Source organism: Pteropus vampyrus, unplaced genomic scaffold (assembly GCF_000151845.1).
Source record: "Pteropus vampyrus isolate Shadow unplaced genomic scaffold, Pvam_2.0 Scaffold1000002679, whole genome shotgun sequence".
Classification (NCBI taxonomy): Eukaryota; Metazoa; Chordata; class Mammalia; order Chiroptera; family Pteropodidae; genus Pteropus; species Pteropus vampyrus.
The window spans coordinates 7,346-79,160 of NW_011917081.1; the positions used below are offsets into that span (position 1 = coordinate 7,346).

Sequence of the window (71,815 nt, forward strand, 5' to 3'; positions counted from 1 at the left end):
TAGCTACACCCTGGGGTGACAGACAGCAGGAGCACTGTGGAATATATGTCAGGGATGAGGAGGACCCTAGGTACCAGGTGCACACCCTGCAGGACCTCCTGGCTTCACATGCCCCTGGCTGCAGCTTGTGCCTCTGTGTCCTGCAGCCACCTGGGAAGGCTCCCTGACAAAGGCAGCTTTTGTCAGAGCTCAGGTCAAGAAGTCACTGGTGAGGCATGCAAAGCAGTTCCTGAGGGAGCCCACAAGCCCTGTGCGGAGCCTGTGGAAGATGCTGCTTCCATCATGTCCCCGTTGGCTTCCCCAGCTCCTCTGACTGAACGCCTGCTACCTCTGGCCTCTGCCCTGTCACAAAGTCCTATTATTCAATTTCTATTCATTCACATTCATCCCTGAGTGGCTCTCAGCCACCAGAGCCTTTCTTTCCGCTGGACGACCTTTCACCACAGCCACTTGCACTTTCCCCTTCTACCTCATGCCTCCATGATTCGGAGGCCCACTTTCCACCTCCAACAGCCTCCTCTGCACCACCACTGTCAGACTCCACTATGACACCTCCTCAGTGTGACTTGATGGCACTCCCACTCAGGACCATCCCACAAAGCTCATCTCCACACACACCTTTGTCAGCTTCTCCTGTCGCAGTCCCAGCCATCTCAGGCCTTGACTACTCAAGCTGTTCCATTTTAACCCCGTCTCAGTGGCAGGCAGCTGCCAAAGCCTTGTGCCTCTCAAACTCATCACAGTGCAAATCCCAACAAGAGCACCTGTCCCACCACTCACAAGAGGCCTTGCTCAGGAGAGACTCCACAGATAGAATGGTAGAGGCTGTTAGCCCCTCCTTACTCGAATCCGATGACCAGAATCTCCTGGAGATACAAGTCACAGAGAGAATCAAGATAAAGATTTCGAAGGAAAAAGACAAAGACAGATTATATCCAAAACAAATGAGCCCAGACTACCACCTGAATTCTTTGGGGAAAATGTTGCCATCACTAGGTGCTGAGCAGGACACCACAATCCCCCAACCCTTCTGGACCACGAAAGATAAGCCAGAGCAACTGCCTAGTCCTCAGCAGCTCTCATATCCTAAGGTCTTGGGGGACCATCTACAGCAAAAATACAACCAGCTTTTTTGGGGTCTCCCCTCTCTGCACAGCGAATCCCCGGTGGCTACTGCCTGGATCTCTGAGAATTCTTCCACACTACAGTCTCCCTCATTCTTATTCAATGGAATCTCAAATGCCTGCCCAATTCATCTGCAGGCTAAACTACCTCCACTGCTTTCCCATTCCCAGCCCCTGCCCCAGCTGGAGTTCCAACCTCAAGCCTTGATTGCAATGATGCTGCAATTACAGGCCCCACCTCTGGCTCAGGCCCAGGCCCATTTCCAATCTTCTGTACAAATCCTACGACCTTCTTCTCCATCCCAGATTAGAGCCTGTGGTGTGTCTTGCCCGACAGCCCAGAATGAGCTAAAATCTCTCACCTCAATTGAGATTCGAAATACAGAATGGCCCTTTTTGCAGAAGCAACTAGAAAGTGGGTGGGCTCCGCCCTCTGTGGTCAAAAGATCTCAGGAAGGCTTTAATATCTTCACTCCCAACCTTCCCGAGGACAGCTGGGTGGGCTCCATCCTTCCTGAGAATTTTCCAATCAGTCCAGAGCTCCAGAAGCAATTGGAGCAACACCTCCAAAAATGGCTTATCCAAAACCGCTGGGAGCTACCTCGGAAGATACAAGAATCTCTGGAACTAAGGCAGCTTCAGAGCGAATTACCAGGGAAATGTCCGGTAAAGGACAAGCATGGGCCCTCACGGCCCTCTTCCTTCACAGGTGAAAGCAGCAAGGATGCACAGAAGGTGGGGTTCCAGCTAAAGCAAGACATGAGCAAGGTCCCTAAAAACCTCTCCAGGTCCTCCGAAAGGCCTATAGTGGCATTTCAGGAAGTAGACTCTGAAGGGTCAGAAAATGACTGGATGCTTTTAAGAAAGGACTTGACAAGTGGTTTGCCGAGGAGCTTAGACAAAAATCTAGAAAACATCCCAAAAGGCCATTTAGGCAGGAATTGGGGGCAAACCAGCGAGGGTTTAATCCCTGTGAGTGTGCGTCGATCCTGGCTTGCTGTCAACCATGCTTCTCCCAAGTCCAACGCTCACATGGAAACCAGGAATTTGGGAATCTTAAAGGGTTGGGAACCCTGGGTGAACACCTCCCACAGGGTTTCCTTCCTCGACACAAACACTCAAAAGATGCTGGAAGCACATATGACAAAGTTTTGGGTGAGGCACATGTGGGGCCTGCCCCTCAAGCTCATCAAGTCCATTAATCACTTTACGTTGAAAAAGGTTCAACCCTCACCCACTCTGCACTTTGCCTTTCCTCCCTCAGCTCCCTGTGTCCCTGGAGACCACTCGATAGTCCAGCTTGCTGAGGTCCTTGGAAAACTTCCTCAGCCCCATCTGGGAGAGAAAGCGATAGGAGAGGAGTCAGTTCCCACCCTGGAGAGGCCTCTCCTGGCCCCCTTACCTGTGTGTGAGGAAATCCAGAGGGCTCTGGGACAGATCCCACTTGGTGATGACCATGGGACCACAAAGGCCTCTCTGGCTAGACAGGAGGGCAGGTCGCCACCTCAGGCCGTCACACTCACCTGGCAGAGTGGGACTGTGGAGTGGGCCATGAAGGACAGCACAGAGCCCAGTCCAGGTTCAACAATGTCCAGGAACGAGCCAGGAGGGAAGAGTGGTCTACATGCCTCACAAGACCCCAGCCATCAGGTAACAGTGCCAGAGATGAACATAGGACCCCAATCTTTGAGGGCCAAGGAAGCCAGGGAGGCAGGGAAGGCCACATTGTCCCCTGCTTTTCAACCAGAGTCTAGAGACATCTTGGGAACCAATGTGCTGACAAAGTCCCAAAACAAAAATGCACATTTGGGTAGTTTAGAGGCTCCAGGGACCAGTAAAAGTCCCCTATACCCTAGAATGACTGTTCTCCAAGATCCAGGAGAGCCACGCCTTAACACAGAGATGGTTAGTGAGTTTAAGTCCAACGTAAAGGTACAGTCAGAGAACCTGCCACACGAGTGTCCCAGACACAAGCCCCTTGCTACTGACAACTTGGCCTCTCAGGTGCCTCAGTGCCATCCCCAGGGAGTGCCCAATGGAAACAAGCTAGTTTTCCAGATGCTGTGTGGCCTCAAGGCAGCCTCAAGCAGCAGTCCAGAGCAGCAGGAGCCCAGGACCAAAAGATATCAAGGCTTTTGGAAGAATCAGAGCGAGATGTTTGTCCCTACTTATGAGAGAGAGGACTGCAGGTGGCCCAACCCAGGAGAGCATGCAGAAAAGCTCAAGGGTATGAGTCCCTCTGTCCAGGCTGCGGAAACTGTAGACTCTGTTGGGAGGAAATACCTCCATATGATAACAGAGAAGGAACAGGGTGTTTTAAAAAAACTTCTTCAGAAAAAAAGGATGAGGCTTTTGTCCAGTGGATTTTCCCCCGTAAAAAACTTAAAGGTCAGGATGCTCTGAAAAGTGCAAGCCCAGATCAGCCACTGCCCAGAGCCAATGGCCAGTCAAAAGCAGATCAATTATGGACAGCGAGAATGTGGAGGCTCAGGAGCTCATGACAGCTGTGGGACAGATTCTAGAGAAGAAAATGGCCATTCACCATGTACTTCATGCCACAAAGTTAAAGGAGCACAAACGGGAACTTCAAGCCCCAGTATGTGTGTGTGTCTGCTGCCTTCCTTACTCCACAGAGCAAGCGAGAATGATGAATTACACCCCTCACAGTCAGTCAGCAGGCTGACTCCTAGGACCAGAATTGTCCATCAGGGAAAGGCACGTCAGACGGGGCAGTCCCTGAAAAGTGTCAGATTCGATGATGAGCAGCTGGAAGTGAGTCGCAACCCATCCCTGGCCCCCAAGAAAACACTGTCTCCAGTCAGTGCCTGCCAGTATAGGCCAAGGATGCCGTGCACGCCAGGCCACCAACCACACTGCCCACGGCATTATCTTTTTCGAGGAAGGGTCTTGCCTGGTCCGTGCTTCACTAACCTTTTCTAGTAGGCAAATATGTCTCCAAGAAAAAAAAAATCAGTCCATGTAGAGAAGCGTTTTCTCATTACTACATTCAAAATATTTACTTTTCCCCAATATATGTTTTTCTCTCATAAAAGGGTGGTGTAGTGACTTCTCCTTGTGCTTGCTAGGTGTGTGCTTTGGCCTCGAGAAGAAAGGGGCATGGAGGGAGGCTGATCGTGGCATTGCGAGCTTACTCCTTACCCCAAGTCCCTTCATTGCCCCTGATATTTTCACAGTACTTTCATTACTCAAACAACAAAAACTACTCTAAAACAAGACGAAAAAACCCATAAAAACTCCACTCGAGGATCTGGTTCAACCCATCTTTCTCCTGCTTCCACTCAGCTTTGAAATCGTGCAGCTGTAGGAAATAGGTTTACAGGGGCCTCACAGAGTTGGACATTCCCACTCAGGCTCCAAGAATTGTCAGGAAGTTTTGGAGTGGGGAGTTGCTGGGCCCTGAGTTCAGAAGCAAGAGAAATCTTGCCCCTGGATCTCTTGGGCCCTAAAGGCTCCTTAAGGTCCCTTTTCACCTAATGAAGGCTGCGATGGGGATGGCCTTGTGAACCCCTCTCAGCTTAGCCTGAATAAAATGTACAGCTCGCCCTCCCCCACCTCTGCCTTTCCCACATGTAGAGACCAGACAGATGGCACTTCCTGCTTTGTGTGTGCGTAGGTGTGAGCCTCAGGGAGGAGGATGATGAGGGCTGTGTTCACTCCTGCCACAAATGAATGAATGGTCATGGTCACTGGTGACCTGCCTTTCCCTCTATTAACCCCAGGGGAGGAATTCTGGATGAATGGAACAGGGTGTGACTATGTGTGGGTAACTATCTGATAGTCGATACCGTGAAATTTGGGTGGGATGTGGGTGAAGAATTGAAAAGGTTGGATCCAAGAAAGGAGGCAAAGTGACACAGAGTGTCCATAAATATGCAGCGACTGAGAAGCTCTGATGTCCCACCATCATCTATAGGTGTGGGAGGAGGGAAGGGGAAAGGGTCCCAACCTGTCTCCACCTTCTTCAGCTCTGAGATCACAGATATAAAAAAGCCACCTCTAGGGCCAAATCTGCAGAATTAAAGCAAGTCAGGAATGGTTAATTGTCTCCACAATACAGTTTCTAAGCTTGCACATCCTTGCCTCCTGAATTCTAGAAAAGATGACTTAACAACAGGTGGAAAAGCCAGGACTAGAGAACTCAGTGTCACTCCCAGTCTGGTGACCTTTACATAAACACATGGCCCAAGGTCTGCTCCAGGGGAGAGTTGGGGACTTAAAAGGCTGAGAGACTGGCCTGCCATCATGTAGTAATTCTTATGTGATTCTAGCCTTGCTTATCCCAGAGCCCTGCAGGAGACAAAGACACCACACAAGATTTGTCACACGGGACGGCGGAAGTGACCTGTCCAGAATGGATAGTGCACTCCAGGATTGGTCCCTGCGTGGTCTGCTCCTTGTGCAGATTGCTTCCTCTCTGGCCCCAAGCCACACAGAAAAAAAGGGAGACCAGGAGCAATCTCTCTAGAGTGATTCTGCACTTTGTGCCACATTTGGCACACAGGGGTTCCAGCTCAGGGGGGTCCTTCCAGTGGTGGAAAGTCTTGTTCCAGGACAACCCTGATCTGATGACAGCAGGAATGCCTGTCAGAACCCCAATGTGCGGGACCAAAACCAGCGTTGAGGGGTGCAGGGGCATAGGTGTTCTCATGCCGCGGGATCTTCCTGGAGCTAGGTCCTGCCTCTGGGACCCAATCCTGAGCAGCCACCGGGCTGCGCACAGCAGTGCAGCCTGCACCTATGGAAGGGTGGGACCCAGGGCAGGAAGTGCCCCAGGTCCGCAGGTGCTTGGGAGAGGGTGTCTCACAGCTGGGACCTCGAGCTTGGCTGTGCTCATGGGTCGTCTCAGGCACCGAATGGTGAATTCTGAGTGTGGGGGGAGCCGGACATGCACGCCATGCTCCTGTCAGCAAAGTACCAGAGTGACTGGGATGCTGACGGAAGCAGCAGCAGGAAGGGGCGAGTCCCGCTGCTCATCAGTGGTTGCTCAGTCTTTCATAAGGCACAGTAAGGCCAGCTATAGAGAAACCCACACAGGGACCTCTCACACAGAGATGGCACACACAGACACCTCCTAACAGAGACTTCTCACACAGAGACCTACCTCCCGGACACCTCCCAAAAGAGAACTCTTCACACTGAGGTCTCACAGAGATGCCTCACAACAGACATGTCACAGACACATACAGAGACATACAACACAGAGACCTCACAAAGGTACCTCCCAATAGACACCTCTCACAGACACCTTCCAGAGACCTCTTGTTTTCCCACAGAGATCTCATAATAAGACCCCCACAGAGATGTCACAGAGACATCCCACAGAGACCTCCCACATAGACTGACCCAGAAACAACACACAGACAGCACATGTGGCCTCACGGAAACCACCTGAGCACCACCCACTGACAATTCCTTCTTAGTGAATGTGCAACTCAGACAACTGACAGCAAAGAGAGGTATTACTTGTGTCCCCTTGAGATCCTCGAGACACTCTGACATTGTCAGGTCACCATCATACTAAATGGGGTTCTCTACTTGGAGAAATGCTTGGGAATTTTTGTTCTTTTGTAATGTCATTGCTTCAACAAAAAAATTACAAATTCCACATGTAGATTTGCAAAATTAATTATTCTGCAGGTTTTCAGTAGCTTGAGAATCGTAAATTTTAAACACGACTAAAACACTGTCATCCTCCAATGACAGAAAATCTTACTCGGTTTTAGTGATCGCAGAGCCAAATTGTATGACTGTCGCATATTTTTTGTTGTTGTTGGGGACTAAACCTGAACTTGAAATGGCTTGTTTGTTTGCTTTGGAAACATAATGTCGATGTGCAACAAATAGATTCTAGGAATGAAATAAACCAGGAAAGAGGCATCTGAATGTTTACCCACTTCCCAGAGGGCTTGGTAACTACCACATTTTGCACATACAGTTTGATTGTGGAGTTTGTTTTATTTTTTAACAAGTAACAAATGTGAGGATTTTTTACAAATAAGTCAAATTCCTAGCAACATTCCTATTATATCATCTGACAAAATCATACGTAATATTATTTTTCTTAAAATGTAGTAATCCCTCAGATGATGAGATTACACATTTCTAGGATATGACACTGTCCTAATGTTCAGCTAACATACTTCAAGACAGGTTATTTTTGAGTAATTCTATGAAATCCACATTTTCTGAGAGTCAGGAGACAGTCTGGATCCTTTTTGTATTCATTGAAGAGCTAAAAAAGGACATTGTTTAAAATGATTTTGAAATATTACAAAATATATCTAAGTCTATGCTTGAGATACATACAGCCTAACGAAGTTAATGAGAAAGGCCATTTTAACTTCTGAAGACTGTACATTTAACCAACATTTGTATTATGATAGTAATGAAAGGCCTCACTTCTTATATATCCAGGACTTTCCAACGTGTGCACTTTGATAAGACCACTCATTTCACACTGCTCATAACCACCCTGTTGTCCCTGCCTCGGTAAATCTGTTTTCATGACACCTGTCAAACATGTATCATTGGTTAAGTCTCTCAACTCATCCATAGGGATGATAGCATCACAGTCCTTTCTCTAAGAAGAGCAGGGCTGACACGAGGACTGTTCTGACCTATTTATTTCAACAAGATATTCACTTTTTCTATTCTCCATAATTAAAAAATGTATAACTATCCATTTTTCTACTCTATTCCCTTATGAGGTCATTGATTAAACAATGATCTATAATCTACAGATAAAAGCCTCTCTACATGATATTTTGGATATATTACAAACTTGGATCTAAAATAGGTTTTGTTTAAAACAGGTCTCACACTGATTGCAATAAACTAGGCACTGTAGAACGCAATGTGGAGGGAGGCTATTATGTGATGACTTCTTAACACTCCAGGGGGTACAGACCTTTTCCCAGAGTAATCGGTCCGCGGTGTTAACTTTAAGAGTGACTCCCCTTGAAAGGTTACAATGTTATTTTCAGTTTCATACACTTTATAACAAATGTTCACAGGAAGACACTTGGGGAAATGTCCCAGATACGTACAGCTGCACTTTCTGAGGTGCTCATGCCAAAGGAACATTAGGGAACACCCAGGTCCAGAATGACCCAGGGGATCCACAGCTGTGGCCACATCTTTGAGGTTGGGAAGATTCATGATTATTCCTGGAGCAGGATCAGTCTTTATGATTGTGTCCCTGGCCACTTGGATTGTCGCGTTTCTCAAAGGGGCACAAGTCATCTTCCCTACTCAGGTCTGCCACTGCCCCTCAGCCTGCTGCTGCCTGGTGCCCATGAATTATAGTGACCAGGAGCCGCTTCCCCAGGGACACACACTCCGTGCTCTCCACAGCCACATCCTCTCACAGACATGCAAGTGGTGCCGATGGAACTTCCAAAAAGCTGTAAAATAATGTACGCCAGGCACAAAAGATGAGCTTTTTAGAAGATGATAAATTCTACTGGAAGAAATATGGGTGACACAGCTCTCTGGTTCTAGGCATGTTAGCTCGCCCCTGGATCTGGAAATGCAGCTGATATTAGAATTTCTCACCCTGTAGTAATAACATCTGCAGTTCTTCCTCTTTCTGAGTCCAGAAGCTGGAATTGACACCATCTGCTCCCTGTGATTTCACAATCTCTACCATTTGTATCCAACAACCACCTCAATTCAACCATCTCTCAGGTCAGGTATCACTCTTAAACTTCAGGAGGAAGATCACTGCCCTTCTATTGCCACCTCAACTTTATACTAGTAGCACTTTTTATACCAACTGACAGTGTCAATAAATTTATTTTGTAGAATGTAGGCCCAGGATACCATCTACTAGGTGTGTTACTTGAGCAAGTCATTTGATGCTTAGATTTAAAATTTTATACAAGTGCATTTTATGAAATAAATTTTATGAAATCTTATTTTCTTGTTTGATAAAATCTGTAAATCTAGAGATTTAAGCTCAGTTGTTTTTTAAATATTGGTACTTACATATTTGCCAATTTTCATCTCTTATATACATGAGAAAATATGTTAAGAATTAAGCTGTGAAGGTACCAATTTTTTGTTGGTTTACTTTGTATACTTATTTTTATATCAAACCTCTATTATTTCACAACAAACAAGTTTCGTCTCTTGGAAAACATCAGCCTTAAGGACTGACCAGGTTAAAACTTAGCATGTTAGATCTGAGGGTCACCTTACTTTCTTAAAGGTGTTATTCATGAAATGGTTAAAAAGCCCTATGAGCTTAGGAAAAGAAACAAATTGAGAATTAAAAGCCAAATCATTGAAATGAAGTTTCAATGAAGTTTCAATCATTGTTAGAACAGTTGTGCGTGGAGATGATGGTTCTAGGTACCTCAGAGAAACCAGCAGGAGAGAGTGTTGCCAAAATTGATAATAGCCAACGCCTTCAGGGCTTCTCACAGAGATGCTTTAATGCTGTGAGGTGACCTGATTGCACAGGGAGACCATGGAGAAGATGCAGAGTGTTAAATCACATTCAAGCACCTGTTACCTGGGTGGTGAGTTCCTTGATATTTGTGGATCAGATGACATTTTGAGGGACACTGGTGTGGGAAAGATGCATTCTTCTCAGTGCCTTTGCAACCACGAAAGTTTATACAACGGAGATGCTAGTAAAACAAATTCCCTACTACTTTCCTAGTAGAGAAAGCATCCAACACTACATTTTGGGACAGAAATATGTATTGGGAAGAATTTTTCACACAAGAACAGTGATGGGAGGAAATGATGCTTCTGGGCATGGCACAGAATATTCTTTCACAACTTTGTTGTGGTCTCTCCAGGCCTTGTGTGGCTGTTGCCGTCCTGGCCCCCAAGCTGTTGTCCTCACTGTCAGACTCAGGACAAGCCAGGAAGCTGCTTGTCTGAAGGCAGGTGCTCCCTTCCTCTCTTGCCCGCTTACTGTCAGATGGACGGCACAGCATCATGCACAGCTGACAGGTGTTTATTAACTAGTTTTGTTTCACAAGACGCGGTTCAGGCACTCTATAGTCCTCTTTATCACTGCCTTTTATTACCTCAAGGTAGAAGTAATCAGTGTTTAAGTCATCCTACTTGAATAACAAAACACATGATTTTTTTCCCCACAGGAGTGGTTATCATATTGGTTTGTCAGGGCTGCCATGACAAAATACCACAGACTGGGTGGCTTAACAACAGACATACATTTTCCCATAGCTCTGGAGGCTAGACGTCCAAGATCAAGGTACCAGTGGGTTTAATTTCTTTGAGACCTCTGTCTTTGGCTTGCACATGGCCACCTTCTCGTTGTGTCCTCATGTGGTTGCCCCTCAGTCTGTGCACATCTGTGTCCTAATATCCTCCTCTTATTAGAACACCAGTCATTGGATTAGAGCGTTTCTATACAAACTCATTTTACCTTAATACTTTTTCAAGGTCCTATTCCAGATACGGTCACATTCTCTGGTCCTGAGAATTAGGACTTCAACATATGAAAGCTGGAAGGGGACATAATTCTGCCATCATAGTGGTCTAACCTAGTTTTTAAGTGAACTGAGTCTGTTGAAGAGACTTGACTAGAGGTCATGGTGACATAAAAACTAAGCAATGACAGCTGGTAACTGATACATATTAAGAAGCAAAGACCCTGAGATTTGGTAAGGCACAGAGGTTGCTGCTCCAAGATTTGACTCATATCATAGAATCAAATAATTTAAAAACACCTCCTCCACTCTGAGGGGCTGTAAAATCCTAATGTCTTACCCCCAGTGTAACAAACTTTCACTACATTGTTGTATGATAATAAATGTCTTATCAGAAATGGCTTAAAAGTAGAATTATTATTACATGAAAGCAGGGTAGACTTGCTCATTTTAAAATAACAATTGAAACAGTCTACAATCCAAAAAGTAAACATTCTTATATTTTCATTTACTTTTTTTTTATCCTGCTGTGATTCTTCCATTTTATAATCATCTTTCAGTTAAAAGGTCACAGTAATTTAATGATGATATACCATAATTTTATAAGTGGGTGTTAAAGAATACTGCTTTGTCAAAAGAGTGTGGAAAACTTTGGGTAAAGCAAAGCAAAAATTAGTGTTTTATATTTTTAGGCTGGATTGTCAGAGACTATGATATACATGATGGACATATGCGTTATAATATTCCTTAAACATATTTGAGTTGCATCATTTTGTTTTGTTTTGCTTTGCTTTGTGGAGAAATTCCAAAAACTTTGTGAAACAATTTTTAAGAGTGATCAGATGCTTATTAATCAAGATGGCAAATACTAAAAATATATACACAAAGTATATTATGATGAATATTAAATGAACTCACAGTCTTTAGTCAGTATTATTTTAAAGGGGTTCCAGCAATTTTCTGTGGCATAAAATGATGTTTTATTTTCTCTTCAGTAACATGATGCACGTGATCTTTATTCACAGAAACTTTTTTAAAAAGATATTTATAAGTATTTATAATTTATTGTAATTTGGTATTTTCTCAGGACAAAATTATAATGTAAATAAAAACAAAAACAAAACCAAAAACCTCCTTTAGAGAAATTTTCACCTTCTGGGGATTAATTCAAAGGGCTTAAAGTGAAACTGCATTCCCATGTCGGCTGTGGCCTGGCCCCATGGTCACTGCCATCCCATCACTACAAGACCATTGACCTGGATGCCAGAGTAACAGAACTATGAAAATGTGGCTTTTGCCCCTTAAAACTTATAGTCTCAATGCTTCAAAGAACAAATTTTTATTTAGTGCCTCTTTAATGTAAGATAGTAATGCTGGTACATTTTCAAGATAACCAAATAATAGAAAAGAAACATGTACTAAATATAGTACTTGAATGGCTGTGAGACATTTAAAATTTCCCCAGAAACAATTTTTTATGCGTATAAGGGAACACATGGAGATCATTTTTGATAAGATAAAGAAATTTATGGTGATAAATCTAATTTGAGAAGGTAGAAAAGAACACAATACACAGGCTCTACGTACTCCACTCTCAGAAAATATTGCCCCATTTCTTTGCAATGTGCTCTTGTTCCCCATCCCCCATGTCTGTCTGTCTGTCTGTCTCTCTCATTCTCTTTCTTTCTCTCTCTCTCCCTCTCTCTCTCTCTCTCTCACACACACACACGCACAAACTCTCTCCAATAAAAAAAAAAAAACACATTAAGGAAAGGCTACAATGTAGGCACTGTGCTAGAACTGGGGATATAATAGTGAGTTAAAAGAGAAATAACATTCTCATTCTAGTGATGATCTTAGCCCAAGACAGAGAAAGCAAACACTAATCAAAGAGCCACAAAAACAACCATAATATTTCAACTACAACTAAGAACTGTAACCACTGGGTTAAGCTAAGTGAGCCACCATTGTCAGCCCTCTCTCAACCCTCCATAAAGTGTGTTCCAGGTAATGGCCTCAAGAGAGTAAACACTCAGTCTCTCACATCTGAAATTATGTAGTTGGGACATCAGGAACAAAAGTGGGGAAGGAACATTCAGAACTGCAGCTGAGCAGTCTCTCTCTCTTTCTCTGTCCAACTGCTGCAGTAGCCCCCTAGTGGATCCAGTTTCACTCCAGTTCCCCTGGCCTGTTCCCAGAGCTGTCAAAGTGGTTTGCCACTCCCTACTCAAAATCATCCAGTGGTATCCCACCTAACTGTAATAAATCCAAAGGCTTACCCGTACGTCAAGTCCTGCCAGATCTCGTTCCCTTGTCCATATCTCTCTGGCCTCACCATTCTCCCCACTTGCTTGCTGGGATCCAGCTAAATTTGCTTTCCCTCCTAGCTTTTAGTCAAACACTACAGGTAATAAAGAACTCTTACAACTTAATAGACAAACAATTCAATTAAACTCGGCAAAAGATTTAATAAGATACTTCACCAAAGAAGATACGTGAATGGTCAATAAGCCCATGAAACCATGCTCAGCATTATTAGTCATCAAAGAAAAATTACAACCACAATGAAAGTAACTTCACACCCCTAGAATGACTAAAATTAAAAAGATTATACCAAATGCATTAAGGATGTGCAACAACTAGAACTCCCATCCACTGCTCATGAAAATGTAAAATGAAGTGCTACTTGGAAAACAGTTTGGCACTGATTTACCCTGCAACCCAAAAAATCTCACTCCTAGAAATTCACACGAGAAATAAAAACCTATGTCCACACAAAATTAGCACACACATGTTCATAGCAACAACTTTATTCATATTGCCCCAAACTGGAAGCAACTCAAATATCCATCAATTGGTGAATGAGTAAATATATTTTGGTATATCCATATTCCTGCTTAGCAATAAACAGGACTGGAAGGTTAATATGCACAACAACGTGGTTGAATCTGAAAACATGCTGAGTGAAAGAAAATGAACACTGAGTACACACTGTAAGATTCTATTTACATAAAATTCAAGAATGGGAAAATCATAGTCACTGGAAGCAAATAATTGCTTTGCTTTTTTACAAAGGTGGAGGTTGATCTCCAAGGGGCCCAAGGAAACTGAGTAACAGAAATTTTCTATATATCAATTGCTGTAGTGATTACACAACTGCATACATTTGTCAAAATTCCTCTAACTGTGCTATACTCTTAACATGAGTACCTTTAACTGTATGGAAATTATACCCCAATAGATTTGATTTGAAAAAAAATCTATATTACATATGACAGAAATATGTGTTAACATATATTACATATATTTTATCCAATGAAATAAAATATGTTCTTGTGTGGTTAAATTGCCACTTAGCCAACATCCAGGATGCCAAATAGCCATATCCTTTTCTTGTTCCTTTCTTTAACCTTTTCTAGCAGCATCATTTTGAATATGGCCATATCAACATTATTAATTATATCTGCAATAAACTGAAAACACAGAAGACATTCCCTATAAAAGTACGAACAAAAGTTTCTTCCATCTGTTCTCTAGGTTGTTTTTATTCTTATGTCAAGTTCTTTACACCAATTGATCAATTGACACATATCATACAATTCTGTAAAATGGAGGTTAACTTTTATTTATGCTTTATCTCCAATAAAGGTCACCAGGTGCTCAATCGATGCAACTCTTGGATGGTGTTTCAAAACATGATGATTACATTTCTAATAAAGTCAGCGAGAATTGCATCAATGTTTCAAACAACAGAATGCCTTGTAGCATTTTTCTTTTTTTATTAATTGATCAATTTGTCTGGATTGGAAACATTACCACAAACATAACTGACTTGGGGAATATAATAAAAATGTTGCCCTAAAGGTAAAAAGTAAGGTACAAGGGTAAACCATCTCGAAAAAAAAAGTCTCACGTATTTCTCCAGCCTAAAGAAACAGTTTTGCATCCTTTTGTTGCCCAGGACGGTTCACAGGCAGTGTGACATAGCAAATTCTCATCATACAGTCCTTCTTTTTCACCTGAGACTGTGAGATTGATCAAATGGCTATTTGAAATCTAAAGATGTACTACAGTCCAAGGTATTTATTCTTTTTAATCTTTATTCTCTTTATCAAGTAAAATTACTTGCATTTTTCTTTTTATAAATTTCTATTCTTTTGCAACATTTTCAAAGATAAACATTGTTAGCATTAGATATTTACAATTTTTCTCTCATCTTTATCAAATGATCAAACAAAATGACACTTATTTTATTCAACAAGCCAAGGCATAAAGTTTTTCCTAAATGGTTGTTGTTGTGGGCTGCTGGCAGCGCCATAGAGAGCGGTACAGTGAACGTTTGTTCAAATAGTTTATCTCCAATCTTTTAAGAATATTGATTATTGAACAATTTGCACAGTTCTATAAACATAAAACTGGTTCACGTAGATAAGTGAAATTAGTATTCCATTTTCAACCAGTTACTTTGAAATTGTTGCAAGAGAGCAATTTTTCTTCTAGTTGATTATACATTTTAACATCATGCATGGATTTATACTTTGAGTTTATAGCCCACATAAACTTCCAACTTGGTACACAAAATCAATTACATTCATTAAACGGCCAACTACTTAGAAAGGCTCAAAGACAGTGGTATACCCTTGGAGTTGCTCCAACTCAGTCTTTCAGACTTCAGGCTGCCCAGTCCTTCTCCATAAGCCACCCCTCCTTCAAAACTATAGGAACCATTTAGATCCATGACTTTCCCTAGACACACAATCAAAACTCCAACCCCTAGCCTTTTATAAGAGGCCAGGTCTAAGCAGAGAGAGGATGGGTGCTATCCTTCTCCTCTGGCTCATGAGCCCTCAGAGTATGGAGTTATAACATGACGCTTTCTGTGTCCCCAGCAGTTTTAGACATGGTCATGGTTTTATTATGCTAAAGCTGTATGATTAACTAGTGATTAGTTCTAAACGATTTCAAAACGAAATGTCCAGGTCGATACAGATATAAATAGAGATATTAGTCAACATATTTAACCTCTACTATGGATAAGCAATAACCAATAAGGACAGTGATGTAGGGCTGGTTTGGGGTTCTCGATAATTTAGCTGCCTAGAGGGTGCAAAGGTTATAGCTAGTCCCAGGTGAGAGGACAGTGCACAGAGCAGCAGGGGGCAGTCAAGGCTCAGGGAAGAAGCTCTTCGCCAACCAGTACAAAGTGTAGGAATGTTGTTACAACTTGACAACTGGAACAGCCTCACTTCTGTGTGCCAACTGAATATCAGCTCTAAGAATACTGACATTTTTCTATTTTCTAATTTGCCCAAGGTTTTCATTAGAAATTGCGATAAGGTTTTAGCAGATGAGTTTTGTGTATTTATTCAGAATGGCGTTTTTTCTTTTTAATCTATTCTGAAATCTAATCACACTGCTTTCTAAAGATTAAAGCAACCTGGCATTCCTAGGATAAACACTACTTGTGTAAGTACTAGCGTTTTTAACGATTGTTGGATTCCATTTGCTAAAATTGTGTTAAATATGTTTCTGTTTATATTCATAAGGGATATTGGCCTGAGGTCTTCTTTTCTTTCAATGTCTTTGGTTTTAGAATCTGGGTACTGTTGGCCTTGTAACATAAATTGAGAAGTAATCCCATCTCTTCCAATTTTCTCTTTAGTTATATAGAATTGGCATTATTTTTTTCCAAATGTTTGGTAGAATTCACCGGTGAAGCAATTTGGACCTAGAGTTTTCTTTGTGGGAAGGTTTTAAACTACAGATTCAATTTAATACACACAGGACTATTGTGGCTATTTCTTATCGAGTGAAATCTGGTAGTTTTGTCTTTTGAGGAATTTATCCATTTCATCTTAGTTATCAAATCTGTTAGCATAATCTCTTTATAATTACATTATCTTTTTAATAACTGTAGAATCTATTATGTTAATTCTCTTATTCCCAACATGCTATTTTTGTCTTCTTTTCTGATCATCCAGAATAGATGTTTATAAATAATATATATTTCTCATAGAACAGATTTATTTTCATTATTTTTTTATAATTTTTTGCCTGTTTCTATTTTTTTGATTTCCGCACTGTTTTTAATTTCCTGTATTCTTCATACTTTTGGTTTTATTTGCTCCTTTTTCTGGTTTTTAAGATGGAAGCTAAGGTCATTGATTTGAAAGCTTATTTTCTGAGTGACATCAGAAACATGGCAGAGTGAGAGATGTCCCCAGATCTCTCCCCTAGAAACAACGAGTTGATATTCTAAAACTCAACAAAAAACACCCAACCTGCATATCAGCACGTCTGAGCGTGGGACCTGCGAATAAAGGCTACCACAGGACAGAACCACGAAAGTGGGGAGGTACACTGGGAGAAACAAAGAAGCTGCCTCTCACAGCCGGAGCTCCCTGAAGGAGGCAGGGGAGTGGAGGGAGTGGAGACAGTACAGTGGATTCCCTGAATAGCCCTGCATTGAGTTCCATGCAGCAGCAGTACCCAGGGATAAGGGTAGAAAGCAGAGAAGTGAGGATGGCAGAGAAGTGGGTACGGTAAAGACGCGACAGTTGATTATTACCAGCCACAGTTGCAAAACGCGAGGCCGAGACGCAACCCACATCCATCAACCCAGAGAGCCCCTCCACACATATCCTCCAAGACCAAACACCACGGAGCCACAGGGGAATCTGAACAAATGCTACCAAACTATCCCTAACACTAACAAGGACTGAGTCTGAGTGTAGCGAGCATGATCAAATAATTGTAATAATAATAAAAAAAAAGGCCTTGTAAGACTTTATATAAAGCAGAGATCCAACAGGCTCAGACTCCACCTACTGGAAACAAAATGAAAAATGCCTTCTCTGCAACAGGATAAAGAGAGACCTTTATATAATAAACCTTTCTGGAAAAAAAAGGCAGAATACACTTCCATTAATGCCTAGGCAGAGAAATAGTACATTAAAAAATATGAACAACCGAGGTGACAGGCAGCTGAGAAAGAAAGAGAAAAATCTCTAGAAAATAAGCTTAAAGACTTAGAAATATGCTACATAAATGACACAGCATTCAGGATGGTATTTCTGAAAAAACTCAATGAGATCCGAAACGAGTCATATCAACAATTCCAGGAATTGAAAAAAAACTAGATCAGCAGAATGAGTTTTTTAGCAAGGAGATTGAAAACCTCAAACAACAACAACAACAACAAAAAACAGGAGAAAACTTCTAGAGATGAAGAACACACTGAAAGAGATGGAAAAGGAAATAGCAAGCTTGGGAAATAAGAGTCAACAAAATGAAAGAAAGGATCAGTGAGATCGAAGACAGAAATCTAGAAATAAATCAGAAGGAAGACCAGAGAAACTAAAGAATGAAGAATAATGAAAGAGAAATACAAGAACTAGCTGATATCATCAGGAGCGGAAATATAAGATTAATGGGCATTATCAAAGGTGCAGAAAAGGAGCAGGGATTAGAAATCATTTTCAGACAAATAGTTGAGAATTTTCAAATCTAGGGAACGAGCTGGAGTTTGGAATACAAGAAGTCAACAGAACACCCAATTATCTCAACCCAAAAAGGTCTTTTCCAAGACACATTATATTAAATTTATCAAAAAATCAATGACAAAGAAAAAATTCTCAGGGCAGCCAGGGAAGACGGTAACCTATAAAGGAAAACCCATTTGATTATCGTCGGACTTCTTAGCACAAACCTTACAATCCAGAAAGGAGTAAAATCAGATATTCGAACTATTAAATGAAAGGAACTACCAGCCAAGAATAATGCATCCAGCAAAGTTCTCCTTTAGGTAGGAAGGAGAAATAAAGACGTTTCCAGACATATAAAAATTGAGGGAATTCTCCATGACGAGGCCTGCATTACAAAAATACTGAAAGGGGTAAACACACCAAAAATAAAATGATGAAAAAAAATACATAACTATGAGTAAGGTGACTAGGAGGGAGATAGAAGCAGAAGAGTGCAAGCCTTACTAAGAACAGGGCATTGAAAGCTTAAACAGTAAGAAGAGATTTGCTATGCAAGATAGTAATGAACGTGTAGCATACATAGGGACAAATTGAGACAACAATAACAGAAAAGGAGAAGATTCAAACATCCAAATTCGCAAAGGGGAATGGAGATAAGGCACATGCAGAAGAAAATGGACTATTATATATTTACATATATATAACTATCCTCTACATACTCCTAATGGTAACCACACGCCAAAGATTCAGAACTGCAGTATATAACATAAAACAAGGACCAAAGCAAAAATCTAGAAAATCCAACCAAAATTTTAAAAAAAGGACACGGAGGACAAGGAAGCAACAGAAACACCAAGCAACTAGAAAGCAAAAGATAAAATGGCTATAAGAAAGCCTCATATTTAAATAATCACCCTAAATGTAAATGGACTGAACTCACCAATAACAAGGTACAGAGTTGCAGATTGGATCAAAAAATAAAACACAACAAAATGCTGCCACCAGGAGACACATCTCAGTTACAAAGACAAATGGAGACTCAAAGTGAAAGGGTGGAAAATGATATTTCAGTCAAATGGCATTCAGAGAAAAGCAGAAGTAGCGGTACTAATATCGGATGAAATAGACTTTGAAATAAAAAAGGTAAAGAAAGATACTTCATAATGGTAAAGGGAATCGTACACCAAGAAGACATAACACTTATTAATATCTATGCTCCCAAACAGGGAACCCCGAAATGAATAAAGCAGTTACTAACAGAACTAAAGGAAGAAACAGACCAAAACACTATCATTGTAGGAAACATAAATACCCCACTGCTGGACATGGACAGATAATCCAAACAGAAAACCAATAAGGAAATAACATTCCTAAATGACACTTTAGTCCAACTGGACTTAATTGACATTTACAGAGCCTTCCATCCCAAAACAGCTGCTTATACATTCTTCTCTAGTGCACATGGAACATGCTCAAAGATTGACCACATGCTGAGACATAGAGATAGCCTCAACAAATATAAGAAAATTTAAATCATACCAACTTTATTCTCTGATCATAATGCTTTAAAGCTGGAGATTAACTGTAAAAAGAAAATGGGAAAAACCACAAATATATGGAGATTAAACAACATGCTACTGAAGAATAACAAGGTCAGAGAAGAAATAAAAAGAGATCAAGAGATACATAGAAACGAATGATAATGATAGTACAACATATCAAAACCTTTGGGAAATGGCAAAAGCAGTCAAAAAAAGGAAAGTTCACATAATTACAGGCCTACCTAAAAAACAAGAATGAGGCCAAATAAACAACCTAATGCTTCATCTTAAAAAAACTAGAAAAGGAAGAATAAATAAAGCTTAAAGTCAGCAGAAGGAATGAAATAATCAAAATCAGAGCAGAATTGAAAGAAATTGAAAACAAAAAACAATAGAAAAAATAAATGCAACAAAGAGGTGGTTCTTTGAGAAGGTTAATAAAATTGACAAACCCCTGGCTAGACTCCCTAAAGAAAAAAGAGAAAGGACACAAAGAAACAAAATCAGGGTGAAAGAGAAGAAATTACAACAGATACTGCAGAAATAAAAAGAATCATATGACAACACTATGAAAACGCATATAATACCAAATTTAATAATGTAGAAGAAATGCACAAATACTTAGAAAGATGCACCATTTTAGACTGAATCAAGAAGAACTGGAAAATCTAAATATGCCTATCAGCAGTATGGAAATTGAAACAATATTCAAAAACCTACCAAAAAGTAAAAGCCCAGGACCAGATGGCTTCACCAAACATTCAAAGAGTATTTAATACCTATGCTCCTCAAACTCTTCCAAAAAAGCAAAGAGGAGGCAATGCTTTCTAACTCATTTTATGAAGCCAATATTACCCTGATACCAAAACCTGGTAAAGATAACACAAGAAAAGAAAACTACAGACCGATATCTCTCATGAACACAGATGCAAGAATCCTAAATAAGATACTAGGGAACCAAACACAGCAACATATTAAAAAGATTACACACCACGATCATGTGGACTTCATCCAAGGGCACAGGGATGATTCAATATATGCAAATCAATTAAGGTGCTATACCACATTAACAAATTAAAAAAGAATCATATGATCATATCGATAGATGCAGAAAAAGCCTTTGACAAGATACAGCATCCATTTATGATCAAAACACTTAACAAAATTGGTATATTAAGTACCTTAACATAACAAAAGCCATATAAGACAAAACCTCAGCCAACATTATACTTAATGATGAAAAACTAAAAACAGTCCAAGATAAGGAACAAGGCAAGGATGTCCACTATAGCCACTCTTAGTCAATATAACACTGGAGGCCCTAGCGAGTGCAATCAGGCAAGAGATGGATATAAAAGGCATTCAAATAGGAAATGAAGAAGTCAAACTGTCACTAAAGACTCCACAAGAACACTACCAGAAACAATAAGCAAATACAGTAAAGTTTCTGGACACAAAATCAATCTTAAAAAATCCATAGCATTCCTATTCTCTAATAATGAAGTGTTAGAAAATGAAGTGGAAAAAATGATTCCTTTTGCAATTGCAACAAAAAGAATAAAATATCTAGGCATAAATTTAATGGAACATGTGAAAGACATATGATGAACACTGTAGTCCCTATTAAAGAAATCGAAGAAGATACAAAGAAATGGAAAGATATTCCGTGTTCTTGGATTGGAAGAATCAACATAGTTAAAATGACCTCATTACATAAAGTGTTATACAGAGTCAACGCAATCTCCATCAAAATCCCATTGGCATTTTTTAAAGAAATAGAACAAAAAATCATCAGATTTGTATGGAAGCACAAAAGACCCAGAATTGCCAAAGTGATCCTGAGAAAAATGAACGAGGCTGGAGGCATCACTCTGCCTGACTTCAAATGTACTACAAAGCGGCAATAATCAAAACTGCATGATATTGGCAGAAAAACAGACACACGGACCAGGGGAACAGAATTGAGAGGCCAGAAGTAAACCCATTTTTTATATGGGCAAATAATTTTTGACAAAAAGGCCAAAACATGCAGTGGAGAAAGGAAAGTCTCTTCAATAAATGGTGCTGGGAAAACTGGAAAGCCATCTGCAAAAGAATGAAACCAGACTGTTGTCTATCACCACACACCAAAATTAAATCAAAATGGATTCAGGATCCGAATATAAGACCTGAAACATTAAAATGTATGGAAGATAATATGGGAACTAAACTCATGGATCTTGGACTTAGAGAAGATTTCATGAATTTGACCTCAAAGGCAAGGAAAGTAAAAGCAAAAATAAATGAATGAGACTATATCAAACTATAAAGCTTCTGCACAGCAAATGAAACCGTCAACAAGATAAAGAGACAATCATCCAAATGGGAAAATATATTTGCAAGCGATCCCTCCAATAAGGGCCTAATATCCTAAATATGCAAAGAATTCATACGACTCGATTACAACAACAACAAAAACAGTCCAATCAAAAAAATGAGCACAGGGCTTGAACAGACACTTCTCCCAAGAAGATATACGAATGGCCAACACACATACCAAAAACTGCTCAACATCGCTAGCTATTAGGGACATGCAAATCAAAACCACAATGAGATACCATCTCACACCTGGTAGAATAGCTGTTATCAACAGGCCAAGTAATAACAAGTGTTAGAGAGGATGTAGAGAAAAAGGAACTCTCATACACTGGTGGTGGGACTGCAAATTGGTACAACCACTATGGAAAACAGTATGGAGGTTCTTCAAAAAACTAAGAATTGATCTACCATATGACCGAGCAATCCCTCTGCTGGGCATTTACTCCAGAGACTTAAAATCTTGCAGCCGAAAAGATATTTGCACACCGATATTCATAGTAGCATTATTCACAGTGGTCAGGACATGGAAGCAACCAAAGTGTCCTACGATAGATGATTGGATAAAAAAGTGGTTGTACATATCTACAATGGGATATTACTCAGCCATAAGAAGAGATGAAATATTGCCATTTGCAACAACATAGATGGACCTCGAGATTATCATGCAAAGCAAAATAAGCCAGACAGAAAAAGCTGAAAATCACATGATATCACTTACATGTGGGATATAAACCTAAAAGCAGCAAATGAACAGGACAAACAAACAGAGATTCATGGACATGGACAATGGACTAGTGTAAATAGGGTAAAAGGGGTCGAATATGTGGTGAAAATCTAACTATGGGCAGTGAACACACAATGTAATATATATATATGCCTTACTGTTAAAATGTACAGCTGAAACTTACTGGATTTTGTTAACCAATGTCATCATAATAAAAATGTTTTAAAAATAAAGATAAAAATAAGTTAAAAAATGAAATCTTATTTTCTAACATTATCTGTTAGTGCTATAAATATCCCTCTACGTACTCAATGAAGCAGCTCCCACTAATCCTGAAATGCTTTTTCATTTTCATTCAGGTCAAAATATATTTTGTTTGGCTCTATTCCAACCCATGAGTTGTTTATACCTGTTTTACTTGGTCTTCAAGTATGTGAGAAAATTCTAGCGATCTTTCTGTTAACAGCTTCTAATTTAATTCCATTATTGTTGTGCTAAAATATAACAAATCCTATTAAATTTCAGAGTACTATATCTTTCACAGCAACAGCCAGAACATACATGGCTACTGTTTTTCCAGGAAGGTTATAAGGTCCACATGGGCAGAATATATTCCCAGTACCTTGTATAAAGTCTGTTTTATACGTGTTTAATAAATGCTCATTATTATAAATATTCAAAGGTCCCGCACTTCAAATACCATCACATTGGAGAATAGGGCTTCAAAATGTAGATTTTGGGGGGCGACACATTCAGTCTATTGCACAGGAGATGAAAAAGGATATCACATATAACTCATCCCTACCTCACAACAATTTTCTATTTCAATATCAGATTTGGAAGTCCTTATGATGGGGCTAAAATTAAGATCCAAGAGTCTAGAACCTTCCAAAACCAAACTTTGTGTATTACTTTGACTAATGGCAAGAATCTCAAAAGGATTGATGGGATGGATAATCTCTCCATATTTCATCAAGTTAGGCCTGACTTTTCAAATATTCTGTTGCATTGTGGGTGGGATTGCCATGTTTCTCTATACTTATCCAACACAACCCTATGTGACTGGAAATGGCCCAAAGAGGAAGCCCTGGTCATTTCATCTTGCTACCGTCACTATCACTGACATCAAGGGGGAAGACTGATTTTAAAATTAATGGTAATTGAGGGCAATGTGAGATTGTTGCTGGGTGGAGAGGAACCAATAAATTGTTGTTATAAAAGCAAATAATCTAAAATAACATTGATGCCTTGAGAGAGGCTTAGGACAAGTGAAAAATGCCCTATTAACTTAGACTCAGATGCTTTTTGGGCAAAAGACTGCCAAAACTTCCTCTACTTTTAAAGAAATGAAGGAGCTATGCAATGGGCAGGCTAATATGCATATTTCTAGGATTCCCCCCAATCAATGAGCAGATCAGAGCCCAATGACTATGGAATGATACCAATGTGGTTGTCTTGTATGGTTCTCATTTCACAAAACATTATGTATATGGAATAGAACTAGGTCTAAAGATTTAGACTTAAATGTTCACAAATTCATTAGGATTCTTAATTATTCAACAGATATATACTATAAAGTGTAGACAACTATAGGTCAGGGAAGCCAAAAAGAAAAGAGGAAAAGTGTAAAATTATGAAAATATGAGACAATTTGTGCCCGTGTTCTAGGATGGTTTTAAATTATACAATCCTTCACTGATTATTACAACTCTTCAAAATCTGTATGTGTACTTTGATGATCTATTGAAAGGCAAATGACTGCTATCAAACCAAAGTAATGGGTTTTTTTTTTGTAAAAGGCTTTGACTAAAAATCATGAGGGTGACATATGCTGTGAAGGTTAAGTCCATTGGACCTGGAATAGGCCTGAGCTAACGTATCTGTATATCACTATTTGTTACTCAAGAAATGAAATACATTGACTAATAGTGTTGCTTTGTAACCATGGAACCAAGCTGTTTGGGGGCAGGTTTTAACAGCTTATCAGCAGTGTTTGATAACAATGCTGATAATTTACACCAGTTCTCATGTGACCTTCAGAGACTTCTGATGGGGCTGGTTACATGGCAAGAATATGTCTGTGTATCCAGCACAGGATAAGAAATCTCAGCAGTGAATCAAGTTTTGGCTTCTGGGGTACTCTGTGCACATGTCTGTACAATAGAGGAAAATGGGAGCTCATGCCTGGCCCTCATCCAAACCCCTTGCTGTGAAGCAACCTTTGACAGTGATGCAATGTACCTTTTTTCCTTAAAAAATTGTAGATTTGTAATTATTACCCTTTGGGATACTTTGAGTCTTTAGCAATTTAACCTTATTTAACTGTCACTGTTAGTGCACCACATTATTTGGAATGTGGCAGTTCTATAGTTTCAGACCTTGAAGCACTTTCTTATGTGTAACCTTTTTCTTTCTAACGAATTATGTATCTATAAGACGTGCATAACCTAGTTCTTTTTTTTTTTAATGCTATTCATTCAGTGATCTCTTTCGTTGCTTCCCTTATTTTCTGTGCCAATTTTCTCAGTGTACTTGTTGCTTTCTATTTCTCTGGGATTTGCTGTGCTCTCTAGCCACCAATAATGTTATGTTTTCCTGAGCAATCTAACAATAAAGTCTTATTCCTGTTTATCATGATAGAGACATGATTACATTCTACCTATGCTGCTTTTTAAAAATAACTTTGTTTTCAACTACAGTTGGCTTACAATATTATATTAGTTTCAAGTGTATAACATGGTGATTAGACACTTATATAACTTACAAAGTGATCACTCCAAAAATCTAGTATCCATCTGATACCGTATATAGTTATTACAATATTACTGACTATATTCCTTAGGCTTCACTTTAGATCCCCATGACTATTTTGTAACTAACAATTTGTACTTTTTAATCCTTTCCCCTTTTCAACCCCACCCCCAAACTCCCTCCCATCTGGCAACCATCAAAATGTTTTGTTCTTTAGATCCACATGTCAGTGAAACCATATGGCATGTCTCTCTGTCTCACTTACTCCACTCAGTGAAATACCTTCTAGGTACATCTATGTTGTTTCAGGTGGCAAGATTTCATTCTTTTTTAATAGCCGATTAATATTCCATTGTATATATGTACCACCTCTTCTTGATCCATTCAGCTATTGATAGACACCCAGGTTACCTCCATATCTTGGCTATTGTAAATAATGCTTCAATAACATATGGATTTACGTCCCTTCAAAGTAGTCTTTTGGGTGTGTTTGGATAAATACCCAGAAGTAGGATTACTAGGTCCTTCTTTGTCTCTTGTTATATAGCCTTTGTTTTAAAGTCTACTCTGTCTGGTATAAGTATTGCTACTCTAGCTTTTGTTTGTTTCCATTTTCCTGAAATATCTTTTTCCATCCTTTTACTTTCAGTATGTGTATGTCTTTCAATTTGAAGTGTCTTGTAAGCAGCATATGTAAGGGTCTTGTTTTCTTATTCAGCCACCCTATTTTTCGATTGGAGCATTTAATCCATTTACACTGAAAGTAATTGTTGATAGATAATGTAGTTATTGCTACTTTATTTATATTTTTAATATTTTTTCTTCTTAAAGAGGTCCCTCCAACATTTCCTATAATACTGGCTTGGTGGTGATGAACCCCTTTAGCTTTTTCTTGTCTGGTAAGCTCTTGATCTGTCATTTGATTTTAAATGATAGCTTGGCTGGGTAATCTTGGCTATAGGTCCTTGCTTTTCATCAATTTGAGTATTGTGTACCAATGCCTTCTGGCCTGCAGAGTTTCTGTTGAGAAATCAGCTGACAGTCTTATGAGAGTTCCCTTGTAGGGAACTAATTGCTTTCTCTTGCTGCTTTGAAAATTCTGTCTTCATTTTTAGCCTTTGGTATTTTAATGATGATGTGCCTTGGTGTGGGTCTCTTTGGGTTCATCTTCTTTGGTACTCCCTGCGCTTTCTGGGCTTTTATAGCTATTTCTTTCACCAGGTTAGGAACGTTTTCCATCATTATTTCTTCAAATAGGTTTTCAAATCTTGCTCTCTCTCTTCTCCTTCTGGTACCTCTATGATGCCATATTTGGTACACTTGGTCTTGTCCCAGAGAGCCCTTAAAATACCATTTTGGATTCTCTTCTCGCTGCTGTTCTAATTTGGTGTTTTATGTTACCTTATCTTCTAAATCGCTGATTCTGTCCTCTGCCTCATCCAGTCTATTATTGATTCCCCCTAAGGAATTCTCCATTTCAGTTATTGTAGTCTTCATTTCTGACTGGTTTTTATGTTTTCTATCTCCATTTTTATATTCTATCTCTTTGTTAAAGTTCTCACAGAATTCATCTATTCTTTTCTCTAAGTTCAATAAGCATCATTAAAACCAGTGTTTTGAATTCTGCATGTTAGATTGTGTCACCATTTTTTTTTCTGGAGCTTTATTGTGTTCTTTCATTTGGGACGCTTGTCTTTCCATTTCAGCTGTTTCTCTGTGTTTCCTTCTATGTACTGGATAGGGCTGCTATTTCTCCTAGTCTTAGTAGAGTGGTCTTGTATAGTAAGTGTCGTGTGGGGCCCAGTGGCACAGTCTTCCCTGGTCACCTGAGCCAGATGCTCCAGCTGTGTGCCTTCTATGGATTGTGTGTGTCTCTTATTGTATGTGAGCCTTGGTTGTTGTTTGCACATCACTGAGAGGGATTGATCCTTAGGCTGATTCATTGTGAGAACTGGCCGGTTCTCACATAGACATTCCTTTTAAGAGGGGGCCAGAGGGACAAATCCCACATAGAAGGATTTGTTTTACCAGGGCTCTAGTGCCTACCCGGTCCGCCCATTATGTGTGTTGTGTTCAGATGCAGCCCCAAGTGCTGCTCAGACTCGGTCCACAGCCAACCCTTGGGTGTGCCGGCCCTGTGGCCTCTTGCACGAGGCCTAGCTGCAGGACACATTCAGCTGTAGCCGATGCCCTACCCAGGGCCACCTGCCAAGAGTCACCAAGCAATTTGTAGGTGGCTACCACCCACACGAAGTTTAGGGGCACATCAAGTAGCCAAGCCATGAACCAGGCAGGCGCTGCTAATGCCAGACTTAGGTCTGTTCATCAAGAATTACAAGGTACACTGAGGCCAGATACTGTTTGGGTTTTGAGATCCTTTGAGAAGTTTTAGGAAAGTCTGAAGCATGAACCAAGGCAGGCCGTTTGTATGGAAAAGCTACTGAAAGTGGCTCAGTGGGACTGCAAGTTCAGTGAGGCAGGGTATCAGGATATCACCAGGGCGGATCGACCAGTGTTAGCCAAACTGATGGAAATTCAGTCATAATGGCTACCTGCAAGTGCATACCAGGTATGGGTAGGACTCACTGAAGAAATAGTTGCCTCCACCAGCACTTCTGCCTTGAGAAAGCTGTCCCTCTGGCCCCCTCACTGAAGCTAGATACCTCATTTCCTCTCCTTATGTCCCTGGAGCCTTTCGATCTGCTGCCCCAGACTTGGAGCTGATGCAGAGTCCATTAGCAAATAAGTTCTGCAAGCAAAGCCTCTTAAAAGGAATGTCTATGACTCCATTCACCTTCTATTTCATTCAGCTACAATCTTCACTGGTGTTCACAGTCAGAAAACATGAGGACTTCTCTTCTTGGCACTGGAACCCTAGGCTGGGAAGCCCAGTGTGGGGCCAGGACCTCTTGCTCCTCTCAGGGGACCTCCATAGCTGAGATATCCCTCCCAATTCTCAACTGCCACACACAAATGTGCGACCAGCCCGGTCTATATCTCCACCCTTACTACCAGTCTCAAGGTAGCCTTTTCTGTATGTTTCCAATTGAAAGACTTCTGTTCAGCTAGACTTCAGGCAACTCCCAATGATGACTGTTCTGCAGTTTAGTTGTAATTTTGGTGTGGTTGTGAGAAGAGGAAAGCATAGCATTTACCTACTCCACCATCTTGATCAGAAGCCCAGGTTATTATCCTCTATGATAAATGCATGCCTGTTTGGAAACACGTTGTTTATCAATAGAACTGCTTGCCACATTTCTTCCAATTAACTTTGTTCTCTCCCAGAGGTGTTATTTTATGAGTTCCTATTAGATTTTCATCCACACTTAAGTCTGATGATATGCATTGTATGTGTGTAATAACATATGCTCATGTATTCTTGCTTCACTAGGAATTCTTGCTGCTTTAGAACCCTTCCATAGTTTCACTATTACACTAATATCTGGGACTGACCATCAGCTCATAATCTTATATGTATCCATCTCATTATGTCAACTGCCAGTGGCCCATATGTCCCAAACTAATGATAACATAGCCATTCTTTTAAAATCTTATTAGTACCATAAATTTATCAATGCTTTTAAAAAACTCTATGCAGGCATTTGGCTTTTGATACCCCATCTAGCTCTTAAGACTGATTTATTTCTCCTACCATCATAGATTTCTTAGTTATCATGGCTGGTCATTTTTGTATTGCTTCCATTTTCTGCATTAACATAATCAACTCTGGGCTGATTGGCTCATAAAATGCAAACAAATTTCTGTCAATCCTTTCCTTACTCAAGCTCTAAACTCCAAGATTAAGAGGTATTATGAATTGGATACCTCTCTCCTAATGAGATGTGAAGATAAATAAAATCCTAAAGTTAAATCCTGGGGAACAAAGAAAAGGGCAACGATTCATTCATATTCTAATAAACACTAAAAACCAAAAATTTGGACTCTGAACTGGATCGGCTTGAGGCTATTTTTAAATTCTGGGTGTTGTTATTTTCTATTTATATTTTTTCCAACATTAAAATCAGAAACATGTAAAAAATCTGATCTTATCTTATGTACAATTTGATAAACAATTTATAAAAGAAATCTTTACCAAGTAGCAAGCACGGTGCTTTACCTGCTTTTAAGTTGAGGGACACTACTCCAACCAAGTGATCAAGTTTAGCATTATCAGTGATCATTCACATTGACATCATATACTACTGATAGGATGAGAATAGCTTCATTCTGTGGTCTTCCTACAAAAACCCTGTAACACCAGTGCAATCATAAAAAAGATAATAGAAACCCATATTGAGAGATATTCTACAAAATACTTGACAAAGACTCCTCAAAACTGTCTGGGTAATCAAAACCATGGAAGGTATGAGAAATTGTCACGGACCAGTAGAAGCTAAGAAGCCATGACAATTCAATGTAATGTGGTATCCAGGATGAAATCCTGGAATACAAAAACACTAGAGAAAAACTAGTGAAATCAGAAAAATAATGTGTTTAGTTAATAATGTATCAAAGTTACTTATGGCAAATGCACCAGAGGTATAAAAGATGTTAAGAAGGGGAACTGTGTGAGGAGTATATAGGAATTACCATTGTAACTTTTCTTTATATCTACAACAATTCTAAACTGAAGTTAATTTTTTTTTTTTTAAATTTTAAAGTATTCCAAGTTGGATAATTTTCTTTGGTTTTCTATAAGTCCAGTTTCCTGAAAAAATCAAGCATGTAGAAAAAGATGCTTTTTGACTTTCATTTCCCTTTTGGTACAGTGCAGTAAGCTCACATTGCATTAAGCTGTCAGAATGAGGAGTAAACATTCCCATAGCTACTTGAATTCTCCTGCCAAGAGTGCTGATCCAGTCTCTGGTGCGCTAGTCCTAGTGGTACTATGATACAGCCTTCATCCAATGGTGGGTTCTTACTCCTGGCTCTTTTCTTTGGCAGTGATGCCACTAAGTTAAGTGATAATAAGCCACTGTCGAAGAAATACCTGTCCTCCAATTAATGCTAAAGATATACCATCATTTTCCCTCATGCCGTATCGAAAGGAGATGGGGAACGGAAAACTTACTCGTGGGAATCGACTGACATATTGTCCACATACTCAATCTACCAGATCATACTTGCAGAAAGCAATTTGCCAGGATTGAGAGAAACTTTTAGTGGTCCAGGTTTAAAAATGAGAATCCCATTTATGTCCTTCTCTGTGCTGACCAAACCACATCCTGAAATGACAAGCGATTGACCAAATATTTTCTTGGCTAAGACTATACTATACTGTTTCCCCCAAAAGTGAGTACTTTTCAATACTATGTGGTACTGGACATGAAAGTAGCATTGATTTTATTCCAATTCTAAAACCTGCTATCCAAGCAAGATAAAATTAACTGGTTTGCAATGCTGCAGTGTGAGCAAGCATCATGGAGTTAAGGAAAAGGTCCCGGATTGGATGCTCAGGTTACATGCATACAAGACTGCTAGGAAGACTCGCTTTTTAATTACTCGGTGAAAAACGAACCATTAGAATGGCATAAAATGAAAGCCAAAAGAACATGTAAGAACCAACACCTGGGGATCACTTCATAAATAATATATAAATGTCAAACCACTATGCTGTACACCTGAAATACAAAATAGTGAATAAAAATTGTAATTGAAAACTTTAAATTAAAAAATCAGCATCCACCTCCCTCCCACCCTTACCCACCCTCCACCTACACACACAGCCTTGAGAAATCTCATGGATCTACAAGATCCTAGAAACAGGGCTAGATCAACATTCTGACATAGCAGGCAGGGAAAAATCTAACAGCATTAAGTTGAAGGACACCAACAGAGGAAGGATAGAGATTGTCACTCAAAAACAGAAAGTGAACAGATCCAGAGTTGTCCATTACATAGATTCATATAAATGTACCACATAGCTCAGAAACTGGCTCTCTGATGTCTACTGAGGTTTGATTTCTGGGAGAAGGTTTTCCCACATTCATTACATTCATAGGGTTTTTCTCCTGTGTGAATTCTTTGATGGACTATGAGATTCAACAATGAGTTCTCCATTACATAGGTGCATATAAATGTACCACATAGCTCAGAAACTGGCCACAAACATATACTGGTGATGTCATTCTTCCATCTTTAAAACTTCACATTCCTCAGTGAATTTGTGCACAGCAAGTGTTTTCTTATATATTTTCTATAAAACAATATTACATATAAAATGTAGTTTTGTTATATTAGTTCTAGGTAGATTTTATCTTCAATTCTGAAACTGATACATTTCCACAGAAAAAAATTATGACACAAACTCAGTATGTATTCAAAAATGTAAGTTACCAATATACAAGATTTTAGTCTAATCTTACTTGATGTTTACTGAAGCCAACTTCACAGTAAAGGCTTTTGTTTTTCCCTGAGGTTTCTAAGATTTTAATGGTCTTCAGCTCAATCAGGACAATGACAGAAGTTTTATTCCTCATGTAAAGTCTTTGATGTACCGTATGTTGAATTCTGAAGGTCAAGCTACTGAAAACCTGAAGAATAATTAATTTTGCAAATCTACATGTGGAATTTGTTATTTTTTTGTTGAGGCAATGACATTACAAAAGAACAAAAATTCCCAAGCATTTCTCCAAGTAGAGAACACCATTTAGTATGATGCTGACCTGACAATGTCAGAGTGTCTCGAGGATCTCAAGGGGACACAAGTAATACCTCTCTTTGCTGTCAGTTGTCTGAGTTGCGCATTCACTAAGAAGGAATTGTCAGTGGGTGGTGCTCAGGTGGTTTCCGTGAGGCCACATGTGCTGTCTGTGTGTTGTTTCTGGGTGAAGTCTATATGGGTGGTCTCTGTGGGATGTCTGTGAAATCTGTGTGGAGGTCTTATTATGAAGTCTCTGTAGGACAACAAGAGGTCTCTCTGGAAGGTGTCTGTGAGAGGTGTCTGTTGGGAGGTACCTTTGTGAAGTCTGTGTTGTGTGGCTCTGTGACATGTCTGTTGTGAGGCATCTCTGTGAGGCCTCAGTGTGAAGAGTTCTCTTTTGGGAGGTGTCTGGGGTTAGGTCTCTGTGTGACAGGTCTCTGTTAGGAGGTGTCTGTGTGTGTCATCTCTATGTGAGAGGTCCCTGTGTGGGTCCCTCTATAGCTGGCCTTACTGTGCCTTATGAAAGACAGCAACAACAGATGAGCAGTGGGACTTGCCCCTTCCTGCTGCTGCTTCCGTCAGCATCCCAGTCACTCTGGTACTTATGCTGACAGGAGCATGGGGTGCATGTCCAGCTCCCCCCCGACTCTCAGAATTCACCATTCGGTGCCTGAGACGACCCATGAGCACAGCCAGGCTCAAGGTCTCAGCTGTGTGACACCCTCTCCCAAGCACTCGAAGACCTGGGGCACTTCCTGCCCTGGGTCCCACCCTTCCACAGGTCCAGGCTGCACTGCTGTGCCCAGCCTGGTGGCAGCTCAGGATCCCAGAAGCAGGAACTAGCTCCAGGAAGATCCTGTGTCATGAGAATGCCTATGCTCCTGCACCCCTCAACCCTGGTCCTGGTCCCACATGTTGGGGTCCTGACAGGTGTGGGAGCAGGACCATTCCTGCTGTCATCAGATCAGGGTTGTTCTAGAACAGGACTCTCCACCACTGCAAGGACACCCGAGCTGGGTCCCCTGTGTGCCAAGTGTGGCACAAAGTGCAGAATCACTCTAGAAAGATTGTTCCTGGTCTCCCTTTTTTCTGTGTGGTTTGGGGCCAGAGAGGAGGCAAGCGACACTAGGAGCAGGCCACGCCGAGGACCAATCCTGGACTGCACCACCCATTGTGGACAGGTCACTTCTGCGCTCCCGTGTGATAAATCCTGTGTGGTGTCTTCGTCTCCTGCAGGGCTCTGGGATAAGCAAGGCTAGAATCACATAAGAATTATTACGTGATGGCAGGCCAGTCTCTCATCCTTTTAAGTCCCCAACTCTCCCCTGGAGCAGACCTTGGGCCATGTGTTTATGTAAAGGTCACCAGACTGGGAGTGACACTGAGTTCTCTAGTCCTGGCTTTTCCACCTGTTGTTAAGTCATCTTTTCTAGAATTCAGGAGGCAAGGATGTGCAAGCTTAGAAAGTGTATTGTGGAGACAATTAACCATTCCTGACTTGCTTTAATTCTGCAGATTTGGCCCTAGAGGTGGCTTCTTTATATCTGGGATCTCAGAGCTGAAGAAGGTGGAGACAGAGGTTGGGGCCCTTTCCCCTTCCCTCCTCCCATACCTGTAGATGATGATGGGACATCAGGGCTTCTCGGTCGCTGCATATTTATGGACACTCTGTGTCACTTTGCCTCCTTTCTTGGATCCAACCTTTTCAATTCTTCACCCACATCCCACCCAAATTTCACGGTATCCGACTGTCAGATAGTTACCCACATACAGTCACACCCTGTTCCATTCATCCAGAATTCCTCCCCTGGGGTTAATAGAGGGAAAGGCAGGTCACCAGTGACCATGACCATTCATTCATTTGTGGCAGGAGTGAACACAGCCCTCATCATCATCCTCCCTGAGGCTCACACCTACGCACACGCAAAGCAGGAAGTGCCATCTGTCTGGTCTCTACATGTGGGAAAGGCAGAGGTGGGGGAGGGCGAGCTGTACATTTTATTCAGGCTAAGCTGAGAGGGGTTCACAAGGCCATCCCCATCGCAGCCTTCATTAGAGTGAGAAGGGACCTTAAGGAGTCTTTAGGGCCCAAGAGATCCAGGGGCAAGATTTCTCTTGCTTCTGAACTCCCCACTCCAAAACTTCCTGACAATTCTTGGAGCCTGAGTGGGAATGTCCAACCCTGTGAGGCCCCTGTAAACCTATTTCCTACAGCTGCACGATTTCAAAGCTGAGTGGAAGCAGGAGAAAGATGGGTTGAACCAGATCCTCGAGTGGAGTTTTTATGGGTTTTTTTCGTCTTGTTTTAGAGTAGTTTTTGTTGTTTGAGTAATGAAAGTATTGTGAAAATATCAGGGGCAATGAAGGGACTTGGGGTAAGGAGTAAGCTCGCAATGCCACGATCAGCCTCCGTCCATGCCCCTTTCTTTTCGAGGCCAAAGCACACACCTAGCAAGCACAAGGAGAAGTCACTACACCACCCTTTTATGAGAGAAAAACATATATTGGGGAAAAGTAAATATTTTGAATGTAGTAATGAGAAAACGCTTCTCTACATGGACTGATTTTTTTTTTCTTGGAGACATATTTGCCTACTAGAAAAGGTTAGTGAAGCACGGACCAGGCAAGACCCTTCCTCGAAAAAGATAATGCCGTGGGCAGTGTGGTTGGTGGCCTGGCGTGCACGGCATCCTTGGCCTATACTGGCAGGCACTGACTGGAGACAGTGTTTTCTTGGGGGCCAGGGATGGGGTGCGACTCACTTCCAGCTGCTCATCATCGAATCTGACACTTTTCAAGGACTTCTCAGGTCTGACTTGCTTTTCCCTGGTAGAACAATTTTGGTCTTTGGAGTCAGCCTGCTGACTGTGAGGGGTGTAATTCATCATTCTCGCTTGCTCTGTGGAGTAAGGAAGGCAGCAGACACACACACATACTGGGGCTGGGTGTTCCCGTTTGTGCTCCTTTAACTTCGTGGCATGAAGTCCATGGTGAACGGCCATTTTCTTCTCTAGAATCTGTCCCACAGCTGTCATGAGCTCCTGAGCCTCCACATTCTCGCTGTCCAGAATTGATCTGCTTTTGACTGACTGTTGGCTCTGGGCAGTGGCTGATTTGGGCTTGCACTTTTGCAAAGCATCTTGACCTTGGAATTTTTTATGGGGGAAAATCCTCATTTTTCTTTTGAAGAAGCTTTGTAAAACACTTTGTTTTTTCTCTGGCAGCAGCTGGAGGTATTTCTTCCCAACAGAGCCTACAGTTTTTCTGGCTTGGGCAGAGGAACTCATACTCCTGTCTTGACAGGTCCCCAATTTCTCGAGCTTTTCTGCATGCTCTCCTGGGTTGGGCCACCTGCAGTCCTCTCTCTCATAAGTAGGGACAAACATCTCGCTCTGATTCTTCCAAAAGCCTTGATATCTTTTGGTCCTGGGCTCCTGCTGCTCTGGACTGCTGCTTGAGGCTGCCTTGAGGCCACACAGCATCTGGAAAACTAGCTTGTTTCCATTGGGCACTCCCTGGGGATGGCACTGAGGCACCTGAGAGGCCAAGTTGTCAGTAGCAAGGGGCTTGTGTCTGGGACACTCGTGTGGCAGGTTCTCTGACTGTACCTTTACGTTGGACTTAAACTCACTAACCATCTCTGTGTTAAGGCGTGGCTCTCCTGGATCTTGGAGAACAGTCATTCTAGGGTATAGGGGACTTTTACTGGTCCCTGGAGCCTCTAAACTACACAAATGTGCATTTTTGTTTTGGGACTTTGTCAGCACATTGGTTCCCAAGATGTCTCTAGACTCTGGTTGAAAAGCAGGGGACAATGTGGCCTTCCCTGCCTCCCTGGCTTCCTTGGCCCTCAAAGATTGGGGTCCTATGTTCATCTCTGGCACTGTTACCTGATGGCTGGGGTCTCGTGAGGCATGTAGACCACTCTTCCCTCCTGGCTCGTTCCTGGACATTGTTGAACCTGGACTGGGCTCTGTGCTGTCCTTCATGGCCCACTCCACAATCCCACTCTGCCAGGTGAGTGTGATGGCCTGAGGTGGCGACCTGCCCTCCTGTCTAGCCAGAGAGGCCTTTGTGGTCCCATGGTCATCACCAAGTGGGATCTGTCCCAGAGCCCTCTGGATTTCCTCACACACAGGTAAGGGGGCCAGGAGAGTCCTCTCCAGGGTGGGAACTGACTCCTCTCCTATCGCTTTCTCTCCCAGATGGGGCTGAGGAAGTTTTCCAAGGACCTCAGCAAGCTGGACTATCGAGTGGTCTCCAGGGACACAGGGAGCTGAGGGCCGAAAGGCAAACTGCAGAGTGGGTGAGGGTTGAACCTTTTTCAACGTAAAGTGATTAATGGACTTGATGAGCTTGAGGGGCAGGCCCCACATGTGCCTCACCCAAAACTTTGTCAAATGTGCTTCCAGCATCTTTTGAGTGTTTGTGTCGAGGAAGGAAACCCTGTGGGAGGTGTTCACCCAGGGTTCCCAACCCTTTAAGATTCCCAAATTCCTGGTTTCCATGTGAGCGTTGGACTTGGGAGAAGCATGGTTGACAGCAAGCCAGGATCGACGCACACTCACGGGGATTAAACCCTCGCTGGTTTGCCCCCAATTCCTGCCTAAATGGCCTTTTGGGATGTTTTCTAGATTTTTGTCTAAGCTCCTCGGCAAACCACTTGTCAAGTCCTTTCTTAAAAGCATCCAGTCATTTTCTGACCCTTCAGAGTCTACTTCCTGAAATGCCACTATAGGCCTCTCGGAGGACCTGGAGAGGTTTTTAGGGACCTTGCTCATGTCTTGCTTTAGCTGGAACCCCACCTTCTGCGGATCCTTGCTGCTTTCACCTGTGAAGGAAGAGGGCCGTGAGGCCCCATGCTTGTCCTTTACCGGACATTTCCCTGGTAATTCGCTCTGAAGCTGCCTTAGTTCCAGAGATTCTTGTATCTTGCGAGGTTTTTTGATAAGCCATTTTTTGTGGTTTTGGATAAGCCATTTTTGGAGGTGTTGCTCCAGTTGCTTCCGGAGCTCTGGACTGATTGGAAAATTCTCGGGAAGGATGGAGCCCACCCAGCTGTCCTCGGGAAGGTTGGGAGTGAAGATATTAAAGACTTCCTGAGATCTTTCGATCACAGACGGCGGAGCCCACCCACTTTCTAGTTGCTTCGGCAACAAGGGCCATTCTGTATTTTGAATCTCAATTGAGGTGAGAGATTTTAGCTCATTCCGGGCTGTCGGGCAAGACACACCACAGGCTCTAATCTGGGATGGAGAAGAAGGTCGTAGGATTTGTACAGGAGTTTGGAGATGGGCCTGGGCCTGAGTCAGAGGTGGGGCCTGTAATTGCAGCATCCTTGGAATCAAGGCTTGAGGTTGGAACTCCAGCTGGGGCAGGGGCTGGGAATGGGAAAGCAGTGGAGGTAGTTTAGCCTGCAGATGAATCGGGCAGGCATTTGAGATTCCATTGAATAAGAATGAGGGAGACTGTAGTGTGGAAGAATTCTCAGAGATCCAGGCAGTAGCCACCGGGGATTCGCTGTGCAGAGAGGAGAGACCCCAAAAAAGCTGGTTGTATTTTTGCTGTAGATGGTCCCCCAAGACCTTAGGATATGAGAGCTGCTGAGGACTAGGCAGTTGCTCTGGCTTATCTTTCGCGGTCCAGAAGGGTTGGGGGATTGTGGTGTCCTGCTCAGCACCTAGTGATGGCAACATTTTCCCCAAAGAATTCAGGTGGTAGTCTGGGCTCATTTGTTTTGGATATAATCCGTCTTTGTCTTTTTCCTTCCAAATCTTTATCTTGATTCTCTCTGTGACTTGTATCTCCAGGAGATTCTGGTCATCGGATTCGAGTAAGGAGGGGCTAACAGCCTCTACCATTCTTTCTGTGGAGTCTCTCCTGAGCAAGGCCTCTTGTGAGTGGTGGGACAGGTGCTCTTGTTGGGATTTGCACTGTGATGAGTTTGAGAGGCACAAGGCTTTGGCAGCTGCCTGCCACTGAGACGGGGTTAAAATGGAACAGCTTGAGTAGTCAAGGCCTGAGATGGCTGGGACTGCGACAGGAGAAGCTGACAAAGGTGTGTGTGGAGATGAGCTTTGTGGGATGGTCCTGAGTGGGAGTGCCATCAAGTCACACTGAGGAGGTGTCATAGTGGAGTCTGACAGTGGTGGTGCAGAGGAGGCTGTTGGAGGTGGAAAGTGGGCCTCCGAATCATGGAGGCATGAGGTAGAAGGGGAAAGTGCAAGTGGCCGTGGTGAAAGGTCGTCCAGCGGAAAGAAAGGCTCTGGTGGCTGAGAGCCACTCAGGGATGAATGTGAATGAATAGAAATTGAATAAGTAGTAGGACTTTGTGACAGGGCAGAGGCCAGAGGTAGCAGGCGTTCAGTCGGAGGAGCTGGGGAAGCCAACGGGGACATGACGGAAGCAGCATCTTCCACAGGCTCTGCACAGGGCTGGCGGGCTCCCTCAGGAACTGCTTTGCACGCCTCACCAGTGGCTTCTTGACCTGAGCTCTGACAAAAGCTGCCTTTGTCAGGGAGCCTTCCCAGGTGGCTGCAGGACACGGAGGCACAAGCTGCAGCCAGGGGCACGTGGGGCCAGGAGATCCTGCAGGGTAGGCACCTGGTGCCTAGGGTCCTCCCCATCCCCGACATTTATTCCACAGTGCTCCTGCTGTCTGTCACCCCAGGGCTGTAGCCACACCCATACCCCATTGCCCTCCCTTCCATGTCAGTTCGAGGTGTCCAGCAGCCCAGAGGGTGGTGGACCCGAGAGAAGGGGAAGATTCTTTACCTTTGCAGAAGAGAAATCAGGCTCTGAGCCTCTTCCAGTTCTTGCAGGCAATCTCTGCAAGCTGGAAATCAGGAGACCGGGTCATGTGGTTAAGGCAGGGCCTTAGGGGTCTTACAGGAGGCTAGGGTAATGGCCCTTTAGGGGAGACACTTTGAAGGGAGATCTCTGGAGCCCAAGCATCCAGGTCAAGGATAACAATTCCTGACAGTGATCACAAGGCTCAAGAAGGGTAAAACTTTGTCTTTTACAAAGTGCTTCCACATCTATTACCCACTGCGGACCTCACAACTGCCCCATAGGGGAGCAAGAGGTCAGGGGGCACCTTACAGAGGAAACTGAGTGATGATAAACAACTTGTTCAAAGGTGGACCTGGCGGAGGGGTCGGGGGTGGGTTCTCACCTTTCAGTCGGATACTATTGATCTACGACAGTCCAAATGCCCCTGCTGGGTGACACCCATTTCCAGGCTCTCAGATGCTTCATTCAGAATACAATTCTGGGATGTATCTGGATTTTAATTTCCTTCCCAAGAGCCTTCCCGATGGCTCTGTTTCCTGTGAAACAGGCTCCGCTGCTGGCATCCTTGGAGACCTGGACCTGGACCCTCAGGGACCAGACAGGTGGGGGGCAAACCCCTTGGCACAGGGCTGAGGGGCAGAAACTCACCTTTCGAAGCTCTACTTTTCTTCCTGATCTTTCTCTTCCTCTTTGGCTCCACCGAATGCTGAGACAAGAAAATGTGAGGAGCTAGACTCATTCTTACTCTCCTGTCTCTAGACAAGCTACAGAAGCTCAGTGTTCATGAACAAAGTGACTTTCTACATTTAATTAATGAGACTCTCTAATTTTTCCCCTTTTATTTTTTTTGTAAAGCAGATAAAATATTTTGCTTTTCTTCTTGGATGAATGGAAAAAAGAATCTTGATGAGACCCACCATGGATTTCTTGCTCAAGAAAAAGAAAAAAACACACATTCTCAGAACTACAGGCCCCTCTGAGCTCAGTCCGGTAGGACTCTGGTTTCCCAGGCCAGAGCCCCACTCCAGCCTTTGCTCAGAGACACTCAGTGGCTCGGCACTGATCTCGGATCAGCCCCAACAGAGGAGAGGCTCGACTTAGACACCTGCCATGGGAAAGCAGTTGGTGAACTAGTGCTCAGGGGCCTGTCACTCTGTAGAGATCCAACTCTTACTTAGTATCCAGTCCTTGATCATTGGTCACTGCATCTGGGACTGTGCCCTGGAGCCCTCCACCACACCTGGACTCCTGATCCAAGATCTTCAGATCAAAATCCGTGTGCTCACTCTAACCCCTGCTCGGCCTGGCTTGTTCCTAGAACGTGATGTTCTATTCATTCCCAAGAATTCCCGTCTCACCATTTTCTCTAGGTGATTCAGAAAAGGTGAAATAATAAGAAAAAAGATCAGCTTTGCTGGGTCTGGGCCAAGGGTTCCTTACCTTCCTGATGTTTCTATGTTTCCTAGGTGGTGGTATAGATGGATTACTCTGGAAGCAGAAGAGTAACAGGAGGAAGAGCCCCAGTCCACTCAGGAAGGCGAGGATGGTATCAATCACCCAGGGAGTGAAACTGAGGCTTATCCATGTGTCAATAATGCTCTTCAGAGAAGAGAGAGGATTTTCCATGATGTGAATATCACTGCTGCCTTCTGGCAACTGAGCACTGGAAGTTCACTTGGGAGCAGAACCCCAGGCCCACCCACATCACAGAGCTGTGGCCTAGTCACAAAGGTTCCTGAGGGCGGGGAGGGGACAATAAGAAGAGGAGGCTGAACTACTGCCCTTCTCTCACCATCCAGCTACATGTACCTCTGCACCCTTCTGGGCCTTCTAGATCTCTCATTCCAGCTCTACCCTCAATCTGTCAGAGAGACCTTAGATGATTTTCTCTTAATTTCATGTGGGAACCAGATGTCACCTAGTTCCATTGCCCCTTAGAGATCTTGACTCGAGGCCCACCAATTCCATAATCCTTGAAAATCTGAAGTTGATTCTGAAAATTTGGCTATTTCCTGGGGAAAATTTGGCTATTTCCTCAGCTCCAGCTTCCCCACATAAAGTTTTTTGTCTTGTATAAACCCAGACACAGAACTTTTACACTTACTTAGTTGTGTGAATTTTAAATAGTGTTTGTTTTGTCACATTTTCAATCAGAGAGACCTATATACAAAAAATTAAAAATGTATTATTCAAATTCAAAGATCTAAATATGAAAGAATTATATGTAATTAAGCCTTTAAATGATAACTTTATAAATTTGGATCATTTATAATTTTGGAGTTCGTAAAGCTTTCAACGGCACAAAGACTTTTGGGACATTAACACACACACACTCATCCTTTTACAGACCAATTCAGTATTTTCAAATCCAATAATCCATAATTTTCTACTTAAGATTTTTTTATTCGTTGACTTGACCCAACTTTGTATTTGCCAAAATGAAGATAGTTCTTACTCTCCACGTAAGTTTTGAAATACGTCTTAGTCCATTAAAGTTGCTATAATAAAATACCAAAGACTGGGTCGATTAGAAACAATAGAAATTTACTTCTCATAGTTCTGGAGGCTGAGAAGTCCAAGATCAGGTGCTAGCAAGTCACTTTCTGGTGAGGGCTCTCTTCCTGGTTGGTAGCCAGCACCTTCTGGCTGTGTCCTCACATGGTGGGAGGGGGCTAGAGATCTCTCTGGTGCCTCGTTTATAAGACACCAATCCCATTAATGAGGGTCTATAAGCACCACCCAAAGGCCCCACCTAATATCATTTTTAAGAGTTAGGATTTTAGCATAGAAATTTTGGGAGAAACACAAATATTTATACATATGCACATGTGCTACACCCCGAAGCCAGGAATGGGTTAAGGTGAGCTAAGGTACCAACTCTTAAGGTCTGTAGGGTGGAGGGTGAGACTAGGATTCAAAGCCTGGAGCTAATTCAGGTCTTGAGCAGTCTCTTCAGATATCCCTAGTGTGTTTCATTCATATTCTTCTTTTCTGAGTGTGCTCTGCCTTCCCCCGCCCTCCTCTCTAGACCCCTGCGACCCCAAGTCCAGCCTGAAGCATATAGAGATAGCTTTGAGTCCTATACAGAATTCTCTTATGGTTAATTCTGCATCCCCTCAGCAGCAGTCATAAGGATTCACTGAGGAGTTCACATGGGAAATCTGTCTTAACACTCCAGGTGCACTTAAAAGTAATGTGTGTCCCCTGCTTGCTGGTCATAATGTTTTTAATACAGCTTTAGTGGGAACAAGAGCACTTGAGTTTATTTGATGGTATTATTATGAATAAACACATTCACGAGCACATCTTCTGCATCTACTATCGCTTCTAAGGTCCTCAGTCTCTTCCTCCTTACCTTAAAGTAAGAATATATTACTTTTATCAAACTTTTATCAAAATTTGAGCTTTAGTCTTGTATTTATATTTGCCATGTATATTTTCTCCATTATTTTCAATATGTTTGGACAAAGTATGGAAGATTTTTATTATAATAACAAAGGAGAGTGTAAATTACATAAGATTTGACTAAATAAACATCCACCTGTATTACATTCATAAGGTTTCTCCCCTGTATGAATTCTCTGATGTGCACTAACATATGACTTCAGAGAGAAACTTTTTCCACATTCATTTCATTCATAGGGTTTCTCCCCTGTGCAAGACCTCAGATGTGCTCGGAGGTTTGAAGTACTAGAGAAAGTCTTCCGACACTCGTTACATTTATAGGGTTTCTCCCCTGTGTGAATTCCCTGATGCATACTGAGGGTTGCCTTCTGAGAAAAAGTTTTTCCACATTCGTGACATTCATAAGGTTTTTCTCCTTTGTGAACCCTCTCATGTCTACTGAGGTTTGATTTCTGGGAGAAGGTTTTCCCACATTCATTACATTCATAGGGTTTTTCTCCTGTGTGAATTCTTTGATGGACTATGAGAACTGCTTTATAAAAAAATATTTTCCCACACTCATTACATTCATAAGGTTTTTCCCCTTTGTGAATTCTCTCATGTCCACTGAGGTATGATTTCTTGGAGAAAGTTTTCCCACATTCACTACATTCACAGGGTTTCTCCCTGGTATGAATTCTCTGATGTGCTTTGAGGGATGAATTGCGGGTGAAAGTTCTCTCACAGCCATTACATTTATAAGGTTTCTCACCTGTGTGAAGTCTCTGGTGTGCTCTGAGGGCTGAATTATCAACAAAAGATCTCCCACAGTCATTACATTCATAGGGTTTCTCGCCTGTGTGAATTCTCTGATGTATTTTGAGGGATGAACTATTGACAAAAGCTTTCCCACATTCATTGCATTTATAAGGTTTCTCCCCAGTGTGAATTCTCTGATGTATCCTGAGGACTGAATCACGGGTGAAAGTTTTCTCACAGCCATTACATTTATAGGGTTTCTCCCCTGTGTGGATTCTGTGATGTGCTCTGAGGGCTGAATAATGGGCGAAAGATCTCCCGCAGTCAGTACATTTATAGGGTTTCTCCCCTGTGTGAATTCTCTGATGTGTTCTCAGAACACATATATAGGCAAAAGACCTCCCACATTCATTACACTCATAGGGTTTCTCCCCTGTGTGAATTCTGTGATGCGCTTTGAAGGTTGAATTATCAGCAAAAGTTTTCCCACATTCATTACACTCATAGGGTTTCTCCCCTGTATGAATTCTCTGATGTACACTGAGGTGGGTCTTGTTAGAGAAAGTTTTCCCACATTCAATACATTCATAGGGTTTCTCCCCACTGTGAATTCTCTCATGTTCTTTGAGCTGTGCAATTTTGGAGAACGATTTCCCATAGTCATTAGTTTGATAGGGCTTTATCCCTGTGTGTGTTCTGTGGTGTACTAAGACAGCAGAGTTCTTGTAAGATTTCCCACATCCATTGTTATCCTAAGGCTTCTCCTTATGAACTATCACATGTTCACTGAGGTTTGATGTCTGACAAAAAGTTTTCCCACATTCATTACATGCATAGAGATTGACGCCCATATGAGTTCCAGGATAATGAATAGGGTGTGAATTTGAACAAAAGGATTTCCCGCATTCATTGCCTTGAGTTTTTTCCCCTGAGCAGGTCCTCTGATGCTGAATGAGGTGTGCATTCTTGTAAAATAATCTCCTGCATTTATTACTTTCTCATGACTCCTCTCCTGTGGTACTTTCCTGATGTACACTGAGGGGTGAGATTTGATGCCAGAATTCTCCATATTTATCAAATTTGCAGAATTTCTCTTCTGTTTGAGTTCTCTGATATACTCTAAGGTCTAATTCCTGGAAGAAGGCATTTGTACATCCATTAAAAACACAGTACATATCTCCAGTTGGTGTTTTCTGGGCTGAGCTCTGGCTCAAGTTTTCTTCACATTTACTTCTTGCAAAAGCCTGTCCTGGAGCAGCTCTCTGAGGTTGAGTAAGGGGTGAATTCTTACTGAAGTTATTTTCATTTTTATTACATTCATAGTGCATCATAACCATGTGAACTTGATTGTATTTCGCAGTGGTGGTTTTGTCACAGGATCTACTACATTCATTAAGATCAAAGCATTTCTCCTTTGTGCCGGTTCTCGCGTGGTTAAAGAGAGTTGCTTTGTCACAGTTTTTCTTAAATTCACAATCCTGACAAGATTCTTCTCCTATTAGAAAACTCTGAGCTGTAACACAGACAACAGTCTCATCGTGTGAAACTTTTCCAAACTCACTACATTCAGAAGATTGCTCCAGAGTTTGAATTTTCTGATGATCCTGCCTAAGACTGAAAGCTTTCACGTTTTTATTATATTTGTAAGACCTCTCTCCAGTATGAGTTTTCTCATGATTAATAACAAACTGTAACTTTTCACAGACATTCATGTAATTGGCCTTCTTTCTGGAACAATTTCTATCACTAATAATTAATTCAGAAACAAATGGTGAACTCGTTCTACATGAGTCACATTTACAAGGCATTTTTCCTGAAAAATCTGGAATCGAATCCAAGTTAATTCGTTTTCCTAAAACTTTCTGACCTTCTTTATTCAGTGTTTTGTTATCAATGAATATTATTTGCCGCAATGGTTTCTCTTGTTTTTCCTGATTCCCCTCAATGTGGACATCAACCTTATAATATCCTAAAATGAGAAAAATTGAAAGTATCTTATGAACCTTATATTTCTCATAAGGAGCTTAAGGCCACGTTTTGTTATCTATTGTATTGTTTCTGGTAATTTTCAAAAGATTAGTAATTCATGCACAGAAACAGACACACACACTCTCCTCATCCATATCGTTTAAACAAAAAACAGCTATTATATTCAGTGCTGGCCAAGATGAAAAAAAAAATTAACAAACAAATGAAGATGCTACAAAATGGAAAGGTGGACTTTAGGACTTAAGAAATGGCACTACAGAGAATTCCAAGATTTTCTTTCTGCGTGCTGGCCTGCTGGAAAAGCCTGCAAACCAAAGTCAACAATAGGCGGAGACTAAAAAAGTTCCAAGAAAAGCCTGTTCCTTCTAGCCAACGATCTGAGGAAAAGATGGTCTAACAAAGAACTGTTCTGACAATATCCACTATACTCAAGCCTCCCTACTTCCAAAAAAGAAAACAAAAGAAAAAAGAAAAAGAAAAAAGAAGACAAGATTCTTCTCTGTGGTTCTGCCATAAATATAAAGGATGTGAACACTCTTGCAAAATTTTCCGCCACGAGCCACAGCAAGAGCGCACAGAAATGGTCATGAAGAATCCTGAGAAATTCCCATTCAAAAGGAATTCTTGGACATGGTTAACAGCAGGCATTGCCAAAATTCCACCTGGAAACATATTCCTATCTACTCTATAAAATCGGCATAGGCAAGAGGAACAAATCTGTTGCTTTAGGGTACTCATGGCTAACTCAGAGCAGGTAGGAGGGAAAAAAAAGAAAAAAAAGAAGTATAGAAAAAAAAAAAGGCAGGAATACACAGTAGGCCCAATATTACAACTAGAAGAGATGAAGCAGTACTTGTGAAAACCATACCCTGAAAAACCAAAGACACAATATATTAAAAAGCAGCTGAATTCACATTATTGTCAAATGCATTTGAGTGTTCATAAAGACAGATCATATTCTGGGCTATAAAACAAATATTTATAAAAGAAGAGAAATCATATACAGTGTGATCTCAAGCCATCAAGAAATTATGCTGGAAATCGGGTGCGCAAAATTATTTGGAAAAATAAAACATATTTGTAAATTAATATACTTTCAATTAAACCATGGGTCAATGAAGACATCTCAGAAAAAAGTAAGATATTTTTAAGTAAATGAAATCTAAAACTGTTCAAACTATAGAAATTTATGAAATACAGCTAAAGTAGTACTCAGATAATTTTGTAGTTTATAGAGATAAATTTATAGTTTAAAATTATATACATTGAGGAAAAAAAGACCTTTAACCAGTTACCTAAGCTTTGAGAAACTATACGAAGAGAAGTGAAATATAAAGAAAGCAAAAGATAGAAAATAATAAAGATCAGAGGATACAATGAAATTGAAAACACTCAAACCAAAGCTTACTTCTTTGAAAAGATTTTTAAATAATAAAAAGCCAGTGGAGGAAAATCGAGAAGACACATTCTCAGTATCAGAAATAAATGCAAAAGAAAATATAACTACCAACATAATAGGCATTAAAAAGATAATAAAGAATATTAAGAGAAATTCTATGCCCATAAAGTTGATAATTTACATAAAATGTACACATTCCTTGAAAACAAAAAACTACTAAACTCTCTCATGAAGAAGAAATAAGCCAAATAGATCTATTTAAGAAATTGAATATGTGGTCAAGAAATATGTAATTGAAAAAGCAGCTCTAGGACTAGATGGTGTTAACTAGTGAATTTTACCAAACATTGAAAGACGAAATAATACCAATTTTACATAATCTCTTCAAGAAAATGCAAGATGTGGGAATATTTCCTAAGTCATTTTATGAGGCCTGTATTATCTTCATAACAAAACCAAAGACAATTCAAGAAAGAAACCCTATGTAATATTCCTCATAACATAAATGTAAAAATACTGAAAAACAGTAAGCAAAAGGACACAGTGCTATATTAAAATAAATAATAAATCAGGACCAAGTGAGATTCATCCCAAGAATGCAAACTGTTGCAACATTCAAAAAAATCAATCAATGTGATTCACCATATTCACTGTCTAAAGATTAAAACCACAATCACATCAATTACAGAAAAAAAAAATTCACTAAATTCAAAATCCATTCATCAACCTAATAAAAGGAATCCACGAAAAGCCTACAGGTAACATCACATCTAAGAGTGAGAGCCTGAATGCTTTAACCCTAAGACTCAGGAAAAGACAAGGGGGTTTACTCTCAGCACTTCTACTCAAGACAGCAATGTAAGTTCCAACTAATGCAATAAGGCAAGAATGAAAATGAAAGATACAGAGTAAGCCTACACAGAAAAATCACAAAATGATCTTTAAAAAAGCTCCTTGAACTAATAAGCGTTTTCAGCAAAGGCAAAATACAAAGCCAATACATGAAAGCCAATAATATACAAATAATAATCAACTGGAATTTGAAATCAAATACACAACATAATTTACCATAGCACCAATACACGCCACTTGGTATCTGTATGCTAAAAACTATTGATGAAAGAAATCAAAGAAATACTAAATAGAGAGGTACATGTTATTCAGGAATTAGAAAACTATATTTTTTATGCTGATTTTGTTTGATTTATAGTCAATGCACTTCAAGCTGAAATTCCAACATTTTTATAAATATCAGAAGCTTGTTTTAAAATTCATAAAGTCATCTGAACATAAAATTCCGGTGGACTCAGTACTACCTGATGTCAAAAATTAGAAAGCTAGTGTAAGAAAGTTAATATGGTATTCGCATAAGGAAAGATATGGAGATAAATAGAGATGCCACAGAAATATGCAATCTCAGACATATAGAATGCAATCTTACACACACATACTGAAATGCAATGCAAATATACACTCATCTGTTTTCTAAGATCATGCAAATGTTACTCAAAGGAGAAATGATAATCTTTTCAACAAACGCTGCTAGAATAACTGGACTCCCTTTTCAAAAATTTTAACTTGACATATAACTCATACTTTCTATAAAAATTAATACCAAATGGAACACAAAGTGTAAAATGTGAAATTTAAAAGTTTCTAGGAAAAAAAAAATCACAGGAATAAATCTGTTAAGAGTTCTGACATTTCTAGACAGGACGACAAAAGCATAGTCCTTACGGAAAATTAAAAATTGTACTTTATTAATGTTAATGTTCAGTTTCAGCCGAAACCATGCCAACAGAAGTAGAGCGCAGCTCACTACTGTCAAGTGGGGAGAGGTTCCCCACTAAACCTCCACTGAAACCCATGGGAGATAGAGAAGGTTAACACTGGGCAGGGTTGAGAGATCGGACTCTCACTGGCCTTCTGCTTGTACTAACCACCCTGTATTCCATTAAGTGCCAGCAATACTACCTCATCTTCATTCTTCTTTCCATTTTTCAGAATCTTATTGGTTTTTTATGTATAATTTTAAGTATTTAACTGTAGTTAGTGAATAGGAAAGAATGTTTATGCCATCATTCTCATTTAATGCTTTCTATCTTATTCTTTTCCTAAGCACAGTTATGAACATGTTTTCCTTAACATCACATAGACTATATCTAGTTCTGCTCTAAGCCACCTGAATCCGATTTTTTGTTTTGACCCATAAGTTTACCTCAGGATTCTTTACCCACTGTTCTGATAGGACAGTGGACATGTCAAAACCAATTGTCTATGGATCATATTTGTTTCCCTGAACTTTTTGTTTCACTAATTTATTAAACTATCCCCCCTCCAGCTGCAAACTACTTAACTACTCAGAGCTTTACATAAATCCTTCATATCTAATAAAGCAAGTCCTCCCACAGTGCTCTTCTAAAGGGATTTAGTTTGATATTACATCTTTACAAGTATGTCTCCACATGAATTTTTATGGGAAAGTGCTTTTTGGTTTTTTTAGGATTAACTAAAGTTGCAGCCATTTCATTGCTTTATTCTAAGATATAGTCTATAATTTGTCTTCCAGTTGATCAATTTTAAATTTCACTTTTAAATTCTTCATTATTATATTTTTGTTATTGCTCTTGATCAGTTTCTTAATATAAATGAGACTACAAATTACCTCTGTTCACTAATTCAGCTATAACTAAAAGTTTCTAGTATGCACATTTATTTTTATTACTTTCTAAATGTCATGCAATTTTGAAATTGATTTCCTTCTTGATATACTGTTTAATAGAGATAATTTTCCAAAGTTCCATATCAAGGTTTTTTGTCTACTCATTTTATCATTACTTTCTACATTTATCGAACTATGTTGAGAGAATATTATTTGTGGTGATTCTAATTAGTTGAATTTATTGGTGTTTAGAATAAAACTATATTTTCACTGTCTTATGATAATTCCAAGGGAACTTGAAAGGCTTGTCCTTTAATTTCAGCATACACATATGCAACTATGTGGTCCACTTTAATACAAATATCATTTATATCTTCTATAGCCATATTTATTAAATATGCCACAGGATTTATTCTTTCATCAGATGAGGTACAGCAGGTCCTCAAATAAATTCCTTTCATTAAATGTCATTTAGTTACAACGTTGATGAGAAAAAAAATCAATTCCCTACAAGGACCACTGTCTGTGTGGAGTTGGCATGTTCTCCCCACGTCTGTGTGGATTTCCTCTGGGTCCTCGAGTCTCCTCTCACATCCCAAATGTGCATGTTAGGTGAACTGCTGTGTCTACATTAACCCCATGTCTGAGTGCGCGTGGTGTGTGAATGCACCCTGAGATGGAATGGTATCCTGCCCAGGGTGGGTTTCTGCCTTGAGCTGAGCTGCGGGGATATGGCCACCTGAAAAACGGAACTGGAATAAGCGGGTTAGATAATAATGATTAATCTTTCTTAAATGTATGTCTAGCTCAGATTTACATCAATGGTAATATTAGAAGTCTTTTGGATCTTTATTTTGAAGTTTGGTGATGTTTCTGCCCTAACAACTCAGTTCTTCTTTATATCAGTGAAGACTGTAATAAAGGTGGTTTTATTACAGTTCATTTCACTTAAGTCAATTTCCAGGAACCTACTGACAACATTAAGTGAAGAATTATGATCTCATAATTCAAGCAAATCTTAAAGTCTTAGAAATTCATATTTTGTTTTATGATCATTGATATCATATTGCTTAGTGCAGCTATTCAAATACTCTTGCGCTATCAGGATTTCTTTAAAGATAATGAATCTATTGCCTAAATATAAACCTGAATGATAACAGAATATTAGACCCTAAATTATTTATTTTTATTGACTTAACAACTTTACCATTCTTTTATTTTATAACCTTTCTAACATACTATTGAGGGATATCTTTTTTAGCCAATCAGTATGATTAGACAAAGGCCAAAAGGCACATGAAAAAACTGCTTGGCATCGTTAGTGATCAGGAAAATAGTTAAGGACTAAATTATGTCTCAGTCAAATTCATATTTTGAAGCCCTAACTCCCAATGTGACTGCATTTACAGATAAGACCTTTAGAGAGGTAACGGAGGTTAACGTGATAAAGGAGAGGCCCTATTTCTGTAGAACTGATATCCTTATAAAAACGGGAAGAAACATCAGACACCTTTCTCTCTCCATGAATGCAAAGAGGAAAGGCCCGGTGAGGACACCGTGAGAAGGTGCTCATCTGCAAGGCAGGAAGAGAGGCCTCACCACAAATCAACCCTGCTGGCACCCTCTTCTTGGACTTTCAGCCTCCAGAACTCTGAGAAATAAATTTGGTTTTTAAGCCACCCAGGCTATGGTATTTTGTTATGCCGGTCCAGCTGACTAATACAGAAATGCAAATCAAAACCTCAATGACATAGTACCTCACATCCACTCAGATGACTACAATCAAAAAGTGAGATAATTAAGTACTGGTGAAGATGTAGAAAATTTAGAACCCTCATATGCCATCATTAGGATTATGAAATGATACAGCGCCTTTGGAAAACAGTTTGGCAGTTCTACAGAGTTATCACATAGCCAGAAATTCCGCTCCTACCTATATGGTCAAGAGAAATAAAAGCACATGTCCATGCAAAAACTTGTAAATGGATTTTACATCAGCATTACTCAATAACAGCCAAAAGGTTCACGGACTGATGAATGGACAAACAAATGTGGTATATCCAGACAAAGGAATATTATTTCGCCATGAAAGGATGAAGTACTAATACATGCTACAATATGAACCTTGTAATGCAAAGTGAAAGAAACCAATCACAAAAGAACACATAATGTGTGATTCCATTGACATGTCCAGAATACCCAAATCTATACAGACAGAAAGTAGATTAGTGGTTGCCAGAGCTAAAGCGGCAGGAAATAAGGAGATAATAGCTAAAGGGCATGGGGTTTCTCCCTCTGAGGTGAAGAAAACTGACTGTGGTGTTTCCATATATCTATGAATATACTAAAAGCCACAAAACTGTATGCTTTAAATGGGTAAATTATATGATACGTGAATTACATCTCAATAAAGCTGTTTAAAAGGAAAAACGACTTTCGAAAGTGGTTCCCTCTAAAGTCTAACTACCCCAGGAGTTTCCTTCTGTCCGTGCTCACTCACCTGGGCACCTCTGGTTTGGGAATTCTTCCTCTAAGGACCAGGGCTCTTCACCTTGCTCCAACTTGAAGATCACCTGGGGTTTGGTAATGCAATACCCTGTGAACGTAACAATCCACAACAAAGACTTTATATATAGACCAGATCCACGTGCTTTTTAGATTCTGAAGGTGGAGAAAGATATAGCAGCAAGAGCAAAATGAAAGTACCCATTTGCAGTTTTCAATGGGAAAGCAATGACACAAACATCGTTTCTGTTTCTCTAAAGGTTTCAATTACCTAGGCCTCTTAAAAGCCTGAACAACATTAATCTCTACAAAGGGTCCATGTGTTTTGATGATTAGAACAAAAAGGATTTGAATTCCAAGGGGAGTCACATAGTAAGACCTGCTCACCCATGGAGACAAAGTGGCTGCAGTTCTCCAGCATCACGTCTCTGTACACGGTCCTATGAGCAGGGCCCATGTACTGCCACTCATCTGGGGTGAACTCCACAGTCACGTCTTCGAACGACACTGATCCCTGCAATAATACATTTTGTTCAAAGTTCAGAATTAAGTGACAAAGAAAATACCTTTGAGAACTACTATTTTCCTGTGTACTCTTAAGGCTCTAAAACAAATAGCTATAAAGAATGTCTACTCGTGCCCTAATTTGTCTTTAACTTTGGAGGTACTCAATTAGTTAAAAGGGTTTGTAATGTACTGTAATTCATTCATATATTTTTATGAAAAATTTCAGTGTAAAGAATTCCTACAACTCTTCTACGTCCCGAGGGATTACCCTGGGTAGTCTAGAGAATTCTAGAGAATCCTAAGATGTTCAATCCCTCCAAGGACATCAATACCATAAATAATGGGAGCCAAGGAAACAGTACATGTAAGTTGTGGAGATCCCGTACATGATTGAACTTATGTATCAATAAACGTATAAAGATATATAAATCTAGAGCTCATGGAGAACAAAGGATGACTTACCTAGGAGATGGAATCAAACAGACTAGTATGAGAACACTGCCTACACTGAAGTAACAGCGACAGATATAAATAGAAAGATCTAATCAGCAGAAGCAGTAACCAATTAGCTACCCAATCTAGCAGTATGAGCAGCTTCTTGAATGCTGGTGCCAAATACCGATATTTAAGACATACAAAAAAAAATACCTTAGAAGTTTTCATGAGACAGACCTGTTCATGTTGCTACTGACTAGTCTGTAGAACAAAAAGCTGGAACTGTCCCTTAAACTACGCATGGTTTTAGAACACAGACGGGTGCTCTAGGACAAAGACAAGCATTAAGGAGACACTAGCAATTTAGGTGGTCATGGAAATTAACAGAAGCAGTCAGACAACAACTTGAGCACATAGGGATTGGACAAAAAAAAAGTACCAGAAACAGCATCTGAGGCACCGTGAATATTAAGGAGGCTGGCAGAAAAAGTAGAGGCCACAAAGCCAGAGAAGAACTTTTCTGAAGGTAATAATGGAATCATGAGGGAGTAGAGTATTGAAAACTGAAAAAAGAGAAAGTTTCCACAACAAAGACTTTAAAGGGGGTGGGAGGAGGGAGCCGGGGGAGTTGCCGTTCAATGAGTATAAAGTTTCACTTGTGCAAAATACTAAGTTCTAGAGATCAGCTGCACAACGTGATGCCACTAGTGAATGATACAGCACTGTACATGTAAAAATTTGTCAGGAGGGTAGATCCCATGTTAAGTGTTCTTATCGCAAGTAAACAGTAGAAAGAAAGGGAAGTAGATTAAGAGACAAGAGGACAGAAACACGTTTTTTTCCAGTATTATGTATCCGGTTATATCCTCACTCATGTCTTCGGTATGACTGAGTGAATACCTTCTTTGTGTGAAGTTCAGAGCCAGTAGCTGGGAACTTAAACAAATGAATAAAAGATGAGGAACTCCCCTCATTAAGTTTATCTTAATATAAAAAACAAAATAAAATTTAACTATATTTTCCAAAACTAAAACATTAGTGAGAAAACTGTTGTTTTTTATTCGTTTCTGCCAATCTCTCTAATATGTGACTTAATAAACAGCTGGATAAAAAAAAATTAAGCTAACAATGACAGAAGTGCAAATGGTGAAGTAGGAACCCCAGAAAATTCTGTCTTCCACAAAAACAATGAAAAAACTGGCGAAAATTATAGAAGTTAACAAAGATAATTTCTGGAAGTATACAAGAAAATTGGCTGAATCACTCTAAGTATAGTGATGTTGTATCATTTTAATATACCCTGTTCCCATCCCTCTCAAACTCTGCCACAGTTTGAGAATCCACAGGCTCCAACCTGCAGCCTGGCAACTACATGATGGGTTGTAGTTCCATCAAAGTATCATTGCCAGAAAAACTGTCATCATTTGGGCTGTTTGGTAGTTCCATGAATGACCCCACTACAAGGATATCTTTATGTGTGCTAATTTGGAGCTCATACAGTGTGTGAAAAGTCTTATCCTCAGAAGCATCTGGCCAAACATTTAAAGGCATTTGTTTAACTTATGTGGTGGGTATTAACTGAAGTGGTGGATAACAGCAGGAGCAAACAATGGCCTGATCGAGAAGCTTAAAATAGGAAATGCTGAAGAATGAGATGGCAAAAAAAGATTTTGAAAAGCTCTGATATACTCCTGAGAATCTAAAAGGCTACCCACATGCATAGAACTATGTATAGGCCCAGGGCTGACGGCATGCTCAGGAAAGACATGGGAAAGCCCTAACCTCTAGGTGACTATGAGGTTTGGCATAAGAAAGAAGTAAAGGCCACTACATGCTTATAAACTGCCTGACTGAACGTTGAAGGAATGCCTTCACATGCACAGAGCCCTGAAGCAAAGACTGGGAGACTACTGGTTCCAGGCATTTAACGAAACTTCTGAAGAAACTTCTACTGCTACAGACCACAAAAAATATAGGTTCTACAGAATTAGTTCAGAAAAGTCACTGAACAAATAAATATCAAGGATGATCCCTATGGAGGGGAGACATTCTGATTTCTAGAGCTGCCTCATCTATGTTATTTTAAATGTCCAGTTATCAACAATAACAACAACAACAACAACAACAAACTATTAAACAAGGGGGAGAAAAAAAGAACGTAAGATCCATATGCAGGAAAAAGTATAATCAAAAGAAACTGCTCCTAAGGAAGGAGATGTTAGACTTCCTAGGAAACAACTTTAAATCAGTTGTTTTAAATATGGTCAATGACCCCTAGGAAAGAATGTCTAAGGATAAAAGAAAAATATAGGAATAATATTTCACTAAGTAAAGAGTATCGATAAAAAGGAATCAAAGAGAAATTCAAGAGCTGAAAAGTACAATAACTGAAACAAAACTTTCACCAGGGGAGTTCAATAACAGATCTGAGCAAGTCGAAGAAAGAATGAACAAACTGTATAATATGTCTGTTGAAATTATGCAGTGTGAGAAACAGAAAAAATGATGAAAAATAACTATGAGATAGCATCAAGTTTACAAGTCAATGCATAGAGTCCCAGACAAAGAGAAGACATACTCTGAAAGAGTATTTGAACAAATAATAACCAAGAAGTCTCCAAATTTGATGAAAACAATCTACACATACCAAAAACTCAATGACCTTCAAGAAGCATAAACTTGGAGTAAGAGAGCCACACCTGGGCACGTGATAATCAAACTGTCAAAAAGACAAAAAGACAAAAAAGTTTTTGAAAATCTCTGATATACTCCTGAGAATCTAGATGGCTACACACATGCATAGAGCTGTGTATAGGCCCAGGGCTGACAGCATGCTCAGAAGAGAAAGCCTTAAGTAGTCACCTCTAAGTAACTATGAGGTTTGGCATAATAAGGAATAAAGGCTACTGCAGTCTTGTAAACTGCCTAACTGAATGCTGAAGGAATGCCCTCTCATGCACAGAGCCCTTAAGGAAAGATGGGAGACTTACTAATTTAAGGAAATTTCTGAAAAAATTTCTACTGCTACATACAAGAAATACAGGTGCTAGAGAATTAGTTCATAAAAGTCATTAAACAAATAAATTTCAAGAATGACCCCTGTGGAAGGGAGACATTCTGATTTCTAGAGTTGCCACACTATTTCGTTTAAAATGTCCACTTATCAGCAACAACAAAAAACTCTGCTAATCAAGAAAAAAAAAAAAAAAAACAAGAAAGCAAGATCCATATGCATGAAAAGGTGTACTCAACAGAAACTGCTACTGAGAAAGCAGATGTTGGACTTACTAGGTAACAACTTTAAATCAGCTATTTTAAAATAGTCAAGAATTCGAGGAAAGAATATCTAAAGGCTAGAGGAAAATGTCAGAACAATATTTCACAAAGTAAAATGTATCAATAAAAGAAACTAAACAGAATTTCAAGAGTTAAAAAGTACAACAACTGAAACAAAACTTTTCCCTAGAGTTCAACAACAGATCTGAGCAAGTGGAAGAAAGAATGAAAAACTGTATAATATGTCCATTGAAATTATGCAGTGTGAGAAATAAACAGAAAGAAAAAATGGTAAAAAAAAAATAACTACTAGATAGCATCAAGTTTACAAATATATGAATAATGAGAGGAGAAATAGTCTGAAAGAATATTAAAGAAATAACAGCCAAGTCTCCAAATTTATGAAAAACATTAATCTACACATCCCAAAACTCAACAAACTTCAACTAGGATAAACATGAAGTAAAAATGCCATACCTGGACACATGATAATCAAACTGCCAAAAAAGACAAAGACGTTCTTGAAAATAGAAAGAAAGAAGTGACTCATCACGTACAATAGCAGTAACAGCTGGTTACTAATCTGAAACCATGGAGAAAGCAGTGGAATGTCAGATTAAAAGTGCTGAAAGAAAAAGGTTGTCAACCAAGAATTCAATACCCAACAAAATTGTAAAAATTAAAACTTTTTGAGATAAACAAAAACAGAATGTGCCAAAAGCAAAAATGTCCTGCCAGAAATAATACAGGGAGTGGTTCAGCAAATCTTTGCAGACTGAAAGTAGATTAGTGGTTGCTTGAGGCTTGGGGTGGGGAGGGATAAGATAATGGGACGGGATAAAACCTACACACTTTTTTTTTAAGGCGATGAAAAGGGCCTATTTTGACTACAGTGATGTTTGCCCATATTTGCGAGAACACCTTAAAAAATCATATATTACACTGTAAATGGGTGACTAGCATGATACATGATTTCAATTGCAATAAGTACACCTTTAAAAATTGTATATTACACTTTAAATGGGTGACTAGCATGATACATGATTTCAATTGCAATAAAGCTGTTTTAAAATAAAAAATGAAAGAGGATGAAATCATTACAAAACATTAGAAAAGATTTAAGGGCCAAGGATGAAAATGCGGATAAAGGAAAGAAGGTGACTCTATGAAGATAGCAGCAAGGGAAAGACAGAGCCAGTGGAGGTGCCACAGACACTAAAAGAGAAACTTTTCAGAAGGACAGAGTGAGAAGTAGAGGCAAGAGACACAGTAAAGTCAAGTAAAGAAAGGATGAGAAGAGATCTAGTGAGTTTGATTATAATCAAGTCTGTGGTCACGAGGACACAGGCAACCGGGCTTCATGCAGAGGTTTGAAGTATGAATGTAAAGTGTTGAAATATTTGAAAGAGAACAGCATTTTAAACTGCTGAGTAAGTTGAATATCATAGGTATTCAAAATATTTATGTAATCTTAAGGATATTCAGTTTATTCTTCAGGAAATGTCTTAATTCAACCCCTATGTCTGAGTTTCCGAAAGATAGTATTGACCAAGTTCACATTCAGCATTAAGTCTTCTGCTTTTATTGTAGAACAAGTAGAGGCAACATTCTATATTATTTTAAGATTATTACTGGAAAGTTAACTGGAACACCTATTTGAAAACAACAAACATATTTTTTGTCATCAATCTCTTTACAGTCTACGAAGACACTTTGCTTTATCTTCTCACTAATGTCAGCCGTTAAAGAAATACTGTCTGACACTCTGACATGGATATCATGAACTACAGAGATACATTTGGAGCTCCAATTTGGCAATTCCTTACTGAATTCTTTCCTGTAATACCAGAGAATCTGCATATATTCAAATACCACCACCCTTGCCCTGCTATTCATCTGTATTTCTACATCTTCTCTGAATGCATGTGATCCATTTCTATTTCTACTTTTCCATGTTAACAAAGAGACACTTAAGTCCTTATAAAATCCATTGTAAAATAAACGGGTTATTCAACTGAACTCACCTGAGCTATGTTCATTTTCTGCTGCTCCTGGAAGAAGGTTAAAAACTGTAAAGGTTCCACTAGGGAGGAAGAAAAAGAAATGGGGTCATGAGAAACCTGGCTGCTTTACAACTCCTATATTCATGGCTTTGAATATCTCATAATACCAGCAGGAGAAAAGGCTTCCCTATGGAATAACGGCCCCTTGAGAAGGAACAGGAAGAACCACACAGAGGCAGCACCGTCTGAACATGTGCATGTCTTATGGGGGCTTAACCTTGCATTTTCGGAGTAAGGTAAACTGCTTTTTGTCAATCATATAACAGTGTATGCCCCCTTATGACCAATTAAAACAAAATTTTTTTAATATGTAACTAAAATAAAGGATGAGTTAAAAAAAAAAAATTCAGGTACCACATAGGTGAAACCTTCTAATTTCATTAAAACTAGTCTCAAAAAACTACTCAGGCTGGATTGTTCATCAAGTTCTTGTTGTCTTTACACCTTAAGAATTTGCACAGAAAACTCTGAAATTAAAATGGGATGCTTTATGCAAGAAATATATTTTTTAACTTTTTGTTCCAAGCTGTTTGCAGTTTCTAAAAAAGATCTCTTAATAAGATGTTTATAGTACTTACCTGTGTGAGTAAACAGCACTGTGTTGCTGTTTGGTTCTACCCCAAAATCATTCATTTTTGGCCCGATATTTTTGGGCTCCCAAAAGGTGTCCAATATAAAAAACTTTTCTTCTACTATCATTTTGTCATCTCCATGTTCAGGAAAGAGGGAGCATCAGCATAACTCTAAATGCCACATGTAGTGATGGACATGGTATGAGAACAGCTCAGAATCTGGAAGAGTGGGGACAGAAACAAAGAAAACATGGTGCTGTTTAGGATTTCATCAGCTCTGCTGGATACACCTTCCCTGAACATCATCTTCACTAGCCATCCAGTGAAGTGCTTTTCTCTGCAGCCTGACAGTCACCCATCCCTCTCAACCCCAAGCTGGTCCACAGATTCCACTGTCACACAGTCTGTGGTGGCTTCTGGACATGGAGGCTTCCGGACGTGGAGGCATCACCAGGTTTTACTCATGCTACTCAGAGATCAAAACCTGCTTCTGGTGTTGCAAACCAGGACCTGCACCTTTCCAGCAGGGATGAAGGGTTGTTCTTCCAAGTGGCAGTTCGTAGGGCTCCTCTTTCCGGACTTAAAGGAGTTACTCTGCACCACGGAGGGGTGGGATCTAAGCCTGAGAAACAAATTCACTTTATTTGAAATCTTCATCCAACACTCTAAACCTGACCTTTTGGAATTCACCAGAAATGTACTATCCAGTACTATAGCCATTAGCTGCACGCAACTACTATACCTGAAGTGTAGCTAGTGCCACAAATCAAAATAATAGTTTGAATGTACTGAATTTAATAACATCAGTAAAATTAACTTCACCTCCTTTTATTTTTACTGTTGCTACTAAAATTTTTTTAATAATATTTTTTGTATTATATTTGCATTATCTTTCTGTTGGCCCAAAAATGCATAAGAATATCAGACTGGGCCTTTGAGGATGGAGACAGCCTGGACAGCGCAGGAAGGTGCAAGAAGCTCAGTATGACCCAGAAGCTATGGAGAAAACCCACAAATCCCAGGATAGACTTACCACGTGATTAGATTCTGTCCGCATTCATGTCACAATCGTATCTCTGGGAAGTTGAGGGCAGACAATTCGGTTAACTGCTCCAAAGGTTGCAACTCTAGATTTGGGTCAGGGAGGATACTAGGAAGAGCAAGAGAGAGTAAAATCTATATTTGCATCCTGCCTCTGTCACCCACCAGCTTGTGCCCTGGGGTATAACATTACGCCCCATGAAGGTCCTTTCACCTGAGGAATGTCACGTTTATACCGACAAGTAGGTTTTTGTGAGGGTTAAATGAAATAAATGAAGGGAACAAAGTGTTTTCTGATAGCCGCTTACACAGTGATTATAAGCATCTGACAAAATGTTTTGCAAACGATACCTTAGTTCTCAGAAGAACTGCACGAATCAGCTGCAAGAGACAATAAGCGATATCTAGATAAACTAGATATTAGGAATATTAAAGAAAATTGACGATAAACTAGATATTAGGAATATTAAAGAAAATTGCCCTGCTGGTCACAGATGATCCTCTTTTCATGTAATGCTGGCTCCAAATTGTCGTATGTGTTCTATTTCATAGCTATGAAAGAGACACTTGTGTGCACCTTTACTTCTTTTGGCAACTTGATTTTAAAAGGTACACTTCTGGAGCGGCATTAAACTCCCTCACTTCCTTTCGCCCTTCCCCACCCAGCACAAGTCTTTTATTACGGATTAAAAATAAATTCAAACACTCCGAATAGCAGACATAGTACAATGAGCATCATACACACATATTACACAGATTTAATGAGTAAGCCCTATTTGCTTTCTCTTATTCTTTTGGTTAATTTTTAAAAATAAATTGCAAATACACGATTTCATAATTTTAACTATCTCATTAGATAGCGTCAAAAAATAATTTCCTAGACCTCCAAATATTATCTCACTAACCAAGGTAATGGCAATTTTCTTTAATATTCCTAACATCTAGTTTACCGTCATGTTTCCCCAATTGTCTCTTGCAGCTGTTGTTTTTCTAACCAGGATCTGATCCATAACCACGTTTTGCAGTGTGGTTTTAGGCTCTAATGTTGAATTTTAAACCCAAGTCTCTGGTATTCAAGAGTGTCCTGGGGTCAGGTCCAATTTTCACGTCTTCCAACTGGCTAACGAAGCGAAAACGCTTCAAAAATTACGTCCCACGCTCCCAAGGCTTCATGGGCAATGTAGTCTTGAAGGTGTGGGGCTACCGCGGAGCCCTCTGGGGACAGATTTTTCGGCTCTCACTCCGCGCATGCGCACTCCAGTCCCGGGTCCTTCGGTCCGCCCAGACTGGCTTGAGAGGCTCGCGATCATAACGGCTCTGGGAGTGTGCGGTTGCGGAGACTGCGCTGCCCTGCCCACGGTGAGAACACTGGGCCTATGAAGGTCATATAGGCGTCTGTCTGGGGTGCAGGAACGGGAAATCCAGCGGACGGTCAGGTAGGCCCTCCCTTCCCCCAGTCCGTGCTTACGGGGTCCGCCCCTTCAGATCCCGCGGCGCCGGTGGGGCTGAGTCCTGATGTGGAGAGGGTGCTCCTTGAGGCCTGGTGCGGGGAGTGCAGGTGGCGAGAGGAGAGTGCATCTTTATGACGTTCACGATGAACGTGAGGCTACTTACTAATGGTGATTCGTGCAGTTCTTCTGAGAACTAAGGTATCGTTTGCAAAACATTTTGTCAGATGCTTATAATCACTGTGTAAGCGGCTATCAGAAAACACTTTGTTCCCTTCCTTTATTTCATTTAACCCTCACAAAAACCTACTTGTCGGTATAAACGTGACATTCCTCAGGTGAAAGGACCTTCATGGGGCGGAATGTTATACCCCAGGGCACAAGCTGGTGGGTGACAGAGGCAGGATGCAAATATAGATTTTACTCTCTCTTGCTCTTCCTAGTATCCTCCCTGACCCAAATCTAGAGTTGCAACCTTTGGAGCAGTTAACCGAATTGTCTGCCCTCAACTTCCCAGAGATACGATTGTGACATGAATGCGGACAGAATCTAATCACGTGGTAAGTATATCCTGGATTTGTGGGTTTTCTCCATAGCTTCTGGGTCATACTGAGCTTCTTGCACCTTCCTGCGCTGTCCAGGCTGTCTCCATCCTCAAAGGCCCAGTCTGATATTCTTATGCATTTTTGGGCCAACAGAAAGATAATGCAAATATAATACAAAAAATATTATTAAAAAAACTTTAGTAGTAACAGTAAAAATAAAAGGAGGTGAAGTTAATTTTACTGATGTTATTAAATTCAGTACATTCAAAATATTATTTTGATTTGTGGCACTAGCTACACTTCAGGTATAGTAGTTGCGTGCAGCTAATGGCTATAGTACTGGATAGCACATTTCTGGTGAATTCCAAAAGGTCAGGTTTAGAGTGTTGGATGAAGATTTCAAATAAAGTGAATTTGTTTCTCAGGCTTAGATCCCACCCCTCTGTGGTGCAGAGTGACTCTTTTAAGTCCGGAAAGAGGAGCCCTACGAACTGCCACTTGGAAGAACAACCCTTCATCCCTGCTGGAAAGGTGCAGGTCCTGGTTTGCAACACCAGAAGCAGGTTTTGATCTCTGAGTAGCATGAGTAAAACCTGGTGATGCCTCCATGTCCAGAAGCCACCACAGACTGTGTGACAGTGGAATCTGTGGACCAGCTTGGGGTTGAGAGGGATGGGTGACTGTCAGGCTGCAGAGAAAAGCACTTCACTGGATGGCTAGTGAAGATGATGTTCAGGGAAGGTGTATCCAGCAGAGCTGATGAAATCCTAAACAGCACCATGTTTTCTTTGTTTCTGTCCCCACTCTTCCAGATTCTGAGCTGTTCTCATACCATGTCCATCACTACATGTGGCATTTAGAGTTATGCTGATGCTCCCTCTTTCCTGAACATGGAGATGACAAAATGATAGAAGAAGAAAAGTTTTTTATATTGGACACCTTTTGGGAGCCCAAAAATATCGGGCCAAAAATGAATGATTTTTGGGTAGAACCAAACAGCAACACAGTGCTGTTTACTCACACAGGTAAATACTATAAACATCTTATTAAGGGATCTTTTTTAGAAACTGCAAACAACTCGGAACAAAAAGTTAAAAAATATATTTCTTGCATAAAGCATCACATTTTAATTTCAGAGTTTTCTGTGAAAATTCTTAAGGTGTAAAGACAACAAGAACTTGATGAACAATCCAGCCTGAGTAGTTTTTTGAGACTAGTTTTAATGAAATTAGAAGGTTTCACCTATGTGGTACCTGAATTTTTTTTTTTTAACTCATCCTTTATTTTAGTTACATGTTAAAAAATTTTTGTTTTAATTGGTTATAAGGGGGCATACATTGTTATATGATTGACAAAAAGCAGTTTACCTTACTCCGAAAATGCAAGGTTAAGCCCCCATAAGACATGCACATGTTCAGACGGTGCTGCCTCTGTGTGGTTCTTCCTGTTCCTTCTCAAGGGGCCGTTATTCCATAGGGAAGCCTTTTCTCCTGCTGGTATTATGAGATATTCAAAGCCATGAATATAGGAGTTGTAAAGCAGCCAGGTTTCTCATGACCCCATTTCTTTTTCTTCCTCCCTAGTGGAACCTTTACAGTTTTTAACCTTCTTCCAGGAGCAGCAGAAAATGAACATAGCTCAGGTGAGTTCAGTTGAATAACCCGTTTATTTTACAATGGATTTTATAAGGACTTAAGTGTCTCTTTGTTAACATGGAAAAGTAGAAATAGAAATGGATCACATGCATTCAGAGAAGATGTAGAAATACAGATGAATAGCAGGGCAAGGGTGGTGGTATTTGAATATATGCAGATTCTCTGGTATTACAGGAAAGAATTCAGTAAGGAATTGCCAAATTGGAGCTCCAAATGTATCTCTGTAGTTCATGATATCCATGTCAGAGTGTCAGACAGTATTTCTTTAACGGCTGACATTAGTGAGAAGATAAAGCAAAGTGTCTTCGTAGAATGTAAAGAGATTGATGACAAAAAATATGTTTGTTGTTTTCAAATAGGTGTTCCAGTTAACTTTCCAGTAATAATCTTAAAATAATATAGAATGTTGCCTCTACTTGTTCTACAATAAAAGCAGAAGACTTAATGCTGAATGTGAACTTGGTCAATACTATCTTTCGGAAACTCAGACATAGGGGTTGAATTAAGACATTTTCTGAAGAATAAACTGAATATCCTTAAGATTACATAAATATTTTGAATACCTATGATATTCAACTTACTCAGCAGTTTAAAATGCTGTTCTCTTTCAAATATTTCAACACTTTACATTCATACTTCAAACCTCTGCATGAAGCCCGGTTGCCTGTGTCCTCGTGACCACAGACTTGATTATAATCAAACTCGCTAGATCTCTTCTCATCCTTTCTTTACTTGACTTTACTGTGTCTCTTGCCTCTACTTCCCACTCTGTCCTTCTGAAAAGTTTCTCTTTTAGTGTCTGTGGCACCTCCACTGGCTCTGTCTTTCCCTTGCTGCTATGTTCATAGAGTCACCTTCTTTCCTTTATCCGCATTTTCATCCTTGGCCCTTAAATCTTTTCTAATGTTTTGTAATGATTTCATCCTCTTTCATTTTTTATTTTAAAACAGCTTTATTGCAATTGAAATCATGTATCATGCTAGTCACCCATTTAAAGTGTAATATACAATTTTTAAAGGTGTACTTATTGCAATTGAAATCATGTATCATGCTAGTCACCCATTTACAGTGTAATATATGATTTTTTAAGGTGTTCTCGCAAATATGGGCAAACATCACTGTAGTCAAAATAGGCCCTTTTCATCGCCTTAAAAAAAAAGTGTGTAGGTTTTATCCCGTCCCATTATCTTATCCCTCCCCACCCCAAGCCTCAAGCAACCACTAATCTACTTTCAGTCTGCAAAGATTTGCTGAACCACTCCCTGTATTATTTCTGGCAGGACATTTTTGCTTTTGGCACATTCTGTTTTTGTTTATCTCAAAAAGTTTTAATTTTTACAATTTTGTTGGGTATTGAATTCTTGGTTGACAATCTTTTTCTTTCAGCACTTTTAATCTGACATTCCACTGCTTTCTCCATGGTTTCAGATTAGTAACCAGCTGTTACTGCTATTGTACGTGATGAGTCACTTCTTTCTTTCTATTTTCAAGAACGTCTTTGTCTTTTTTGACAGTTTGATTATCATGTGTCCAGGTATGGCATTTTTACTTCATGTTTATCCTAGTTGAAGTTTGTTGAGTTTTGGGATGTGTAGATTAATGTTTTTCATAAATTTGGAGACTTGGCTGTTATTTCTTTAATATTCTTTCAGACTATTTCTCCTCTCATTATTCATATATTTGTAAACTTGATGCTATCTAGTAGTTATTTTTTTTTTATGATTTTTTCTTTCTGTTTATTTCTCACACTGCATAATTTCAATGGACATATTATACAGTTTTTCATTCTTTCTTCCCGTTGCTCAGATCTGTTGAACTCTAGGGAAAAGTTTTGTTTCAGTTGTTGTACTTTTTAACTCTTGAAATTCTGTTTAGTTTCTTTTATTGATACATTTTACTTTGTGAAATATTTTCTGACATTTTCCTCTAGCCTTTAGATATTCTTTCCTCGAATTCTTGACTATTTTCAAATAGCTGATTTAAAGTTGTTACCTAGTAAGTCCAACATCTGCTTTCTCAGTAGCAGTTTCTGTTGAGTACACCTTTTCATGCATATGGATCTTGCTTTCTTGTTTTTTTTTTTTTTTTTTTTTCTTGATTAGCAGAGTTTTTTGTTGTTGCTGATAAGTGGACATTTTAAACGAAATAGTGTGGCAACTCTAGAAATCAGAATGTCTCCCTTCCACAGGGGTCATTCTTGAAATTTATTTGTTTAATGACTTTTATGAACTAATTCTCTAGCACCTGTATTTCTTGTATGTAGCAGTAGAAATTTTTTCAGAAATTTCCTTAAATTAGTAAGTCTCCCATCTTTCCTTAAGGGCTCTGTGCATGAGAGGGCATTCCTTCAGCATTCAGTTAGGCAGTTTACAAGACTGCAGTAGCCTTTATTCCTTATTATGCCAAACCTCATAGTTACTTAGAGGTGACTACTTAAGGCTTTCTCTTCTGAGCATGCTGTCAGCCCTGGGCCTATACACAGCTCTATGCATGTGTGTAGCCATCTAGATTCTCAGGAGTATATCAGAGATTTTCAAAAACTTTTTTGTCTTTTTGTCTTTTTGACAGTTTGATTATCACGTGCCCAGGTGTGGCTCTCTTACTCCAAGTTCATGCTTCTTGAAGGTCATTGAGTTTTTGGTATGTGTAGATTGTTTTCATCAAATTTGGAGACTTCTTGGTTATTATTTTTTCAAATACTCTTTCAGAGTATGTCTTCTCTTTGTCTGGGACTCTATGCATTGACTTGTAAACTTGATGCTATCTCATAGTTATTTTTCATCATTTTTTCTGTTTCTCACACTGCATAATTTCAACAGACATATTATACAGTTTGTTCATTCTTTCTTCGACTTGCTCAGATCTGTTATTGAACTCCTCTGGTGAAAGTTTTGTTTCAGTTATTGTACTTTTCAGCTCTTGAATTTCTCTTTGATTCCTTTTTATCGATACTCTTTACTTAGTGAAATATTATTCCTATATTTTTCTTTTATCCTTAGACATTCTTTCCTAGGGGTCATTGACCATATTTAAAACAACTGATTTAAAGTTGTTTCCTAGGAAGTCTAACATCTCCTTCCTTAGGAGCAGTTTCTTTTGATTATGCTTTTTCCTGCATATGAATCTTACTTTCTTTTTTTTTCCCCCCTTGTTTAATAGTTTGTTGTTGTTTTTGTTGTTATTGTTGATAACTGGACATTTAAAATAACATAGATGAGGCAGCACTAGAAATCAGAATGTCTCCCCTCCACAGGGATCATCCTTGATATTTATTTGTTCAGTGACTTTTCTGAACTAATTCTGTAGAACCTATATTTTTTGTGGTCTGTAGCAGTAGAAGTTTCTTCAGAAGTTTCGTTAAATGCCTGGAACCAGTAGTCTCCCAGTCTTTGCTTCAGGGCTCTGTGCATGTGAAGGCATTCCTTCAACGTTCAGTCAGGCAGTTTATAAGCATGTAGTGGCCTTTACTTCTTTCTTATGCCAAACCTCATAGTCACCTAGAGGTTAGGGCTTTCCCATGTCTTTCCTGAGCATGCCGTCAGCCCTGGGCCTATACATAGTTCTATGCATGTGGGTAGCCTTTTAGATTCTCAGGAGTATATCAGAGCTTTTCAAAATCTTTTTTTGCCATCTCATTCTTCAGCATTTCCTATTTTAAGCTTCTCGATCAGGCCATTGTTTGCTCCTGCTGTTATCCACCACTTCAGTTAATACCCACCACATAAGTTAAACAAATGCCTTTAAATGTTTGGCCAGATGCTTCTGAGGATAAGACTTTTCACACACTGTATGAGCTCCAAATTAGCACACATAAAGATATCCTTGTAGTGGGGTCGTTCATCGAACTACCAAACAGCCCAAATGATGACAGTTTTTCTGGCAATGATACTTTGATGGAACTACAACCCATCATGTAGTTGCCAGGCTGCAGGTTGGAGCCTGTGGATTCTCAAACTGTGGCAGAGTTTGAGAGGGATGGGAACAGGGTGTATTAAAATGATACAACATCACTATACTTAGAGTGATTCAGCCAATTTTCTTGTATACTTCCAGAAATTATCTTTGTTAACTTCTATAATTTTCGCCAGTTTTTTCATTGTTTTTGTGGAAGAGAGAATTTTCTGGGGTTCCTACTTCACCATTTGCACTTCTGTCATTGTTAGCTTAATTTTTTTTTATCCAGCTGTTTATTAAGTCACATATTAGAGAGATTGGCAGAAACGAATAAAAAACAACAGTTTTCTCACTAATGTTTTAGTTTTGGAAAATATAGTTAAATTTTATTTTATTTTTTATATTAAGATAAACTTAATGAGGGGGGTTCCTCATCTTTTATTCATTTGTTTAAGTTCCCAGCTACTGGCTCTGAACTTCACACAAAGAAGGTATTCACTCAGTCATACCGAAGACATGAGTGAGGATATAACCGGATACATAATACTGGAAAAAAACGTGTTTCTGTCCTCTTGTCTCTTAATCTACTTCCCTTTCTTTCTACTGTTTACTTGCGATAAGAACACTTAACATGGGATCTACCCTCCTGACAAATTTTTACATGTACAGTGCTGTATCATTCGCTAGTGGCATCACGTTGTGCAGCTGATCTCTAGAACTTAGTATTTTGCACAAGTGAAACTTTATACTCATTGAACGGCGACTCCCCCGGCTCCCTCCTCCCACCCCCTTTAAAGTCTTTGTTGTGGAAACTTTCTCTTTTTTCAGTTTTCAATACTCTACTCCCTCATGATTCCATTATTACCTTCAGAAAAGTTCTTCTCTGGCTTTGTGGCCTCTACTTTTTCTGCCAGCCTCCTTAATATTCACGGTGCCTCAGATGCTGTTTCTGGTACTTTTTTTTTGTCCAATCCCTATGTGCTCAAGTTGTTGTCTGACTGCTTCTGTTAATTTCCATGACCACCTAAATTGCTAGTGTCTCCTTAATGCTTGTCTTTGTCCTAGAGCACCCGTCTGTGTTCTAAAACCATGCGTAGTTTAAGGGACAGTTCCAGCTTTTTGTTCTACAGACTAGTCAGTAGCAGCATGAACAGGTCTGTCTCATGAAAACTTCTAAGATATTTTTTTTTGTATGTCTTAAATATCGGTATTTGGCACCAGCATTCAAGAAGCTGCTCATACTGCTAGATTGGGTAGCTAATTGGTTACTGCTTCTGCTGATTAGATCTTTCTATTTATATCTGTCGCTGTTACTTCAGTGTAGGCAGTGTTCTCATACTAGTCTGTTTGATTCCATCTCCTAGGTAAGTCATCCTTTGTTCTCCATGAGCTCTAGATTTATATATCTTTATACGTTTATCGATACATAAGTTCAGTCATGTACGGGATCTCCACAACTTACATGTACTGTTTCCTTGGCTCCCATTATTTATGGTATTGATGTCCTTGGAGGGATTGAACATCTTAGGATTCTCTAGAATTCTCTAGACTACCCAGGGTAATCCCTCGGGACGTAGAAGAGTTGTAGGAATTCTTTACACTGAAATTTTTCATAAAAATATATGAATGAATTACAGTACATTACAAACCCTTTTAAGTAATTGAGTAACTCCAAAGTTAAAGACAAATTAGGGCACGAGTAGACATTCTTTATAGCTATTTGTTTTAGAGCCTTAAGAGTACACAGGAAAATAGTAGTTCTCAAAGGTATTTTCTTTGTCACTTAATTCTGAACTTTGAACAAAATGTATCATTGCAGGGATCAGTGTCGTTCGAAGACGTGACTGTGGAGTTCACCCCAGGTGAGTGGCAGTACATGGGCCCTGCTCATAGGACCTTGTACAGAGACGTGATGCTGGAGAACTGCAGCCACTTTGTCTCCATGGGTGAGCAGGTCTTACTATGTGACTCCCCTTGGAATTCAAATCCTTTTTGTTGTAATCATCAAAACACATGGACCCTTTGTAGAGATTAATGTTGTTCAGGCTTTTAAGAGGCCTGGGTAATTGAAACCTTTAGAGAAACAGAAACGATGTTTGTGTCATTGCTTTCCCATTGAAAACTGCAAATGGGTACTTTCATTTTGCTCTTGCTGCTATATCTTTCTCCACCTTCAGAATCTAAAAAGCACGTGGATCTGGTCTATATATAAAGTCTTTGTTGTGGATTGTTACGTTCACAGGGTATTGCATTACCAAACCCCAGGTGATCTTCAAGTTGGAGCAAGGTGAAGAGCCCTGGTCCTTAGAGGAAGAATTCCCAAACCAGAGGTGCCCAGGTGAGTGAGCACGGACAGAAGGAAACTCCTGGGGTAGTTAGACTTTAGAGGGAACCACTTTCGAAAGTCGTTTTTCCTTTTAAACAGCTTTATTGAGATGTAATTCACGTATCATACAATTTACCCATTTAAAGCATACAGTTTTGTGGCTTTTAGTATATTCATAGATATATGTAAACACCACAGTCAGTTTTCTTCACCTCAGAGGGAGAAACCCCATGCCCTTTAGCTATTATCTCCTTATTTCCTGCCGCTTTAGCTCTGGCAACCACTAATCTACTTTCTGTCTGTATAGATTTGGGTATTCTGGACATGTCAATGGAATCACACATTATGTGTTCTTTTGTGATTGGTTTCTTTCACTTTGCATTACAAGGTTCATATTGTAGCATGTATTAGTACTTCATCCTTTCTTGGCGAAATAATATTCCTTTGTCTGGATATACCACATTTGTTTGTCCATTCATCAGTCCGTGAACCTTTTGGCTGTTATTGAGTAATGCTGATGTAAAATCCATTTACAAGTTTTTGCATGGACATGTGCTTTTATTTCTCTTGACCATACAGGTAGGAGCGGAATTTCTGGCTATGTGATAACTCTGTAGAATTGCCAAACTGTTTTCCAAAGGCGCTGTATCATTTCATAATCCTAATGATGGCATATGAGGGTTCTAAATTTTCTACATCTTCACCAGTACTTAATTATCTCACTTTTTGATTGTAGTCATCTGAGTGGATGTGAGGTGCTATGTCATTGAGGTTTTGATTTGCATTTCTGTATTAGTCAGCTGGACCGGCATAACAAAATACCATAGCCTGGGTGGCTTAAAAAACAAATTTATTTATCAGAGTGCTGTAGGCTGAAAGTCCAAGAAGAGGGTGCCAGCAGGGTTGATTTGTGGTGAGGCCTCTCTTCCTGCCTTGCAGATGAGCACCTTCTCACGGTGTCCTCACCGGGCCTTTCCTCTTTGCATTCATGGAGAGAGAAAGGTGTCTGATGTTTCTTCCCGTTTTTATAAGGATATCAGTTCTACAGAAATAGGGCCTCTCCTTTATCACGTTAACCTCCGTTACCTCTCTAAAGGTCTTATCTCTAAATGCAGTCACATTGGGAGTTAGGGCTTCAAAATATGAATTTGACTGAGACATAATTTAGTCCTTAACTATTTTCCTGATCACTAACGATGCCAAGCAGTTTTTTCATGTGCTTTTTGGCCTTTGTCTAATCATACTGATTGGCTAAAAAAGATATCCCTCAATAGTATGTTAGAAAGGTTATAAAATAAAAGAATGGTAAAGTTGTTAAGTCAATAAAAATAAATAATTTAGGGTTTAAATTCTGTTATCTTTCAGGTTTATATTTAGGCAATAAATTCATTATCTTTAAAGAAATCCTGATAGCGCAAGAGTATTTGAATAGCTGCACTAAGCAATATGATATCAATGATCATAAAACAAAATATGAATTTCTAAGACTTTAAGATTCGCTTGAATTATGAGATCATAATTCTTCACTTAATGTTGTCAGTAGGTTCCTGGAAATTGACTTAAGTGAAATGAACTGTAATAAAACCACCTTTATTACAGTCTTCACTGATATAAAGAAGAACTGAGTTGTTAGGGCAGAAACATCACCAAACTTCAAAATAAAGATCCAAAACACTTCTAATATCACCATTGATGTAAATCTGAGCTAGACATACATTTAAGAAAGATTAATCATTATTATCTAACCCGCTTATTCCAGTTCCGTTTTTCAGGTGGCCATATCCCCGCAGCTCAGCTCAAGGCAGAAACCCACCCTGGGCAGGATACCATTCCATCTCAGGGTGCATTCACACACCACGCGCACTCAGACATGGGGTTAATGTAGACACACCAGTTCACCTAACATGCACATTTGGGATGTGAGAGGAGACTCGAGGACCCAGAGGAAATCCACACAGACGTGGGGAGAACATGCCAACTCCACACAGACAGTGGTCCTTGTAGGGAATTGATTTTTTTTCTCATCAACGTTGTAACTAAATGACATTTAATGAAAGGAATTTATTTGAGGACCTGCTGTACCTCATCTGATGAAAGAATAAATCCTGTGGCATATTTAATAAATATGGCTATAGAGGATATAAATGATATTTGTATTAAAGTGGACCACATAGTTGCATATGTGTATGCTGAAATTAAAGGACAAGCCTTTCAAGTTCCCTTGGAATTATCATAAGACAGTGAAAATATAGTTTTATTCTAAACACCAATAAATTCAACTAATTAGAATCACCACAAATAATATTCTCTCAACATAGTTCGATAAATGTAGAAAGTAATGATAAAATGAGTAGACAAAAAACCTTGATATGGAACTTTGGAAAATTATCTCTATTAAACAGTATATTAAGAAGGAAATCAATTTCAAAATTGCATGACATTTAGAAAGTAATAAAAATAAATGTGCATACTAGAAACTTTTAGTTATAGCTGAATTAGCGAACAGAGGT

At 40.0% G+C, this 71,815-nt stretch overlaps 4 protein-coding genes and 1 pseudogene across 16 annotated transcripts in view; 2 read left to right on the forward strand and 3 right to left on the reverse strand.

Moving 5' to 3' along the window:
- The first annotated feature begins 362 nt into the window (after positions 1-362).
- LOC105311252 lies at positions 363-4,103 on the forward strand (annotated as a pseudogene).
- Positions 4,104-34,535: 30,432 nt separating this feature from the next.
- Positions 34,536-40,356, reverse strand: LOC105311253 (spermatogenesis-associated protein 31A6-like). The gene is made up of 4 exons (XM_023527022.1): positions 40,286-40,356; positions 39,494-39,551; positions 38,828-38,888; positions 34,536-38,587 (listed from the first exon to the last, which is right to left on the reverse strand). Exon 4 carries the CDS (start codon positions 38,449-38,451, stop codon positions 34,648-34,650), a length of 3,804 nt encoding a protein of 1,267 aa, XP_023382790.1. The 5' UTR covers positions 38,452-38,587; positions 38,828-38,888; positions 39,494-39,551; positions 40,286-40,356; the 3' UTR covers positions 34,536-34,647.
- Positions 40,357-42,300: 1,944 nt separating this feature from the next.
- LOC111728759 (zinc finger protein 658B-like) lies at positions 42,301-43,839 on the reverse strand. Its single transcript, XM_023527030.1, has 3 exons — positions 43,768-43,839; positions 43,404-43,617; positions 42,301-43,235 (listed from the first exon to the last, which is right to left on the reverse strand). Exons 1-3 carry the CDS (start codon positions 43,837-43,839, stop codon positions 42,478-42,480), a joined length of 1,044 nt encoding a protein of 347 aa, XP_023382798.1. The 3' UTR covers positions 42,301-42,477.
- LOC105311255 (zinc finger protein 658-like) lies at positions 43,715-59,841 on the reverse strand. Of its 7 annotated transcripts, none has more exons than XM_023527026.1 (8): positions 59,789-59,841; positions 59,430-59,546; positions 58,403-58,615; positions 57,786-57,844; positions 55,133-55,204; positions 52,015-52,057; positions 51,539-51,634; positions 43,715-44,957 (listed from the first exon to the last, which is right to left on the reverse strand). In XM_023527026.1, the coding sequence occupies exons 3-8, from the start codon at positions 58,521-58,523 to the stop codon at positions 43,987-43,989; spliced, it is 1,362 nt and encodes a 453-aa protein (XP_023382794.1). In that variant the 5' UTR covers positions 58,524-58,615; positions 59,430-59,546; positions 59,789-59,841; the 3' UTR covers positions 43,715-43,986. The 7 variants fall into 7 exon arrangements, with proteins under 7 accessions (XP_023382794.1, XP_023382791.1, XP_023382795.1 ...); XM_023527023.1 differs by having other exon boundaries at positions 51,931-52,057; positions 59,789-59,834; XM_023527028.1 differs by lacking the exon at positions 43,715-44,957 and adding an exon at positions 48,110-49,777 and having other exon boundaries at positions 51,931-52,057; positions 59,789-59,821.
- Positions 59,842-62,371: 2,530 nt separating this feature from the next.
- The window catches only part of LOC105311256 (spermatogenesis-associated protein 31A6-like), a 23,948-nt gene continuing 14,504 nt past the window's right edge, over positions 62,372-71,815 (forward strand). For 3 of the 7 annotated variants that reach the window (XM_023527014.1, XM_023527018.1, XM_023527020.1), the window contains exons 1-4: positions 62,410-62,455; positions 63,014-63,072; positions 68,799-68,841; positions 69,222-69,317. The gene's annotated coding sequence lies outside the window, so the exon portion shown is untranslated. Of the gene's footprint in view, positions 62,456-63,013; positions 63,073-63,444; positions 63,548-64,513; positions 64,620-68,798; positions 68,842-68,879; positions 68,926-69,221; positions 69,318-71,815 lie in introns of those variants that run through there. The other 4 variants (XM_023527016.1, XM_023527015.1, XM_023527019.1 and 1 more) reach the window with 4 other exon arrangements.

Coding starts and splice junctions, on each gene's coding strand:
- LOC105311253 (XM_023527022.1), bottom strand. CDS start 38,451: ATGTCCCCGTTGGCTTCCCCAGCTCCTCCGACTGAACGCCTGCTACCT.
- LOC111728759 (XM_023527030.1), bottom strand. CDS start 43,839: ATGGGCGTCAATCTCTATGCATGTAATGAATGTGGGAAAACTTTTTGT. Junction 43,618..43,767: donor CATCAAACCTCAGTGAACAT/GTGATAGTTCAT, acceptor AAAATTGCACAG/CTCAAAGAACATGAGAGAAT. Junction 43,236..43,403: donor AGGGGAGAAACCCTATGAGT/GTAATGAATGTG, acceptor AACCCTATAAAT/GTAATGGCTGTGAGAAAACT.
- LOC105311255 (XM_023527023.1), bottom strand. CDS start 58,523: ATGATAGTAGAAGAAAAGTTTTTTATATTGGACACCTTTTGGGAGCCC. Junction 55,205..57,785: donor AGAAAATGAACATAGCTCAG/GTGAGTTCAGTT, acceptor TCTTTTTGACAG/TTTGATTATCACGTGCCCAG. Junction 44,958..51,538: donor CCCAAACCAGAGGTGCCCAG/GTGAGTGAGCAC, acceptor TTCTCATTTTAG/GATATTATAAGGTTGATGTC.